This window comes from Salmo trutta, chromosome 3 (assembly GCF_901001165.1).
Source record: "Salmo trutta chromosome 3, fSalTru1.1, whole genome shotgun sequence".
Classification (NCBI taxonomy): Eukaryota; Metazoa; Chordata; class Actinopteri; order Salmoniformes; family Salmonidae; genus Salmo; species Salmo trutta.
This window is the reverse complement of record NC_042959.1, coordinates 25,613,262-25,685,350: the sequence shown is the minus strand read 5'-3', so window position 1 is coordinate 25,685,350 and position 72,089 is coordinate 25,613,262. Positions and strand designations below refer to the sequence as shown.

Genomic DNA, 72,089 nt, shown 5'->3' with positions numbered 1-72,089 from the left:
CATCACCGAAGTTGAGGATCGGTAGGATGGTCAGTTTTACGAGGGTATGTTTGGCAGCATGAGTGAAGGATGCTTTGTTGCGATATAGGATGCTGATTCTAGATTTAATTTTGGATTGGAGATGCTTAATGTGAGTCTGGAATGAGAGTTTACAGTCTAACCAGACACCTAGCTATTTGTAGTTGTCCACGTATTCTAAGTCAGAGCCGTCCAGATTAGTGATGCTGGATGGGCGGGCAGGTGCGGGCATTGATCGATTGAATAGCATGCATTTAGTTTTACTTGCATTTAAGAGCAGTTGAAGGCCATGGAAGGAGAGTTGTATGGCATTGAAGCTCGTCTGGAGGTTAGTTAACACAGTGTCCAAAGAGGGGCCAGAAGTATACAGAATGGTGTCGTCTGCGTCGAGGTGGATCAGAGAATCACCAGCAGCAAGAGCGACATCATTGATGTATACAGAGAAGAGAGTCGGCCTGAGAATTGAACCCTGTGGCACCCCCATAGAGACTGCCAGAGGTCCGGACAACAGGCCCTCCGATTTGACACACCAAACTCTATCAGAGAAGTAGTTGGTAAACCAGGCGAGGCAATCATTTGAGAAACCAAGGCTGTCGAGTCTGCCAATAAGAATGTGGTGACTGACAGAGTCGAAAGCATTGGCCAGGTCGATGAATACGGCTGCACAGTAATGTCTCTTATCGATGGCGGTTATGATATCGTTTAGGACCTTGAGCGTGGCTGAGGTGCACCCATGACCAGCTCTGAATCCAGATTGCATAGCGGAGAAGGTACGGTGGGATTCGAAATGGTCGGTAATCTGTTTGTTGACTTGGCTTTCGAAGACCTTAGAAAGACAGGGTAGGATAGATATAGGTCTGTAGCAGTTTGTGTCTAGAGTGTCATCCCCTTTGAAGAGGGGGATGACCGCGGCAGCTTTCCAATCTTTGGGAATCTCAGTCGATATGAAAGAGAGGTTGAACAGGCTAGTAATAGGGTTGCAACAATTTCGGCAGATCATTTTAGAAAGAGAGGGTCCAAATTGTCTAGCCCGGCTGATTTGTAGGGGTCCAGATTTTGCAGCTCTTTCAGAACATCAGCTATCTAGATTTGGGTGAACTAGAAATGGTGGGGGCTTGGGCGGGTTGCTGTGGAGGGTGCCGGGCAGTTGACCGGGATAGGGGTAGCCAGGTGGAAAGCATGGCCAGCCGTAGAGAAATGCTTATTGAAATGCTCAATTATAGTGGATTTATCGGTGGTAACAGTGTTTCCTAGCCTCAGAGCAGTGGGCAGCTGGGAGGAGGTGCTCTTATTCTCCATGGACTTTACAGTGTCCCAGAACTTTTTGAGTTTGTACTACAGGATGCAAATTTCTGTTTGAAAAGCTAGCCTTAACTTTCCTAACTGCCTGTGTATATTTGTTCCTAACTTCCCTGAAAAGTTGCATATCACGAGGGCTATTCGATGCTAATGCAGAACGCCACAGGATGTTTTTGTGCTGGTCAAGGGCAGACAGGTCTGGAGTGAACCAAGGACTATATCTATTCCTAGTTCTACATTTTTTGAATGGGGCATGCTTATTTAAGATGGTGAGGAAGTCACTTTTAAAGAATAACCAGGCATCCTCTACTGACGGGATGAGGTCAATGTCATTCCAGGATACCCCGGCCAGGTCGATTAGAAAGACCTGCTCGCAGAAGTGTTTTAGGGAGCGTTTACATTTACATTTACATTTAAGTCATTTAGCAGACGCTCTTATCCAGAGCGACCCATCGCAGACCCATTACGGATGCAGGCAATGAGGCAGTGATTGCTGAGATCTTGATTGAAAACAGCAGAGATGTATTTGGAGGGCGAGTTAGTTAGGATGATATCTATGAGGGTGCCCGTGTTTGCGGATTTGGGGTTGTACATGGTAGGTTCATTGATAATTTGTGTGAGATTGAGGGCATCAAGCTTAGATTGTAGGATGGCCGGGGTGGTAAGCATGTCTCAGTTTAGGTCACCTAGTAGGACGAGTTCAGAAGATGGATGGGGGCAATCAATTCACATATGGTGTCGAGGGCACAGCTGGGGGCAGAGGGTGGTCTATAGCAGGCCGCAACAGTGAGAGACTTGTTTCCGGAAAGGTGAATTTTTAGAAGTAGAAGCTCGAATTGTTTGGGTACAGACCTGGATAGTAAGACAGAACTCTGCAGGCTCTCTCTGCAGTAGATTGCAACACCGCCCCCTTTGGCAGTTCTATCTTGGCGGGAAATGTTATAGTTGGGGATGGAGATTTCAGGGTTTTTGCTGGTTTTCCTAAGCCAGGATTCAGACATGGCTAAGACATCCGGGATGGCAGAGTGTGCTAAAGCAGTGAATAAAACAAACTTAGGGAGTAGGCTTCTAATGTTAACATGCATGAAACCAAGGCTTTCACACTTACAAAAGTAAACAAATGAGAGCACCTGGGGAGTGGGAGTGGAGCTAGGCACTGCAGGACCTGGATTAACCTCTACATCACCAGAGGAACAGAGGAGAAGTAGAATAAGGGTACGGCTAAAGGCTATACTGACTGGCCGTCTAGCACGTTCGGAACAGAGAGTAAAAGGAGCAGGTTTCTGGGCACGATAGCATAGATTCAAGGCATAGTGTACAGACAAAGGTAAGGTAGGATGTGAGTACATTGGAGGTAAGCCTAGGCATTGAGTAATGATGAGAGAGATATAGTCTCTAGAGACGTCTATACCAGGTGATGTCATCGCATATGTAGGAGGTGGAACAACATGGTTGGTTAAGGCCTATTGAGCAGGGCTAGAGGCTCTTCAGTGAAATAAGACAGTAATCACTAACCAGGACAGTAATGGACAAGGCATATTGATATTAGAGAGAAGCATACGTAGCCAAGTCATCATGTGGGTCCAGTGAGAGGTTTGGCTGGCTGGGGACACGGCGATTCAGACGGTTAGCAGGCCGGGGCTAATAAGCTAGCAGTTAGTAGGTTGGGGCTAACAAGCTAGCAGTTAGCAGACCGGGGCTAGCAAGTTAGCAGACCGGGGCTAGCAAGTTAGCAGAAGGGCCTTTGGGGGATGTCGCGATGGAGGTAAGTCTGTTTTTGCCTCTTCGTGCGGTGACGTCGATAGACCAGTCGTGGATTAGTAGGGTTCCAAGTAGCTATAGGTAGCTAGCAGGCTGCGGTTAGCAGAATGGGCCTTCAGCAGACGTCACACCTGAGGGGCCTGTTGGAATCCTCGGGCAGATTGTCGGTATTCCAGTCGTAGAGGATCGGCGGGGTTCCGTGCCCCGTACCGGCAGTAGAAGGGATCCGGATATTGTAGCCCAGGAGTGGGCTTCGGTGGTAGCCCAGGAGCCCTAGCCGGGCTAGCTTTAGGCTAATTGGTGCTTGCTCCGGGATGGAAACGCTAGCCAGGAGTAGTCACCCGGGATTGCGGTTAGCTAGTTGCGAAGATCCAGATGAAAATGTTCAGAGTTTGCGATAGGAATCTGGGGATATGGATAGAAAAAAATAGGTCCGTTATGCTCTGGTTTGAGTCACGTTGTACGAACTGGCGAGAACTTTCCGAGCTAAAGGTTAGCTGATGACCGCTAGCAGTGGTTGGCTGACTGATAGCTGGTAGCTTGTTAGCTGACTAGCTTCAGTTAAAGGATTCCAGATCCAAAGTAAATAGAAATACTTTAGAAAAATACAGATCCACGCATATTGGGTAAGGCGGGTTGCATGAGAGTATTTAGAAGTTGAGGTTTAGAAAAATATTTTTAAAAGATATGCGAAGAAAAATATATAAAAAGATATATACAAGGGACACGACAGGACAAAGACAAAGATGTCTGACTGCTACGCCATCTTGGGTAACATCCTGACTTTATAAAAAATATCCTCGAAGCCATGTAATTTCTGGTTCAGTGGCTGTCTTACTGAGGCGGAAGACTCTCCACCCTCATGGTTGGCTTCACCGGTGCCGCATTTCACAGTATGCACACATTGTCTATCTATCTATCACATTCCTGGAAGCAATGCTTTTTTCCCCCAAATGTGTGAAGCCTTATTGAGTGGTGTGATTTCATTTGTGAAGTAGAGCAGTACATGTCACACTCTGGTAACTGATGACACCTATAGTCTCACCGGGGAATCCCATCTCCTAGAACTATTGGAGTGAAACAGGTTTACCATAAGTGCCTGAAATTTCACTGGACAACTGGGCTTGATTAAATGAGCAGATTAAACAATTGTTTGTTTTGTTCATACATCAGTGGCTCCACAGGAATCGACGTACACACCACAATTGAGAAGGATTCTGTTGTAGACTGAAGATGTCTTAAGTGCTGCAGGCTTTTCACCACTCTGCAAGCTTGGCCAGACTAATATTTGCTGGCTAACTTAGTTCAGCATGCTTGGGCCAGAGCAGAGGCTGAACAGATGTCATAACTGGTGACATCAAAGGTCTCAACTGAAAGAGACCTCAAAATAGCACGAATGGATTCTTATCAAAGATGATGTAAACACTTCCCCTCGGTCATGCTGTGGCGTTTTCTCATTTAAATATGACCTTTTACTTTCAGGGTGACCTTCCTTGGCAGGTAATATCACATAGTTATACCTACACTTTTCAGTGACAAGCTAGCTAGAACCAAACAACTCTGTAAAAATATATCATGTCTTGTCTTCGAAGGTAAAAATGGATAGGTATTTCCTGCTTTCACAGATTTAACTGTTATTAACACTATACAAGGCATAACAAATAAAGCTAATGGCTTATAATTAAACTGTAGGGTTGAGGGGAAATAATATCATACAACATTTCAATTTACTGTTATTATGACATAATGTCACAAGATTAAATGGATTTGTAAGAATATGAATCATTAACTGTGTTTTTGTTTGCTGAAGGTCAACTGTCCTCAGAATCTGTCTTTTTCTCTGTAAAAAAATGTGAGGAGAAAATAGCCTCTAAACAGTTTCCTTGGCAACCATAGAAAGAAGGGATTTTCTTTTAACAGCCAAGCTTCCCTTGACAGTACATGGGCTAATAATATGACCAATGAAGAAGAGCTTGTCTGTACAAAGAGCATCCCTGCCACTAAATCACCATGTCGACACCAAAAACCAAAACTCATATTCATCCACTGCCCTCGGAAAAGGTTTGACACCAATCAGCAGTGGTGTAAAGTACTTAAGTACAAATAATTTAAAGTACTACTTAAGTCGTTTTTTGGGGTATCTGTACTCTACTTTTTATATTTTTGCCAACTTTTACTTTTACTTCACTATGTTCAGGAGAAAATAATGTACTTTTTACTCCATACATTTTCCCTGACACCCAAAAGTACTCGTTACATTTTGACAGGAAAATTGTTCAATTCACAGTTATCAAGAGAACATCCCTGGTCATCCCCTGCCTCTGATCTGGCAGAATCACTAAACACAAATGCTTCGTTTGTAAATTATGTCTGAGTGTTGGAGTGTGCCCCTGGCTATCCGTCAACTCCAAAAAACATGTGCCGTCTGGTTTGCTTAACCTCTTACATCTACACGTTCCGCTAGCGGAACGTCTGCTCCAATATCCAATGATGGGCGGGGCGCGAAATTCAAACTCCTCTAAATCCGAAAACTTACACTTTTCAAACATATGACTATGTTACAGCTATTTAAAGACAAGACTCTCCTTTATCTAACCAAACTGTCCGATTTCAAAAAGGCTTTACAGCGAAAGCAAAACATTAGATTATGTCAGCAGAGTACCCAGCCAGGAATAATCACACAGCCATTTTTCAAGCTAGCATATCATGTCACATAAACCCAAACCATATCTAAATGCAGCACTAACCTTTGATGATCTTCATCAGATGACACACCTAGGACATTGTGTTATACAATACATGCATGTCTGTTCAATCAAGTTCATATTTATATCAAAAACCAGCTTTTTACATTAGCATGTGACGTTCAGAACTAGCATTCCCACCGAACACTTCCGGTGATTTTACTAAATTACTCACGATAAACGTTCACAAAAAGCATAACAATTATTTTAAGAATTATAGATACAGAACTCCTCTATGCACTCGATATGTCCGATTTTAAAATAGCTTTTCGGATGAAGCACATTTTGCAATAATGTAAGTACATAGCCCGGCGTTACAGGGCTAGCTATTTAGACACCCACCCAGTGTAGCCTTCACCAAAATCACATTTCCTATAAGAAAAATGTTCTTACCTTGCTTGTTCTTCATCAGAATACACTGCCAGGACTTCTACTTCAATAACAAATGTAGGTTTGGTCCCAAATAATCCATCGTTATATCCAAACAGCGACGTTTTGTTCGTGCGTTCTAGACACTATCCCAACGCTAAATCTCGGCCACGAGCATGACGCAAAATATGACAAAAAATTTCGAAATATTCCATTACCGTACTTCGAAGCATGTCAACCGCTGTTTAAAACCAATATTTATGCAATTTATCTCGTAGAGAAGCGATAATATTCCGACCGGGAATCTGCCTGTCTGTAAACTGAGGAAAAAACCGAAAGCCGGGGGCGGGGCGTGTCACGCGCCTAAGGCTTAGTCCATTGACTGACCACTCAGCATTTGCTCTCGTGTGCTTCAGCCAGGGCTTTGAATGACATCATTCCTGTTTTTCCCGGGCTGTGAGACTCCATTGTTGACGTGAGAAGTGTCACGTAAGAGCAGAGATCCTTTGTAAACGACAGAGATAATAAAGAAGGGCAAGAAATGTTCAGACAGGGTACTTCCTGAACAGAAGCATCTCAGGTTTTTGCCTGCCATAGGAGTTCTGTTATACTCACAGACACCATTCAAACAGTTTCAGAAACTTTGGAGTGTTTTCTCTCCAAAGCTAATAATTATATGCATATTCCAGTTTCTGGGCAGGACTAATAATCAGATTAAATCGGGTACGTTTTTTATCCAGCCGTGAAATTACTGCCCCCTAGATGTAACAGGTTAATATAAGGAATTTGAAATGGTTTATACTTTTGATACTTAAACCAAATACTTTGACTTTTACTCAAGTAATATTTTACTGGGTGACTTTCACTTTTACTTGAGTCATTTTCTATTAAGGTATCTTGACTTACTCAAGTATGACAAATGAGTACTTTTTCCACCACTGCCAATCAGGCCCCCGAGGACTTGCCCATTCCTGTACTGACTCATACTTGGATGTTGCACTGCAGATGCTAGATGATGCAGTATTACAAAACAAAGCATGCCAAGTGTCCTGTGTCACTGACCAGTGACTGAGGTCTGCTACACCAAAGCAGTTGGCTGTCATCATGCCATAACAAATCATAAAAGATAGATATAGTTGTCACTGTAAAGGTTAATAAACTTCCTGAGCTCTGTATGGAATGCTGTATACTCAATACGCCCCTCCATGTCTGAAATAGTTGTAAGACAAGATTTAAATGGGACAGTCACATTTCATGTGTAAAACGGTGTAATTATAATTCACATTTAGTCACTTATTGTTAAAAGTTAGATGTATTGCTGTTTTTTGATAACTGTGGTAAACATTTTATTTTAAACAACACAATAATGCAGTTTTACAGGTCTGAGCGACTGCTAATGGATGAAAACGATGGACCATTTTAAATTGAACTATCCCTTTAAAAAGGGAGAAGTAAATATGGCCCGATATTCATCAGATTTGAAAGACCAAGGTCATAAGAGCCTATGATTGCTGACATGCCTTTGGACTTGGCATCTTGCAGGGGTGGCATGATCTGTCCAGATGGGCCTATCTCTGGAGCCTAGACAGTCCAGATGGCCCATGCTCAGCTGTCTGAGAAGAGCCAAACAGGATCTTAGCAGAGTGGCCGTTTCCCTGACAATGCTAGGCATCCAAAATGCACCATATAAAATGAATATTCTAGCGAGTATGATCCTCTGGATTTATCTCAAGTTCTTTGATCTAAACCATAATCAGTAGGCCTACATAGATAGATGCATTTGTATTAGTCGATTGTTCATTGATTCAATGAAGTTCCTCAGACATAATATCCTTTATATCCAAAGATATCCTATTCTTTGGGGTTTTTAATAATCCTTAGAACAGGAAACCAAAGCTCATGTAAATTCTAGTCATGTCACTGACAATCCTGGCGGTTGTCATGCCAACAGTGCAGTCTGCAACTTCACTTTGGAAGAGCTCCAGTCACTCAGAGGAACCTACAGTCACTCTCTGGAAGGAAGGAATTAAGGAGGCTGAGGTCAAACCCACCAATCAGAGCTACATGGTCACCAATCATACACTCTTATAAAAAAAGGTGCCGTCTAGAACAAAAAGGGTACTTCGGCTGCCCCCATAGGAGAACCCTTTGAAGAACCCATTTTGGTTCCAGGTAGAACTGTTTTGGGTTCCATGTAGAGCCCTTTCCACAGGGGGTTCTACATGGAATACTACAGAGTTCTACCTGGAACCAAAAATGGTTAACCTGGAACCAAAAAAGGTTCCCCTATGGAGACAGCTGGAGAACCCGTTTGGAACCCTTTTTTCTAAGAGTGTAGCTACATGGTCACCAATCAGTGATACATGGTCACCCTTCATATTACCAGTGGATGATAAGTGAGAACGTGTAGGCGAAGATATAGAATACATCTTGAATTGAGATTAGAATTAGAATTAACCGTTCATTATTAAGAGCTGAAATTCCCTATGGGTCAGTCTTGTGTAAAATAACAAGAGCAATTTACAAAAGCCTCTTCAATGCATTTTTCAATGGTGCAATGGCAGCAGATGTTTAGAACCATGGGTCATGAAGCACCAGACAATCTACCTCAACTTGTCAGTTACATCACAGTTTGTGGCTCCTCTTATTGAGAGACAAACAGCAGACAATGTGAACACTCAGAGCCAGACCCAATCCACAGCTGTGTTGACATCTGTGAGAAGAATCTGTAAGCATTATTATTCTTTCAATGAATGTGACTATACAGAGACATCTTGTATGAACACAGTGTACAGATCACAGAGAGTTGGTCGTGAGGGTCATGGATACCACTGTACTTTCTGAATGGTTTTGGAGCAGCAAGCTAGAGAAAGAGAGAAGTAGAGAAGGACAAGGCACATTTTTCTAACCAGCGCACGGTCGAGATTGGTGCTTTCCTTATTTCACCTTGCTGTCAATACATTCCAGAAATTGGAGGAGAGAGATTACTTCATGGTCTGCTTGGCAGAAATCAAATAGAAGCTGTGTGCGTGAGGCCCTTTCAGTAAGCTGAAGAGGAAATTAACATCTAGATTTCCTTCTTCTAGCCTGAGTTTGAAGTTTCTACCAATCACGGGCTAAATCCCATGTGTGCACAGACTACCACAGTCGACCCGTAGATAAAACACGCTTTCATCTGATGAAATACATCACATTCCAGTTGTCTTATACACTCTTTATTTTTTATTTTTTTTAAAGAGTTCCAAAAGGGTTCTGCAGCTGTCCCCATAGAAGAACCCTGGAACTAAAAGGGTTCTACGTGAAACCAAAAAGGGTTCCTCAAAAGGGTCAGCCGAAGAACCCTTTAGGTTCTAGATAGCACCTTCATTTATGAGAGTATCATTCTTCTACTTTCCCCCCTTCTATAACATTCTATCTTCTGCAGTTTCTCTACAGTTTATAAGACAGCTTCTGGATCGGACATGGCTGACGGATAGCTGAAAATTAGAACAGAAGGGGGTGCTGTAATCTTGACAAAGATCTGTCTCTGGATAGTAGTATCCGTTATCCACTGTCAGACCTGACCATCAGTATTCATTACAGGTTTAATTAAAATGTAATTACAGAGCACAGAGACATGCCAATGGATAATTACTGTATAATTACTGTGGACAGCTTTCCATTTGCCTCCACACTACACATACATCAAATTATGTTAGATGTAAAAAGCTCCAATTTTGGAGCAAGCAAACTATGACATAATTGTGTAATAATTTCAGGCCCTTTCATTGCTTTCTCATCTTTTTAACAAGCCAATCAATTCAGCACATATTAAACATAACGCCTCGGTTCTCCCATTCAAAGGCAAAGACTTTATATCCAAGAAAATGTCATGTTTTCTATCCAAGATCATTATGGCTTTGATTATCCTTCCAAATGGGGCAACTATTTTGTGTACTAAAAATAGAATAATCATTGTAAAACTGAAGTATGCATTATAAATTCTTCATGCAATGCTGAAGATGAAGTGCAAATTAGAATATTATCTCCCTCCTTTCTTACTGTATTCTTACTGGCTATAATTAGAAAAACCTACAACTGAATATCAGCATCTGCTTGTGGTACAACTGATATGAGATGAGATGATGATTGAATCAGCACCTGGTGTGAAACTTGGTGCTACAGTGGGATCTAATGCTTAGGCTCCATTAAAGAAAATCGAATCCAATTTTATTGGTCACATACACATGGTTAGCAGATGTTAATGCGAGTGTAGCGAAATGCTTGTGCTTCTAGTTCCGACTATGCAGTAAAATCTAGCAAGTAATCGAGCAAATTCACAACAACTACCTTATACACACAAATACAGATAAATGTAAAGGGATGAATGTACATATAAATATATGAATGAGTGATGGCGTGCGGCATAGGCAAGATGCAGTAGATGGTGCAGTATATACACATATGAGATGAGTAATGTAGGATATGTAAACATTATTAATGTCACGTTCTGACCAGTAAAGGGGTTATTTGTTATTATAGTTTGGTCAGGACGTGGCAGGGGGGGTATTTGTTTTATGTGGTTCGGGGTGTGTGTTTATGTAGAGGGGTGTTTGGTTAGTGTTTTCCGGGGTTTTTGGGCTATGTTCTATGTTAGTATATTTCTATGTTCTAGTCTAGTCTTTTTAGTTCTGTGTTTAGTTTAGTGATTTGGCCTTCAATTGGAGGCAGCTGCTCCACGTTGCCTCTGATTGAAGGTCCTATATAGAGGGGTGTGTTTTGTTTGTATTTTGTGGGAAGTTGTGATTGCATAGCTGTGTTTAGCCTGTAATCATGGTCGTTTGTACGGTGTTTTGTTTTCTTAAGTGTTCAAAATAAATATATAATGAGCACTCAACCCGCTGCGCTTTGGTCCACTTACTACGAGGACCGTTACAATTAAAGTGGTTTTATTTAAGTGACTATTGATACCTCTATGTAAACATTATTAAAGTGGCGTTATTTAAACTGACTAGTGATACTTTTATTAAGTCTGTTTATTTAAGTGGCCATAGATTTGAGTCTGTATGTTGGCAGCAGCCTCTCTATGTTAGTGATGGCTGTTTAACAGTCTGATGGTCTTGAGATAGAAGCTGTTTTTCAGTCTCTCAGGGTGAAATGGGAGTGGCTCGGGTGGTTGTTGTCCTTTGATCTTTTTGGCCTTCCTGTGACATCGGGTGCTGTAGGTGTCCTGGAGGACAGGTAGTTTGCCCCCGGTGATGCGTTGTGCACTTTAAAATACTATGTATAAGTAATAGCAGTAAGTCTTGATATAAGTGATATGAGACCATTGATGGCTGGAAATTCTGTTTAACAAGGCAATCATCAAAGGCTCAAAGAGGGGTGGAATCAGAACTTAAAGATTTTGTGCACTGGCCAAACGTGTGAACTGAAATCTCTTCAGGGGATGAGGAAGAAAAAAAACACTTGTTGGCTGGTAAACTAATGGTATTTAGTCACAACAGCAGTTTCAGGACCCTGCAATAACTTCTCTGAAACATATTTCCGTCTCATTCTCTCTCTCTACTTCACCATCTCATCCCCCCTCTCTCTACTTCACGATTTCATCCCCCTCTCTCTCTTTGTCCCTTCCCCCTCTTTCTAGTCCCCTTCAAAGGGGAACTGTTCTGGTTGGAATCCTTTTATTTTTTACTTTTTTATATAATTTTTTTTGAAACAGCCCTTTGTGGCTTCTCTGCACCAGCTTTCACCTCAGATACACGCAGATAGAGAGAGTGCTAGGAAAACACAAGGGAACTCTGGGAATAACATGCTTTAATGATAAATAGCTTGGGTATTAAAATTTGTGTTTGACTTTAGCCCTACAGGATACCCTACAAAATTACAGGAGGCTGCTAAGGGGTGGACGGCTCATAATAATGGCTGGAACTGTGTAAATGGAATGGCATCAAACACATGGAAACCACGTGTTTGATGTAATTGATACCATTCCACCTATTCCGCTCCAGCCATTACCACAAGCCCGTCCTCCCCAATTAAAGTGCCACCAACCTCCTGTGATACCAGGGTTCCCCATCTGGTTTTATTTGCCCCCCGAGGCAAAAAAAAATGTTCCCAAGTATTCCCACACATAATAGAGAGACAAGTGATTGTATATAAGTGTAAGCAAGGTTTGAAATGATTATGTTTTAGTCAAGTATTATATCTGTTTGGGCTTCTTGCTGTCAATTTGGAGTTTACAAATTATTTTTACATTATCTTCTGGCCCCCTGACCGTCCACTCAAGAAAATAAATAAATAAAATGTTTTGCCCTTTTAATGAATCTAGTGGATGATCCCTGCACGATACTGTGTCACGATTCCCCCTGGTCTGCTCTGATCTCAATGTGTGTACCCACTCGAATTAGTGCCCAGCAGAAGAGAAAAGGGGCAAAGCACATGGACTATGGGGTAAGAAGCGTGAGATCAGTCCTTGGGCCTTAGGAGATTATAAACCAGTAGTTTTGCAGGATACGAGTGGAGGGTACCGAAAAAGCAGGCTTCACAACGTGCTAGTGCATTCAGCATTCAGCACAAAATAACAAAGCTGAACATTGTTCATTCAAGAGACTAAACTACAGTTTGAAGTTAAATTTAGTGCTTGCTTGTTTCATTTGTTACTATGATTCAATCAAAGTTCCACCCTTCATACATCTCCCATCTCTATTTTTAATTTGTTATCCGTTTTTGTTACTGAATTGCATATCAACTGAAAGGCTGTTGCTATGTTGAATGAAATGTATAAATGAAAAGGTATACATGTAGTCTTGAGCGATTGTATAACTGACCGACAAACACTTTGGCTATATAGCACAGTCTGTACAATATTGAGGCCTTGGCTAAGACGAACAGATTGTTCCAAAGTGAATATAAGAACGCAACTTCATTGTTGTGTTGATTTGTAGAGCACCCCCCACTCAAATACTTTTGAAGTGCAAGATATGCAACGTAAATCCGCGACACTCCATTTAGTATGATATATTACGAATCAGCAAAATGTATAATATGTTAAGAATTACAATTCTGATTATATTACGAATTTGCAAAACATACAATATCTTAAGAATTAGCAAAACTTACAATATGTTACAAATTTGCTAAATGTATGATATATGTTACGAATTCTAGCTAGGTGGCTAACGTTAGCTATGCTAGGGGTTAAGATTAGGGTTAGGGTTTGGGTTAGGGTTTAGGGTTAGGGTTAGGGTTAGGGTTAGGGTTTAGGGTTAGGGTTAGGGTTAGGGTTTAGGGTTAGGGTTAGGGTTTAGGGTTAGCTTAAAGGTTAATGTTTATCTTACATGCTAAGTAGTTGTAAAATAGCAAGTAGTTGAAAAGTTGCTAATTGGCTAAAATACTAAAGTTGCAGCCTGAACTCGCAACCTTTGTGTTGTTAGATCTTAGCAACAGACGACCACCCATCCACCCCAATCAACCACCATTTTTGCCTTAAGTAAGCATCTGTCTTATGTAACCATATCAAACTTAACATATACTCATTTGAACTTCCCTGATTTACATTTACTATATTACGTCTAGTCTCTGAGACCAGGCCTTGAAAACACAAAACTTATCAGAGCAGTAACATGGCAGATAGATGCTCTGGTATCTGGATGCACGGGGGCCTGAGTGAATCAATCATATCAAGTAATTGGAAATAGAAGAGCATAATATTAATATACAGTCAAATTGCCTCCAGGTAGGGTACAACCTTTACATTGACTGATTTGATTGATTACAAACTCAATATGAAAAACCCTTCCTGGATAATAATGGCCTCTTGGAACTAGAGTTTTAGAGCCAATTTCTCATTCATAACTTGTTCAAATATACAATTTTATTTGAGTTATTATTTATTTTTTTACCCTTTTTCTCCCAAATTTCTAGATAGCCAATTGGTAGTTACAGTTGCTCCAACTCCTGTACGGACTCAGGAGAGGCGAAGGTTGAGAGCCATGCGTCCTCTGAAACACGACCCTGCCAAGCCGCACTGCTTCTTGACACACTGCTCGCTTAACCCGGAAGCCAGCCGCACCAATGTTTCAGAGGAAACAACGTACAACTGGCGACCGTGTCAGCGTGCATGCTCCCGGCCCGCCACAGGAGTCGCTAGAGCATGATGGGACAAGGACATCCTGGCCAGCCAAACCCTCCCCTAACCCAGACGATGCTGGGCCAATTGTGCGCCACTTCATGGATCTCCCGGTCGTGGCCGGCTGCGACACAGTCCGGGATCAAACCCGGTTCTGTAGTAATGCAGTGCCCTAGACCGCTAATACAATGTTGTTAGTAAAGAATATTACTACACAGGTAATCTTAGTGGACATTGTAGCGTATTTGGATGTAAACATGGTGGCAAGACAACGTGCGTAATTTTATTTGTCCCATTTCAAGTGCCCTAGCTAACCTAGTACTAGCCTATATTAATGCAATCTATCACTCATCAGTCAGTACAATGTACAGTCCTGAGTCAGTATACAGACAGCTGTTCACTGCTTTTCATGGATGCACGACGTACACTGTCTGGATGAAATCTGAGTGACACACACACACTTATATTTCCACACATGATCAATCAATCAAATATATTTATAAAGCCCTTTTTACATCAGCGGTTGTCACAAAGTGCATTAACAAAAACCCAGCCTAAACCCCCAAAGAGCAAGAAATACAGATGTAGAAGCACTAGAATAACAGTGTAAAATTTAGAAAATGATGATAATGCCCTTTTGGTGTACGGGTTGTTTGAAAAGACTGCCTGAAATTTCAGCCTGTTTTGGTGGGAGTTTTGGCCCGCCTGGTGACATAAATCAAATCAAATGTTATTGGTCATATACACATGTTTAGCAGATGTTATTGCAGATGTAGCGAATTGCTTGTGTTTCTAGCTCCAACAGCGCAGTAATATCTAAAAAGTCATATCTAACAATTTCACAAGAATACACACAATACATACAAATCTAAAGGAATGGAATTAAGAATATATAAATATTTGGACGAGCAATGTCGGAGGTGCATAGACTAAAATACAGTAGAATAGAATGCAGTATATACATGTAAGATGAGAAATGCAAAATATGTAAACATTATTAAAGTGTTTAGTGTTCCATTATTAAAGTGGGCAGTGATTTCAAGTCTATGTATATAGGGCTGCAGCCTCTAAGGTGCTAGTGATGGCTGTTTAACAGTCTGATGGCCTTGAGATAGAAGCTGTTTTTCAGTCTCTCTGTCCCAGCTTTGATGCATCTGTACTGACCTCGCCTTCTGGATGATAACGGGGTGAACAGGCAGTGGCTTGGGTGGTTGTTGTCCTTGATTATCTTTTTGGCCTTCCTGTGACATTGGGTGCTGTAGGTGTCCTGGAGGGCAGGTAGTTTGCCTCCGGTGATGCGTTGGGCAGTTAATAGACCAATAATAGAGTTCCAAACCTCTCTGTCAATAACAGCTCATTTTCAGTTTCCCCCTCCTTTACTCCCAGACAGTCCTAGCTAAATTCTTGCTTGAGAAATTGCTCTTTGCTAAGAAACGATTAGTTTATTTTTTTACCATTTTAATTAAAAACAGTAAGGTCGAGATAAAAACTTCTGCATTGGACCTTTAACTAATCACTCAATATATCAATTTTAGGTGTAAAAAAAACACAAGAATAGTTTTAGAAATGTACAGTCATAGAATACTGTGGTACATCAAGAATGAGTTGAGACTGTTTACAATCAGGACTCAATGGTGAAAATCTATAGCTTTAAACTGTTATTAATTATTTGAATGAAATAAATCAATCCACATTTTCTCCCAGTCCTATTTGGTCGGTGGTGCTGCATTAAAGATCCTCAGAACCTGTTTGAATCCCAAATTCATGAAATCAGATAAAGTGCCTGAGTGTCTTGCCTGAGTCATTGGGTAGTTGATCAACAAATGAAAATGAGTACCCTCATAGCATAGAGAATTAAGTTGAATAATGTTGAATAATTCACTTGTGACAGGTAGTCTGCTTGCCGAATTAATCCGAATCTTAATGAGTGTGCTGGCACTGAAAAACCTGCATCCATCAGCAACCTATTGAGCTAATTGATTATTACAATTAACGAGTTGGAAACAAACTGATTATGAAAAAGCTTAGCGTTTTCATATTGGTAGAATACCTAGAAAAACAGTACAATTTCCCTTGATGTATCACACTTGGCAAGGAAGGAGAATTGTAATAGCGACATCAACGTGAGAAAGAGGCACACACACACACACACACACACATACACACACACAGAAGTCAGAGATGAAAGCAGTAGCAAGATATTTCATTTGATTTCTTATCTGAACATTATTCTGGGGACCTACTCAGTATGAGTGGGCTGCTGTCTTATGTTGCCATGGCAATGATTTTTCCACCCTCTACCCCTATTCTTGTCATCTGTGCAAGGGGACACCATGTGGAAAATAATGGAATAGCCTAGAAACAGCACCATTCATAGTATAGGCTGCTACACAATATATTACATTATTGGAACATCTGTCATCACCCTGCAACTCAATAATAGATATTTCCTCTCAAGGTTCACTGTAATGGTTACCATAAGAAAGAACAACAAATACCCCAAAACATATTTTCAGCCTCCTCACTTTTTATGGGTTGCATTTTGATTCCTAACGTTCTTCTAAGGCTTTGATTAGGTGTCAAACTCATCCCAAAGGAGAATTGGAACTGTCGGATGTGTGGGCCCAACACAAGAAAGGTACACTGTCAGTATTCACAAGATGTGTCAGTCGCCTATCTGGCTTTATGACCATGTTTGAAATATTCCTGCTGCAATTTAGGCAGAGAGCTTTATCCAGGTCAGTGGAGACAACGAGGTTAGGAACTGCCACAAGGTATTCTTGCTCTTCAACCAGGATGAAGCTATCTTCCTGGAATGGTGGCACCTCTTATTCTGGCCCAAGCCCAGTTGGTTAGTGAGTGGAACAGTATTTGTAGTTCATTTTTAGATGGCTCATCTGTTATAGTCAACGGATTCCTAAATTATTAGTTTGTATGATATTCCTGTAATATCCCACTCTACTCACTCAACCTGAATCCATTCTTTGTAATTTCCCCCTAATATAAGCAAAAATCGTGTTTTTCTCAATTTTGAAAATCGACCTGTGGAATCAACAGAGGTGGCTTTATAGAGCGCAAGACGCCAAACTACATTTCCCAGGATGCATTGTTAGTAACCTTACAACCCAACATGGCTGCGCCCTACCAAGCATGTTTTTTTATTTGATTAACTCTAGTTCTCCTTTAGACACAGGGATATTTATCTGCTTTGGGTTTTTCATCACACCTCTAAGAATTCATACATTGCGATTGAAATGTAAAGAAATGTAGCGTATGTTGACACGATTTAACAGGGTCTGCGGCGTTAAATTGGCTAGCTATCAGGGCTAATGTGAATGCCCTGTACAGAAGCTTTAGCTAGCTAACGAAATGATTAACTAACGAACGTTAACATGCAGCTGTCTTTAATAAAACATCAAGGGTGTGCAACACCTTTTTTAAGGCATCTTTTGGACTTCAGAGTTTATCAAACAAGACAAAGGAGCCAGTGCTGTAACACAGCTTGCACTGTCATTAGACACCGATGGATGAAGAGGGCACCTGTTTTCTGCACACACAATACAATCAACAAGATGATCAGTACACAGGCTGACAAAGTAATGAACTCTACATTGCAAACAGACAGCGTGCCGTGCAGTATTCATTATCTTACAAGTCATGGCCTTTATTGTAGATAACTGCACTAACTTTGTTGCATAGTTACTTTACCCCTAACGTTACCTACATGTACAAATTACCTCGACTAACCTGTACCACCTGTATATAGCCTCGTTATTGTTATTTTATTGTGTGACTTACATTTGACTTTAGTTTATTTAGTAAATATTTTCTTGAAACTGCATTGTTGGTTAAGAGCTTGTAAGTAAGCATTTCACGGTAAGGTCTACACATGTTGTATTCGGCGCATGTGACGAGATTTGATTTTGTTATTTGTTGATGGAGAGCATAGATATGTCAAAGTTCCCAGTGGAGAGGATCAGAAACTTCAGCATCATTGCTCACATTGACCATGGGAAAAGCACCTTGGCTGACAGGCTTCTGGAACTAACAGGTAGCTATCACCTACATGACCATATTCTTCTTCATTGGTATCATGGTGTTCGTAAATTTTTGTGCAAGCTGGCACCAACTGCAGGAGTGTGTGATCGATCACATTACATTTTGGGATATAAAAGGGAAGGGAAGAAATGGCACTACCAACTAACCCTACACCTGCAGTTGAAGTTGGAAGTTTACATACACTTAGGTTGGAGTCATTAAAACTAGTTTTTCAACCACTCCACACATTTCTTGATAACAAACTATAGTTTTGGCAAGTCGGTTAGGACATCTACTTTATGCATGACACAAGTCATTTTTCCAACAATTGTTTACAGACAGATTATTTCACTGTATCACAATTCCAGTGGGTCAGAAGTTTACATACACTCAGTTGACTGTGCCTTTAAACAGCTTGGAAAATTCCAGAAAATGATGTCATGGCTTTAGAAGCTTCTGATAGGCTAATTGACATAATTAGAGTCCATTGGAGGGGTACCTGTGGATGTATTTCAAGGCTTACCTTCAAACTCAGTGCCTCTTTGATATCATGGGAAAATCCAAAGAAATCAGCCAAGACCTCAGAAAAAAGTTGTAGACCTCCACAAGTCTGGTACATCCTTGTGAGCAATTTCCAAATGCCTGAAGGTACCACGTTGATCTGTACAAACAATAGTATGCAAGTATAAACACGGTGGGACTACACAGCCGTCATACCGTTCAGGAAGGAGACGCGTTCTGTCTCCTAGAGGTGAATGTATTTTGGTGCGAAAAGTGCAAATCAACAGCAAAAGACCTTGTGAAGATGCTGGAGGAAACGGGTACAAAAGTATCTATATCCACAGTAAAACGAGTCCTATTTTGACGTAACCCGAAAGGCCACTCAGCAAGGAAGAAGCCACTGCCCCAAAACCGCCATAAAAAAACCAGACTACGGTTTCCAACTGCACATGGGGACAAAGATTGTACTTTTTGGAGAAATGTTCTCTGGTCTGATGAAACAAAAATAGAACTGTTTGGCCATAATGAGCATTGTTATGTTTGGAGGAAAAAGGAGGATGCTTGCAAGCCGAAGAACACCATCCCAACCTTGAAGCACGGGGGTGGCGGCATCATGTTGTGGGGGTGCTTTGCTGCAGGAGGGACTGGTGCACTTCACAAAATAGATGGCATCATGAGGTAGGAATGAGGAAGGAAAATTATGTGGATATATTGAAGCAACATAAAGACATCAGTCAGGAAGTTAAAGCTTGGTTGCAAATGGGTCTTCCAAATGAACAATGACCCCAAGCATACTTCCAAAGTTGTGGCAAAATGGCTTAAGGACAACAAAGTCAAGGTATTGGAGTGGCCATCAAAGCCCTGACCTCAATCCAATAGAAAATTTGTGGGCAGAACTGAAAAAGCGTGTGTCGAGCAAACCTGACTCAGTTACACCAGCTCTGTCAGGAGGAATGGGCCAAAAGTCACCCAACTTATTGTGGGAAGCTTGATGAAGGCTACCTGAAACGTTTGACCCAAGTTAAACAATTTTAAGGCAATGCTACGAAATACTAATTGAGTGTATGTAAACTTCTGACCCATTGGGAATGTGATGAAAGAAATGAAAGCTGAAATAAATCACTCTCTACTATTATTCTGACATTTCACATTCTTAAAATAAAGTGGTGATCCTAACTGACCTAAGACAGGGACTTTTACTAGGATTAAATGTCAGGAATTGTGAAAAACTGAGTTTAAATGTATTTGGTTAAGGTGTATGTAAACGTCCAACTTCAACTGTATATACCACTATTTCATCAAAAGAAAAGGTCAAATATATATATATATATAGTTTCCACAACAGCATCCGCTTTCGGTGATTTAATATCAATTTTTGTGGTACAGTTGATAACCATGGCAATGAATTCTAAGAAGCCAACCTTACTAAAACACATATTTGTATTGGCCTAGTCTACTACTCACCCTTGACCCATGGTCCTATACTCCCCTCAAGCTTTGGACCTCGAAGCCAGTTCCACTACTTATTTTCATTGTTCCCCTCTAATCAGGGCTGATTTAGTCCTGGCACTCCAGGTGGGTGCAATTATCAGGTAGAACAGAAAACCAGCAGGCTCCGGATCTCGTAGTTTGAATACGCCTGTTCTACTCTCTTCACTGCCTCAGCATGACACTTTTTTTTCTACTCTGACCCTGGCAACCTCAACCTGTCTCTCTCGCACCGGGCACTTCTGATTCCCAACAACATGGGCACCTCCACAATTGACACAGTTTTTTCCACCGATACTATGCATTACTTTGTCCCATGCCCTCCTGCACACTTCTCACATCTCAGAATCTCCCTCCTACACACTGCTGCAACATGACCATAAGCTTGGCATCTAAAACACCTTAGTGGGTTTGGCACAAAAGCTCTCACGGGATAGCTGACATATCCTAACATTACTTTGTCAAGTAAAGACTCTTCAAAACTCAAAAGGACAGCCCGTGTCTTCTCAGTTTCACCATGCTCGCCACTGTATCGCGCCAAACGGCAGGCATCACAGAAAAGAGTAAAGGTCCACTTTGAAATCCATTTAACAGTACCCAAATTATTATCTACCTAGCCTGAGACTACATATGGGTCAGCCAAAAGGCAGGGATCCACTTTCTCCAAAAATGTCTCTCCCACTGGGCCAGAATTATCCTTTTCATGACCATCTGGGTGAGGCTCAGACTCAATTCTTCACCACACCTGCCACCACAGGTAATTCATCACTCTCGTCAGGTTCAATTTCTGAGCCATCAGAGACAGCAGACTACGGTTTGTACTTGGTGCCATTCTTCCTCAACACACACCTTCCCTCTGCACATGGCTCTTCTCCTTCTTCCTGGCTGTCCATAATCACGTCTATCCGTTCACCACACTCATGCCACGCTTTCATCCACCGTATTGTTTGCAGAACACGCACTAATGGCCTTTCTCCAATACCCAACTTCGGTTCCATAGCCCAACTTACTATTCCGGCTATCTCTGGCCTCTCCATTCTCACAAAATGTGGGCTACTCTGCATCTTTGTCTAGGGTTCCATGCTGGTTCATTACCATATTCATACACATGGATCACACATGTACTCATGCATTTCATTTCTTGTATGATATGGCTCAGCTCATTGCTTGGTTTTGACAGGTGCCATAACCACGACAGATAAGAACAAACAGGTGTTGGACAAGCTGCAGGTGGAGCGAGAGCGAGGGATAACTGTGAAGGCCCAGACAGCCTCCTTGTTCTACAAGTACCAGGGACAGACCTACCTGCTTAACCTCATTGATACACCAGTAAGTACACTGAACCATTTTTTTAACATTGCAACAATTTCAAAGATTTTACTGAGTTACAGTTCATATAAGGAAATCAGTCCATTCAAATAAATTCATTCGGCCCCAATCTATTGATTTCACATGACTGGTAATACAGATATGCATCCGTTGGTCACAGATACCTTTAAAAAAAGGGGGGGGGGCGTGTATCAAAAAACCAGTCAGTATCTGGTGTGACCACCATTTGCCTCATGCAGCACAACAAATCTCCTCCGCATAGAGTTGATCATGCTGTTGATTGTGGCCTGTGGAATGTTGTCCCACTCCTCTTCAATGGCCGTGAGAAGTTGCTGGATATTGGCGGGAACTGGAATTCACTGCCGTACATGTCGATCCAGAGCATCCCATACGTGCTCAATGGGTGACATGTCTGGTGAATATGCAGGCCATGGAAGAACTGGGACATTTTCAGCTTCCAGGAATTGTGTACAGATCCTTGCGACATGGGGCCGTGTATTATCATGCTGAAACATGAGGTGATGGCGGCGGATGAATGGCACGACAATGGGCCTCAGGATCTCGTCACGGTATCTCTGTGCATTCAAATTGACATTGATGAAATTGAATTGTGTTCGTTGTCCGTAGCTTATGCCTGCACATACCATAACCCCACCGCCACCATGGGGCACTCTGTTTACAACGTTGACATCAGCAAACCGCTCGCCCACACGATGCCATACACACTATCTGCCATCTGGCCGGTACAGTTGAAGCCGGGATTCATCCGTGCAGAGCACAATTCTTCAGCGTGCCAGTGGCCATCGAAGGTGAGAATTTGCCCAGAAGTCTTTTACGACGCCGAACTGCAGTCAGGTCAAGACCCTGGTGAGGATGATGAGCTTTCTTGAGAATGTTTCTGACAGTTTGTGCAGAAATTCTTCGATTGTGCAAACCCACAGTCTCATCAGCTGTCCAGGTGGCTGGTCTGACGATCCGACGGGCGAAGAAGCTAGATGTGGAGGTCCTGGGCTGACGTGGTTACACGTGGTCTGTGGTTGTGAGGCCGGTTGGACATACTGCCAAATTCTCTAAAACGGCTTTGGAAGCGGCTTATAGTTGAGTAATTAACATTACATTCTCTAGCAACAGCTCTGGTGGACATTCCTGCAGTCAGCATGTCAATGGCACACTCCCTCAAAACTTGCGACATTAGTGGCATTGTGTTGTGTGACAAAACTGCACATTTTAGAGTAGCCTTTTATAGTCTCCAGCACAAGGTGCACCTGTGTAATGATCATGTTGTTTAGTCAGCTTTTTGATATGCCACACCTGTCAGATGGATGGACTATCTTGGCAAAGGAGAAATGCTCACTAACAGGGATGTAAACAAATTTGTGCACACAATTCGAGCGAAATAAGCTTTCTGTGCGAATTGAAACATTTCTGGAGTCTTTTATTTCGGCTCATGAAACATGGGACCAACACTTTACATGTTGCGTTTTATATTTTTGTTCAGTGTAGATGGGACTAGATACCGTCAGTGACACAAGGGGTTTGTTTGTATTAGTCTTAATTACAGCACTCCTGGTCTTCTCTGTTTTCAGGGTCATGTTGACTTCAGTTATGAAGTGTCTAGATCCATCTCAGCGTGCCAAGGTGTACTGTTGATCGTTGATGCCAATCAGGTAGGTTTTTCAGCAAGGTAAAACTTTATTTTCGGCATAATGTGCAATTTGACAGACACATTACCTGGAAAATGTATCCAAGGTAGAGTGTCATTGATGTGTTCTTGTGTGGATCAGGGAATTCAAGCACAGACTGTGGCTAACTTCTACTTGGCATTCGAAGCTCAGCTGACCATCATTCCTGTCATAAACAAGGTACATTTCCCGATTAATCTATGTTAGATAAGTGATTGACAAATACCTTCATGTTCTAATGTGTTTCTTTTTCAGATTGATTTGAAAAATGCTGATCCAGAGAGGGTAGAAAAACAGATTGAGAAGGTGTTTGATATTCCAACTGAAGAATGTATTCGGGTGAGTTTATTGACTGAGATGTTGATAATTGCCAATATCTTAGTTTGGACAACTGTCTAAATATGATGATTCCACCTCTCTTTAGATTTCTGCCAAACTGGGCACCAATGTAGAACAAGTCCTTCAAGAGGTGGTGAAACGGTTACCACCGTAAGTTTTATTTGACTCCTTACTTCCTGTTGGAAAAACAGAAGAAAATGTCTTCCAATGTAATGCACTTCCTCATTGAATCAATGGTTGCCTCCCAAATGGCACCCTATTCCCTATAGTGCTCTACTTTTGACCAGGGCCTGTAGAGATCTGGTCAAAAGTAGTGCACTATGTAGGGAATAGAGCGCCGTTTCGGATGCACTCAACATAGTGATTTTTTTGTTCTCAGACCAACCTTTAAAAAAGAGGACCCATTCAAAGCCCTGGTGTTTGACTCCAACTTCGATCACTACAGAGGGGTGGTGGCGAACATCGCTCTGTTCGGAGGCTGTTTGTCTAAAGGAGACAGGATCATATCTGCGTATCTGGGGAAAAGCTACGAAGTCAACGAGCTAGGCCTCCTCAGGCCAGATGAGCATCCCACAGACAGATTGTGAGTGTCTTGTCCTGCATAATATTCATCTTGTCTGATTCCACATCATTGGTGGTGACTGTTGTATTAAATGCACACTCCCTTCCTTGTGGTTGTAAGATACAAGATGCTAATAATTGTATCTGTTCTTCTTGTTTGGTACACTACTATATTGCTATATAGGCATATCATATTGGTCACATGGCTGTAAATGAACAATCACTCTTCTTTTCATTCCTGACACTGTGGCTGTGGTGTGATGTGCAGGTACGCTGGCCAGGTGGGCTATGTGATAGCAGGTATGAAGGAAGTGAAGGAGGCCCAGATCGGTGACACCCTCTACCATCAGAAACATCCGGTAGAAGCTCTGCCGGGGTTCAAGCCAGCCAAGGCCATGGTGTTTGCCGGTACGCTGAGAAGCATTCCAAACTGGTCATGTGCTAGACAGACATATAAGTGAAAACACAATACAACTGGTCCCATAATTTTGCGTTTACACAGTGTCAATAGGAAATAGTTTATAACCAAACATTAGTAGTAGCAAATGTCACTGATTTCCATCCTGAGTGTGCTTGTTGGCATCTCTCTCCAGGGATGTACCCTATGGACCAGTCAGACTACAGCGCCCTCCGCAGTGCCGTGGAGAAACTGACGCTCAACGACTCCAGTGTGACAGTCCAGAGAGACAGCAGTTTGGCACTGGGAGCAGGCTGGAGGTCAGATCATAACATGACCAACTAAACTACAATCATCTACTACTTAAAGCTGTACAAATGGTGACGGGGATGACCTTGACAGGATACATAGCTTTGGGTCAATGCATTATAACCACCCTGGTCTGTGACTGCACTGCTATGCTTTATATTCTTCATTTCCTTTGAGGGATACCATTTTCAGCCGTGATCATGACCCCTGTGTGACCCTGACGCCTAAATTGTTCTGTCCCTCTCACTGACTGTTATTTTTTTCCTTTGTCTTTCTTTCCTTCGTTTTGTAGACTAGGCTTCCTGGGCCTGCTCCACATGGAGGTGTTTAACCAGCGCTTGGAGCAGGAGTACAACGCCTCTGTCATAGTGACAGCCCCCACCGTGCCCTACAAGGCTATCCTGTCCTCCGCCAAGCTCATTAAGGTAATAGACAGCACCACCTCTAGGGGCTTCAACTCACATGTACAGTTGAAGTGGGAAGTTTACATACACTTAGGTTGGAGTCATTAAAACTAGTTTTTCAACCACTCCACAAATTTCTTTTTAACAAACTATAGTTTTGGCAAGTCGGTTGGGACATCTACTTTGTGTATGACACAAGTAATTTTTCCAACAATTGTTTACAGACAGATTATTTCACTTATAATTCACTATCACAATTCCAGTGGGTCCGAAGTTTACATACACTAAGTTGACATGTGACTTTGAACAGCTTGGAAAATTCCAGAAAATGTCATGGCTTTAGAAGCTTCTGATAGGCTAATTGACATAATTTGAGTAAATTGGAGGTGTACCTGTGGATGTATTTCAAGGCCTACCTTCAAACTCCGTGCCTCTTTGCTTGACATCCTGTGGAAAATCAAAAGAAATCAGCCAAGACCTCTGGTTCATCCTTGGGAGGAAAGGAGGAAGGAGACGCGTTCTGTCTCCTAGAGATGAACGTACTTTGGTGCGAAAAGTGCAAATCAATCCCAGAACAACAATAAAGGACCTTGTGAAAACGCTGGAGGAAACAGGTACAAAAGTATCTATATCCATAGTAAAACGAGTCCTATGTCAACATAACCTGAAAGGCCGCTCAGCAAGGAAGAAGCCACTGCTCCAAAACTGCCATAAAAAAGCCAGACTACGGTTTGCAACTGCATATGGGGACAAAGATGGTACTTTTTGGAGAAATGTCCTCTGGTCTGATGAAACAAAAATAGAACTGCTTGGCCGTAATGACTATTGTTATGTTTGGAGGAAAAAGAGGGAGACTTGCAAGCTGAAGAACACTATCCCAACCATGAAGCACTGGGGTGGCAGCATGTTGTGGGGGTGCGTTGCTGCTGGAGGGACTGGTGCACTTCACAAAATAGATGGCATCATGTGGAAGGAACACTACGTGGATATATTGAAGCAACATCTCAAGACATCAGGAAGTTAAAGCTTGGTCGCGAATCAGTCTTCTAAATGGACAATGACCCTAAGCATACTTCCGAAGTTGTGGAAAAATGGCTGAAGGACAAGAAAGTCAAGGTATTGGAGTGTCCATCACAAAGCCCTGACCTCAATCCCATGGAAAATTTGTGGGCAGAACTGAAAAAGCGTTTGCGAGCAAGGAGGCCTACAAACCTGACTCAGTTAGACCAGCTCTGTCAGGAGGAATGGGCCAAAATTCACCCAACTTATTGTGGGAAGCTTGATGAAGGCTACCTGAAACGTTTGACCCAAGTTAAATAATTTAAAGGCATTGCTACCAAATACTAATTGAGTGCATGTAAACTTCTGACCCACTGGGAATGTGATGAAAGAAATGAAAGCTGAAATAAATATTTCTCTCTACTATTATTCTGACATTTCATATTCTTAAAATAAAGTGGTGATCCTAACTGACCTAAAACAGGGAATCTTTACTAGGATTAGATCTCAGGAATTGTGAAAAACGGAGTTTAAATGTATTTTGCTAAGGTGTATGTAAACTTCTGACTTCAACTGTACATATTTTGCTGTCCAAAGTTGACATGATATCATAGCAAAATAAATGCACACGAGTACATATATTTGCAAATATATGTAAAGTCAATAGAGCAATTACAGCTGGAAGTCTCTTTGGGTATGTCTCTATAAGCTTGGCACATATAGGCACTGGGATTTTTGCCCATTCCTCAAGGAAAAACTGCTCCAGCTCCTTCAACTTGGATGGGTTCCGCTGTTGTACAGCAATCTTTAAGTCATACCACAGATTCTCAATTGGATTGAGGTCTGGGCTTTGACTAGGCCATTCCAAGACATTTAAATGTTTCCCCTTAATCCACTTGAGTGTTGCTTTAGCTGTATGCTTAGGGTCATTGTCCTGCTGGAAGGTGAACCGCCGTCCCAGTCTCAAATCTCTGGAAGACTGAAACAACAGGTTTCCCTCAAGAATTTCCCTGTATTTAGCGCCATCCATCATTCCTTCAATTCTGACCAGTTTCCCAGTACCTGCCTCTGAAAAACATCCCCACAGCATGATGCTGCCACCACCATGCTTCACTGTGGGGATGGTGTTGTTGGGGTGATGAGAGATGTTGGGTTTGCGCCACACATGCGTTTTCCTTGATGGCCAAAAAGCTAAATTTTTGTCTCATCTGACCAGAGTACCTTCTTCCATATGTTTGGGGAGTCTCCCACATGCCTTTTGGCGAGCACCAAACGTGTTTGCTTATTTTTTTTCTTTAAGCAATGGCTTTTTTCTGGCCACTCTTCCCTAAAGCCCAGCTCTGTGGAGTGTACGGCTTAAAGTGGTCCTATGGACAGATACTACAATCTCCGCAGTAGAGCTTTGCAGCTCCTTTAGGGGTCTCTTTGTTGCCTCTCTGATTAATGCCCTCCTTGCCTGGTCCATGAGTTTTGGTGGGCGCCCCTCTCTTGGCAGGTTTGTAGTGGTGCCATATTCTTAAAACATTTTAATAATGGATTTAATGGTGCTCCGTGGGATGTTCAAAGTTTCGAATATTATATTAGAACCGAACCCTGATCTGTACTTCTCCACAACTTTGTCCCTGACCTGTTTGGAGAGCTCCTTGGTTTTCATGGTGCCGCTTGCTTGGTGGTGCCCTTTGCTTAGTGGTGTTGCAGACTCTGGGGCTTTTCAGAACGTGTGTGTGTGTGTGTGTGTGTGTGTGTGTGTGTGTGTGTGTGTGTGTGTGTGTGTGTGTGTGTGTATATATAGATATATTAATTATACTGAGATCATTTGACACTTAGATTGAACACAGGTGGACTTTAGTTAACTAATTATGTGACTTCTGAAGGTAATTGGTTGCACCAGATCTTATTTAGGAGCTTCAAAGCAAAGGGGGTGAATACAAATGCACGCACCACTTTTCCATATTATTTTTTTCCATGAAACAAGTAATTTTTTTCACTTCACCAATTTGGACTATTTTGTGTACGTCAATTACATGAAATCCCAAAAAATCTATTTCAATTACAGGTTGTAATGCAACAAAATAGGAAAAATGCCAAAGGGGGTGAATACTTTTGCAAGTCTTCTGTAAACTGGTCATCTCTGTATACCCGTTGCAAGACCCACTGGTTGATGCTTACTTATAAAACCCTCTTAGGCCTCACTCCCCCCTATCAGAGATCTCTACTGCAGCCCTCATCCTCCACATACAACACCCGTTCTGCCAGTCACATTGTGTTAAAGGTCCCCAAAGCACACACATTCCTGGGTCGCTCGTCTTTTCAGTTCGCTGCAGCTAGCGACTGGAACGAGCTGCAACAAACACTCAAACTGGACAGTTTTATCTCAATCATGGACACTTTTACTGACAGTTGTGGCTGCTTTGGTGATGTATCGTTTTCTCTACTTTCTTGCCCTTTGTGATGTTTGTACCCTGTTTTGTGCTGCTGCCTTGTTGTGCTGCTACCATGCTGTGTTGTCATGTGTTGCTGCCATGCTATGTTGTCTTAGGTCTCTTATGTAGTGTTGTCTCTCTTGTCGTGATGTGTTTTGCCCTATATTTTTAATCCCAGCCCCCGTCCCCGCAGGAGGCCTTTTTGGTAGGCCGTCATTGTAAATAAGAATTTGTTCTTAACTGACTTCCCTAGTTATATAAAGGTTAAATAAATAAAAACAGTTGATGTTGAGATGTCTGTTACTTGAACTCTGCGAGGTGCAGTTAATTGCTGATTTCTGAGGCTGGTAACTCTAATCAACTTATCCTCTGCAGTGGAGGTAACTGGGTCTTCCATTCCTGTGGCGGTCCTCATGAGAGCCAGTTTAATCATAGCGCTTGATGGTTTTTGCGACTGCACATGAAGAAACTTTCAAAGTTCTTGAAATGTTCCGGATTGACTGACCTTCATTTCTCTTTGCTTATTTGAACTGTTCTTGCCATAATATGGACTTGGTCTTTTACCAAATAGAGTTATCTTCTGTATACCCCCTACCTTGTCACAACACAACTGATTGGCTCAAACGCATTAAGAAGGAATTAACTTTAAACAAGGCACACCTGTTAATTGAAATGCATTCCAGGTAACTACCTCATGAAGCTGGTTGAGAGTGCCAAGAGTGTGCAAAGCTGTCATCAAGGCAAAGGGTGGCTACTTTGAAGAATCTCAAATATAAAATGCATTTTGATTTATTTAACACTTTTTTGGGGGGGTTACTACATGATTCCATATGTGTTATTTCATAGTTTTGATGTCTTCACTATTATTCTATAGTAAAACCAAAGAAAACCTGTTGAATGAGTAGGTGTGTCCAAACTTTTGACAGGTACTGTACGTCAACTATTATTGTCAAACAGTGAATAAAAAATGTATAACCTATTTCATACACTGTCATGTGAAAAAAATATATATATGGTAGCCGTTGTTTGGTAAAGGTTCTAACTGTTGTGTTGTAGGAGCATGGGAAGGAGGAGATCACCATAGTGAACCCAGCCCAGTTCCCAGACAGGTCTGTAGTGAAAGAGTACCTGGAGCCCATGGTTATGGGGACCATCATCACCCCTGATGACTACATTGGGAAAATCATGAGTATCTGCTTGGTAAGCCAGCCTGGCTTTCAGGTGTTGCTAATTATTGGTTTTTAGGATCTCTGTGTAACAGAGACATTTAAGAAAATGTGTTTTGATTACTTTCACTTTGCAAAGCAAAAATCATATTTTTTTTACATTTCCTAATTGGACCGTTCATGTAGAATCGCCGAGCCGTCCAGAAGAACATGGTGTACATTGACGACCACCGAGTGATGATGAAATATCTCTTCCCTCTGAATGAAATTGTCGTGGACTTCTATGACCTCCTCAAATCCATGTCTTCAGGATATGCCAGGTAATTCTATGTTGCATAGGGAACCTCAGTGGGGCCGGGACGATACCAGTATCGCAATATTTTTTCCATGGCAAAAATGAAAACACAAAGCAGGCCAAACTCTTTGGTCCTTTAAAAACCTGCTGGATATAAAATATTGTGTGCTGTAGTTCTTGGAAAATAAATACATGTGACTCTGGATGACAACATAATGTTTGTTTCCAACATTATGCCTGTTTTCCTGAAGAAATGAAATCCGCTTCGTGTTTTGTTTCCTTGCCAGGATACGAACGAGTATCGCGATACTGGTTTTGTTCCGGCCCAACTTTTCAGATTGATTTGGAAACCTGAATGATTAGAACAACATGAGACATTGTATGTTGTAATATGTTCATCAGTTTTGACTATGAGGATGCAGGGTACCAGGCTGCCCATGTGATCAAGATGGATATTCTGCTGAACGGGAAACCTGTGGAGGAACTCACCACTATTGTTCACAAGTAAGTCTTTGATACTTAGTGCTTAGAGCTATATCAGCTAATCTTTGGGCTCAGACCCCTACGGTTGAAAAACAAATGTTGACTGAATCCTAACTCAAACTTTTGTGAATCTCTCCCGTTGATATTACTGTGTGATTCAACTCTTGAGTAAAAAAGCAGTATCTTCTTCACAAATTATTATTTGGCTCAATGTATCTATCTTTCAAGGGCTACTAATACTATGATGTATTTGAGTACCGTAATGATGTGACCCTTGGATGTCTTCTGTTCTGTTCTCCTATGTACAGAGATCGGGCATACAGTGCAGGCAAAGCCATGTGCGAGCGCCTGCAAGATGCCATACCCAGACAGATGTTTGAGATCGCAGTACAAGCAGCCATCGGCAGCAAAGTCATCGCCAGGGAGACGTAAGTGTAGTGGCCAAACATGGAAGAATACACACAAGACCAAGTCATTTGGAAAGTTGGTAGCTTTTCAGATTGCATGACACCCACTCTCTCTCTCTCTTGCAGAATAAAGGCTTACAAGAAAAATGTGCTCGCAAAATGTGTAAGTAAATGTGTTCTTTTTAATTAAAATGTTGGTTTGTACCAATGATTTAGATATACACTAGGTGACTGATAGGGGGCGCTGTGTTGAAGACACGGTGCCTCAATCTTGGCACTCCCCCACCATTGTAAAAACTAGAAATGCATTTATTAATGTTTACATTAATTTTTTGCCACATTTATTATATTACAGACACCTTAATGCATACTTTTTAATTATATTATGTGAGCTAAACATCAAATAAAAAATTACAAAATATATTTAAAAAACATTTGCCTTTAAAGTATAATATAAGATTAATAATATTACTGTCCCCACTACAACTACAAAAATACTTAAATGCATGTAATTTTGTCCTTGAAAGATTTAATTGAAATAATGTAGAATTCCTATGAAGGACTGCTCCCACTGGGGAGTGCCAATATGGCCGACCGGTGTCTTCAAGGCCTCTCAATGGACAATACATACCGTCAGCAATCCAGTACCAGTCAAACGTTTGGACACACCTGCTCATTCCGTGATTTTTCTTTATTTGTACTATTTTCCACATTGTAGAATAATAGTGAAGACATCAGAACTATGATATAACACATATGGAATCATGTAGTAACCAAATAAGTGTTAAACAAATCAAAATATATTTTATGTTGGAGATTCTTCAAAGTAGCCACCCTTTGCCTTGATGACAGCTTTGCAAACTCTTGGCATTCTCTCAGCCAGGTTCACGAGGTAGTCACCTGGAATTCATTACAATTAACAGGTGTGCCTTGCTAAAAGTGAATTTGTGGCTTTTCTTTCCTTAATGCGTTTGAGCCAATCAGTTGTGTTGTGACAAGGTAGGGTTGATATACAGAAGATAGCCCTATTTGGTAAAAGACCGAGTCCATATTATGGCAAGAACAGCTCAAATAAGAAGAGAGAAATGACAGTCCATCATTACTTTAAGACATGAAGGTCAGTCAATCTGGAACATTTCAACAACTTTAAAAGTTTCTTCAAGTGCTGTCGCAAAAACCATCAAGCTCTATGATGAAACTGGATCTCATGAGGACCTTCACAGGAAAGGAAGACCCAGAGTTACCTCTGCTGCAGAGGATAAGTTCATTAGAGTTACCAGCCTCAGAAATCGGAAATTAACTATACCTCAGATTGCACCTCACAGAGTTCAAGTAACAGACACATCTCAACATCAGCTGTTCAGAGGAGACTGTGTGAATCAGGCCTTCATGGTCGAATTGCTGCATAGAAGCCACTACTAAAGGACACCAATGAGAAGAAGAGACTTGCTTGGGCCAAGAAACATGAGCAATGGACATTAGACCGGTGGAAATCTGTCCTTTTGGTCTGAGTCCAAATTTGAGATTTTTGGTTCCAGGCGCCGTGTCTCTGCATGTGTGTTTCCCAACGTGAAGCTAGGAGGTGGTGTGGGGGTGCTTTGCTGGTGACACTGTCAGTGATTTATTTTGAATTCAAGGCACACTTAACCAGCATGGCTACCACAGATTTCTGCAATAATATGCCATCCCATCAGGTTTGTGCTTAGTGGGACTATCATTTGTTTTTCAACAGGACAATGGCACAAAACACACCTCCAGGCTGTGTAAGGGCTATTTGACCAAGAAGGAGAGTGATGGGAGTGCTGCATCAGATGACCTGGCCTCCACAATCACCCAACCTCAACCCAATTGAGATGGTTTGGGATGAGTTAGACCGCAAAGTGAAGGAAAAGCAGCCAACAAGTGCTCAGCATATGTGGGAACTCCTTCAAGACTGTTGGAAAAGCATTCCAGGTGGCTACCTCCATGAAGCTGGTTGAGAGAATGCCAAGCTGTCATAAAGGGTGGCTACTTTGAAGAATCTATAATTTAACAATTGTTTTGCTTACTATGTGTTATTTCATGGTTTTGATGCCTTCACTATTGTTCCACATTGTATTGTTTTAGTATGTTAGCTGATCCTTGAGTCTCTATAGCCCCGTTTTATAACTGGTGCTAACATGGGTCCTTTGTCCTGATTTTGTTTACATTCTGATTGTGCCCATATTTACAGATGTCTACACATGGTATTAAAATATGTCTGTTATCCGTCCACTGTGTTTACATTGTGACTAGATTTCCTGGTCGCTCAATTTATGCAAATTATTTGACAGACAATCTTTCAAAATACTATTTATTTTTTACAAGACACATATTTATGCCATGTGTCAATGGTTTTAGGTGGATAATAGTAAGTTAAATGGTTTCACTGTCCAGATCCGGCTACACTTCTAAGATATCCAGACACAATATGTGTCTGACTACCTCTGGAGGTGGGCAGGAAGTCCTGATCACAATGTGTCTTTTTGTTTAGCTACACCTGTCTGGAAATGTGGGCACAATCTGAATGTGGACAGGATCAGGACAACCAGGTGTAAACAGGGCTTTTCTCTCTTTTAGTACGGAGGTGATATAACAAGAAAGATGAAGCTCCTGAAGAAACAAGCGGAAGGTAAAAAGAAGATGCGGTATGTTGGAACCGTGCAAGTCCCCAAGGATGCCTTCATCAATGTTCTGAAGAGGAAAGACAAATAGAATATCAGTATCCTTAGTCATTGAAGGTATTTTTTGTTCAACAAATTAACAAATAATATTGTTAAAAACAAAATAACTTCAATGTCCCATACATAAAGATGTCACATTTTAACATTGTTTATTCTTATAATGTAGATCCCGTTGCCTATGAAAACATGTAACGATTACTCAGTGAAATACTGTAAGTGCAAGGTGCAAATACATCAATGATTTAAATAATAAAACAAGATCAAATGTTATGTCATTTCTCTTGTTTCTTTTTCTTTGCTATGGATCCAGTGTGCTGGGGTTGTAACATTTTGGCTTAATCTTAATTGTACTTGTATTTCCTTGATTCCTCACATCCTCTCTACTTGCCTCCTAAAAAACACATTGAGGGAGAAGATCTGGGGGGGGTCTAATTAGTTATACCGTTAAGTTGGAAAAGAAAGACAGTGGTTGGATTCGAACCAGGGATGTCGTTGGTCACAGCCCACATACCTCCCTGATGGTGTTTGTTGTATTTTACTCTCACCTGTCACTGCAATCTCTGCCCATTTAGGTTTCAATCAACCATTCACATTTTGTCCCGCCCTCAAAACACAGCTGGGTCCTGTTCGACTGATTAGACCATTTGGACAGAGCTTTCAAAGGCTGCCCAATTATTATTTTATTTTTGCCATTAATTGGTCTTTTGACCAATCACATCAGATCTTTTCAAATCGGCTCTTTTTCAGAGCTGATCTGATTGGTCAAATCCCAGACTATTAATGACTGGACAGACGAGAAGCATCTGGTACTGGCACACTTGCGTTCACCTGTCCAGTCATGTCTAGTCTGAGGGCTCTATTCAATCCGTATTGCGTAAATGCAAATGTAAAGAGTTCCCGCGTTGGCGGAGACAGCATTCACAGTACACACTGCATATGTCGGCTCAATCTGAAATTACCTTTACATTTCAATCGTGCTGTAACGCAGAACTTCCGCAATACGGATTGAATCGAGCCCATTATTTGTTCAAGGAAGGGAGGAATGAAGGATGCACTTTGAAAGAATTCCAATAAGGCCTAGGTATCTGAAGAATGAATAAGGACAACTCCAGCTACTGGCTCATCACGAGTCAATATACAAAAATTACATGGTAAAAGCACCAGAGGTCGTTGTCTTACAAAGATTTTTCCTAGAGATGTTCTTTTGCAGTGAGTCTCCATGTTCTCACCCAAAGAAAATCTAATTTCGCAAACATTCAAAACAAAAGTCAAAATCCTCAACATTGTGGAATTTGTAGGATGAAATGAGCATGATGCTGTTTTCAAATAATTTTATTTAAATGTTTTAGAAAATATTATGTACAAAGTGCTGCTGGTTTGATTTATGGCACAAAAAAATCCATATTTTCCCGAGCAAAGTTACAAATTACACCTTTTGTCAAAAAAGTTAATTTATAACACTTTTTACAGCCATTCAAATATCTGAAGCCAAATCCTGTGTATGTTTTCTTACACAGACCTCAATAAACAACATTTTTACCTCTGTAAATATGACATTTTTCAGTAGCTAAGGAATTTACTTGAGTAAATACAAAAAGTAATCAACAATGGAGACATTTCTCAAAATGGAGGTGAAGGAAATGGCGGCAGACATCCTCAGGAACAGGACTTAGTTTTGCTAGTGTTTTCTCTTAAGAAAAGACAAAGAGCCGTTTCCTTCTTGGACTCTTTGCTTGGGTTGCCAAACTCAGCCATTCATACCATGAACAACGCTAACAAAGAATAGCACCGTGTTGTTGCTCCCACTGATAAACACTTCTGACCAGAGAGAGAGAGAGTTAATCAGAGTGATACAGAGGAGAATGTGCCACATGAGGAAAAAAGTTTACTTGTGTAACATTTATCTCAAGCTAAATGTACACTGTGCTATGTAGGGAGTACTGTATAGTACGTTGGCCGTGTTCCAGCACTGAACAAAGGCCTTAGGTTAACTCCTCTCCCTTTTCTGGCCTTGGCCTGTTCCAGACAGGGAAGCAGTCTGACTGGGGCTTATAGTGTAATTGACGTCTCCTATTGGGGATATGTTAGGAGAAGAGGTTGCTGTTGTAAGTTTGAGCAGTTCAGTCATTTCTGCAACCACAGCAAAAAGGAAAACACAGTCACCAGTTTGGGGGGATTGTAAGAACATACTGGAAATTCTAAATAGCCCAAACACACAGGAACCAATCAAATGAAGTTGAGGCAACTTTTCTCAGACCGGGAGTTGGGCCTAAAATAGCCTCCACGAATCCAAGAGTGGACGACTCTCTCGTCTCTAACATGTAGGCTCCCTTTTTGTGAACAGTCACGTCACAAGTCAGACTGTTGAATAAACTTCATTTTAATGTAATTTACCTGTTGTCTGCTGATTTTGTCCTGATGTAGGAGGTAATCTGAGACAAAATATCCACAGAGTAGTGTTATTAACCCAACTTTCAGTACGTTGGTCTGTGTGTTGGTTTTTATTTCAATGCTGACGAAATCCGCACGCGACATGCACAATATGTAAAAAATGCCACAGACCAAATGTTGTCCCACGTAATCAGCTGGCAAATTTCACAAGCACTTCAAGCTGCTTTTGAAGTAATGCGCATTGGTCAACAACATTCAGTTACATTCGGCTAATGTTTACATATTGTGCATCACATGAAATGCATCAGGAGATGGAAAATACAAGTGACAGAAACTACCGGCGAGGCAAAAAGTTGTGTAAACAACACTTTCCTGTGGATACCTATCTACACTTCCTACCGCCAAAGGACCAACAGCACAGACCACCGGCAAAGTACGTTTGAATATCATTGTATTCAACATTCTGGCTTGTAGAGACTATTTGTCTTTTTTACAGCAACTTCTTTCAGACTGATTTCCATGACAAAACCATGTTAAGACAAGGCCTACGGGAATTGGGCCGAGCACTGAGCCAGAGGGGACGTCTTTTCGGGGTTACCAGAGTTCCGTGGCGCATTGGCAGCTCCATCCAGCCCCAGCGAGCGCCGGTAGGCGGCAGACAATCTGTAGAGCACATCTGGCGAGGGGCGGGACTGGGAGTCGCCCTTCTGGGTGAGGAGCATGTTAAACAAGGTGTTGACCTCAGAGAGCAAGGCCCCATCCAGCGGGCCATCCTTCTCCGGCTTCTTGCCGAAGGTGGAGAAGGAGGAGGAGTCAAGGGTGTCTGGGGAGCAATGGGTGTCGGAGGACGGTGGCCCGTTGGGGACAAACATGTTCTTGTGGTAGTCTGCAGTGAGGGGGAGGGAGAGGCGGGCCATCCATGCAGGGTCCTCTATGTCAGCAAAGACGTCATCTGATAAGAGACAAGGAAAGAGATGAGAACATAAAGTATAAAACTGGCAAAACAGTTTAACAACATGTATATAAGACAAAGCAACAGCTCTACAACAATACACCGCTGGATGTGACACAAAGCACCACATGGGTGTCCTTTGTTATAGTATTTGTTGTTGTTGGCCAGTGTTGTTGTTTGCCCCTGAGAAAATGCATTTCCTCCTGTGAAAACAACATTAAATGAAATCTGAAGATGGGAGAATGATTATCTGGTATGTTAAAGACAACAAAGAGAAAAATAAGTTAATAAAAATAAGCTTATGGAGGTAAAAGTCCAATCTTGCTGAAAAACAATTTCCTTGGGGGGGCAGGATGGAGGAAATCACAGGAGGAGTATATTTATCTGGCATTTCCTGTCATCTCCTGGCTATATCCTGAGTTATACTCAAGTAAAGTGGCCAAGTGGTTTTACACACAATGAGCATGTACACACTCAGAACGGGGGAAAATCCACTTAAAGCTAAGCCATTCTCCAGAGTTAAGCATTCCAGGCATTTTTGTATAATTGTTATTATGGGGATGTCCATGCCTGATTATCTTGACCAACATATCTATTTTCTAATTCAAATTTTTTTTGGGGGGGGGGTTAGTTGTAGTATAACTGACATTAACTGTATGGTATGACAAAAATGTAGCAGATCATTTACATGTAAATGGTATGTTGAAAAAAAACACATTTCAACAAAATGGATAGAGACTATCGAGAGACATTTTTAAATGGCAAAACACAAGCAACATGCTAAAGGCTACAACCACAGGAATAAAAAAAAATAAAAAACACCAGTTTGACTGAAAATACACAGCAGAATTCAAAGGTTCATATTGAGAAGTGAAACACTGCAATCATAGGCCAGCTGTGCACAATGCCATGAACCAGAGGGCTAGAGAGCTGCTGAATGACTCCTCTTGTTTTGGCCTCCCCAACTCTTTAACTTGATTCTCCTCACTTCAATCTGATTACGCTCGTGGCCTACAAAAAGTGCCTGCTGTGGATCACTCACCCTGTGGTCCTCATTAAATCACAACCAGACCTGGTGCACACACACTCAGCAACACACACACACTTGCAGAGAAGTCACTGAACGACCCCAGCAGCTAGCATCTCTCCCCACACACATACATACAGTACACACACCCTAAATCCCTCTCTCAAACACACACACACACACTCTCCCCCCACTGTGACACTGACAGCCCTTGACTTAAATCTCAATCCATAAACTAAACAATCCTTATCCCTCTGTGTTTACCCTACACATCACTAAAGAGTAACCTACACAAATCCCACATGACGTTCAGACGCTTCATGTTTCGCCCCAAATCCCTGTAAGATAGTTATCCTCTGTGGTATTTGTTTGGAATGTTCAAAGACTGAGCTCCATGTATGTGGGGGTTTTTGAATGAAAGAGAGTAAGCGTTTTTTTTTAAACTCTTGAGTTGTTGAACCAAACACACGGATAATCAAACGAAGTGGCGCTGAATCAGTCAACCACCATTACTTCTAAGGCCATCTTTCATGTCTGTTGTCTCCCGGAGACCTCAGAAGAGAGCGTTGCTAACAGGGCTAGCATGCATATAAACTGTCAGTAACTAATGGGGCAGGCTGGCCCTTGTACTAATTCAGGGGTGGGGTACTAGGACCGCGGATCAATTTCCCCCCAAAAAATGGAACTAATTTGGGTCTGAGAGTTAGAATAGTAGAATACACAGGGTAATTTGGGTCTGAGAGTTAGAATAGTAGAATACACAGGGTCATTTGGGTCTGAGAGTTAGAATAGTAGAATACACAGGGTCATTTGGGTCTGAGAGTTAGAATAGTAGAATACACAGGGTCATTTGGAAATGTGGTTGTGCATCAGCAGTTTTTCTCTTGCTATGTCAGTCACTGGCAGTCACTCAATTAGCCATGTCAGCTATCTAAACTTGTAGTAGTCATGGTTTAATTACTGACGTGGGGCCCCGATTGATTTTGTTAGTCACTCAAATATCATATTAAAAACGACAAACATTTCTCTCCACCCTATGACAAAATGTGTATAATTGTAGCAAACTTGCTTTAAAACTGCAACATTTTCTCTACGCCCCATGGCAAAATGTGTATAAAGCAATATAATGTATTCAGAAAATTAACATTTTTTTTCTCCAGAATTAATTTCCTGCAATTCTACACATTTTGCCATGGGGCGTAGAGAAAATGTTGCAGTTCTAAAGCAAGTTTGCTGCAATTATACACATTTTGCCATGGGAAGGAGAGAAGATTTTGCTAAAATGTTTCTTAGGTCCCCAAAAGGCTAATGCATACTCTGACTGCTCGTGTGAGTATGAATGTGGGTACGCAGACCCGCGAGCCACTAAAGCCCCTTAGGATTTTTTCCGGCCCCCATCGAAGTTGACCATCCCTGGTCTAACCCCTTTTGTTTTTATGTCTGCAAACTCATCTCCCTCTCCTTATCTCTCTCTCCCCTCTCTCTACACCCCCCACTCTCTCTATATCCCATCTCTCTACACCCCCACTCTCTCTATATCCCCTCTCTTTAAACCTCATCCCCCTCTCTTTAAACCTCATCCCCCTCTCTCTACATCTCCTCCCCCTCTCTCTACACTCCCCACTCTATACCTCATCCCCCTCTCTACACCCCCCACTCTATACCTCATCCCCCTATATCTACACCCTCCACTCTATACCTCATCCCTCTCTCTACACCCCCCACTCTATATCTCATCCACCTCTCTCTACACTCCCCACTCTATACCTCATCCCCCTCTCTACACCCCCCACTCTATATCTCATCCACCTCTCTCTACACTCCCCACTCTATACCTCATCCCCCTCTCTACACCCCCCACTCTATACCTCATCCCTCTCTCTCTACACTCCCCACTCTATAACTCATCCCCTTCTCTCTACACCACCCACTCTATACCTCATCCACCTCTCTACACCCCCCACTCTATACCTCATCCACCTCTCTCTACACTCCCCACTCTATACCTCATCCCCCTCTCTCTACACCCCCCACTCTATACCTCATCCCCCTATATCTACACCCCCCACTCTCTATCTTATCTCCCTCTCGCTACACCCCCCACTCTATACCTCATCCCTCTCTCTCTACACCCCCCACTCTATACTTCATCCCTCTCTCTCTACACCCCCCACTCTATACCTCATCCCTCTCTCTCTACACCCCCCACTCTATAACTCACCCCCCTCTCTCTACACTCCCCACTCTATACTTCATCCCCTCTCTCTACACCCCCCACTCTATACCTCATCCCCCTATATCTACACCCCCCACTCTCTATCTTATCTCCCTCTCGCTACACCCCCCACTCTATATCTCATCCCTCTCTCTATACCCCCCACTCCATATCTCATCCCCCTCTCTCTACACCCGCCACTCTATAACTCATCCCCCTCTCACTACACCCCCCACTCCATATCTCATCCCCCTCTCTCTACACCCCCCACTCTATATCTCATCCCTCTCTCTCTACACCCCCCACTCCATATCTCATCCCCCTCTCTCTACACCCCCCACTCTATACCTCATCCCTCTCTCTATACCCCCCACTCCATATCTCATCCCCCTCTCTCTACACCCCCCACTCTATATCTCATTTCCCTCTCCCACTCCCTTCTTGTCTTTATCTTCCGCGATCCATTGCTCGCCCCCTTGCAAACTTAATTAGACTGGACCCACCAGCAGGGAACCCCTAAATCCTCAGAAAACAATTACCCTCTTATTGGAACCAGAGGAAACCCCACACACCACATCACACAAACAGGTTTGATGTGGAGAACATCCCTTCTGTGGTAGATCGACTACAACCACAACCAAACACCCGTAAATATGGAAGCAGTTTAAAGCATACCGCCAAGCGTTAGATCTACAAACATATTTAAAGTCAGAGCTCAGCTTTAATAATGGTCATAATCATCGGTTTACTCAATTGGTGATATGTGATTCATCTTCTATCGCCTCTAAGACTTTGATTCAACTTAGATTTTCAAGGGAACTGTCCCTTAAATGGGTGATATGGCTACCAAACAAAAGAATGCAGATTTGAAAGAAAATAGCAGAGCTCAAGGAGAGATAGAGATTGTGAGGCCACATTCTGAACAAGGGGTGCTGAAAACACACCAGTGGTGCGCGGTTCAGTTGTTTGTTCACCCGCACGCTAATAACCATCCACAACCTGTCATAACCCATCCACAACCTGTCATAACCCATCCACAACCTGTCATAACCCATCCACAACCGGTCATAACCCATCCACAATCGGTCATAACCCATCCACAACCTGTCATAACCCATCCACAACCTGTCATAACCCATCCACAACCTGTCATAACCCATCCACAACCGGTCATAGCCTATCCACAAGCGGTCATAACCCATCCACAACCGGTCATAACCCATCCACAACCTGTCATAACCCATCCACAACCTGTCATAACCCATCCACAACCGGTCATAACCCATCCACAACCGGTCATAACCCATCCACAACCGGTCATAACCCATCCACAATCGGTCATAACCCATCCACAACCGGTCATAACCCATCCACAACCTGTCATAACCCATCCACAACCGGTCATAACCCATCCACAATCGGTCATAACCCATCCACAACCGGTCATAAGCCATCCACAATCGGTCATAACCCATCCACAACCTGTCATAACCCATCCACAACCTGTCATAACCCATCCACAACCTGTCATAACCCATCCACAACCTGTCATAACCCATCCACAATCGGTCATAACCCATCCACAACCGGTCATAACCCATCCACAACCTGTCATAACCCATCCACAACCGGTCATAACCCATCCACAACCTGTCATAACCCATCCACAACCGCCTGACTAGACTATATGTGATAAAGGATAAAGTGAAAATCTGAGGCCTGCACCCAACCCTAACCCCCTAATTTAGAAAATGCAGTCAGAAACTGTGGAAAGTTTTTTCTTTGTTGCCTTATTTAGATATGTTTCTGCTTATAATTTCCGACATTTTGGTAGGCTATTTGTTAGTCCAGGGTTTGATGATGAGTTGTTTATTTGAATCAGCTGTGTAGTGCTAGGGCAAAAACCAAAACACGCACCCAAGGGGGGACCCAGGACTGAGTTTGGGAAACCCTGTGTTAGTCAACTTGTCTATAGTTAGAAACATGCAGCTTCTCTTTTGTCATTATATGTTGCCCTAGAAGACTAACTAAACCCTTGCTCACCAGCATAATGTCATGTAGCTGAAATACGATCAGCTTTTATGATGCTGATAAAGATAGCACCTCTACAGACGGTATCTAACTGCGCATTCACATTCAAGATGCTGAAAGAAAGAAATGATGTTTCTCCACTCCTGTTCCCGAGTCAAAATGTTGCCTACATTTGGTGCCTCATAATTTACTACAAGAAATGCTTAGTTCTGCAGGAGTCAATGTTAAATGTCATCCAGGACCTCTATACCAGGTGGTGTCAGAGGAAGACCATAAAAATTGCCAAAGACTCCAGCCATACAATTCACAGACTGTTCTCTGTTACCGCACGGCAAGCGGTACCGATGAACCAAGTTTGGAACTAACAGGACCCTGAACAGCTTCTACCCGCATGCCATAAGACTGCTAAATAGTTAGTTAAATAGTTAACCAAATAGCTACCCAGACTATCTGTATTGACCATTTTGTTTTGCACTACATTTTTTTGACTTATCACATACGCTTCTGCTACTGTTTATTATCTGTCACTCTATTCATATGTATATCAAATGAAATTGTATTTGTCACATGCACCGAATACAACAGGTGTAGACCTTACCGTGAAATGCTTACTTACAAGTCCTTAACCAGCAATGCAGTTCAAGAAATAGAGTTAAGAAAATATTGACTAAATAAACTAAAGTAAAAAAATGTAATCAATAAAATCTAAAAGTAACAGAAAATTACATAACAAGGCTATATACAGGGGGTACCAGTACCAAGTCAATGTGCTGGGGTACAGGTTAGTCAAGGTAATTTGTACATGTAGGTAGCAGTCGACCTAAATTCCCTCATACCCCTGCACATTGACTCGGTACTGGTAACCCATGTATATAGCCAAGTTATCGTTACTTATTGTGTATCTATTTTTACTTATATTATTATGTGTTTTACTTTTCTTTATTTCTCCATTTTCTTTCTCTCTGCATCGTTGGAAGGGCCCCGTAAGTAAGCATTTCACTGCACCTGTTGTTTATGAAGCATGTGGCAAATAAATTGGATTTGAAACATGATGTCAGGGTTGAGACTATCTGTTCTCTGCCTCAGGGCAGAGTGGGTGGTGGTGACGGGGTGTGTGTGTGTGTGTGTGTGTGTCTGTCTGGTTGTTCTATACAACTTAAAAAATGGGACTACCATAGCAATATACAAGAAAGAAAGACTCTCCAGGTGAGAACACAAAACATCTGAGAAACAGGTGGCTTAAACATAGTCAGGAATCCTCAAAGAGCCTGAGCTTCTCACCATTCGCGTGTCTCACAAATATAGTGTGACAACGTTAATGGAGGACCCGTTTGCCTTTGTGCACGAGTGACTCAAGGATTACACACAGACACACACGCAGGTCTTTGTAACACCCCTGTGTGAGATCACTGTACCAGCATAGACTTTAAAATGCTCTCACTGAAGATCAACAGAAAGATAGAAATCCCCGTATTTGCCCAGAGGTCTTAAGTGAGAAAAACTATGGGGTGTGTCTTTAATTTGAAAAGAACAAAGACAGGGCCCCTAGTCAGAACGAGACAATGACCTGAACAATACCTGGAAGGAACTCCACACATATATTTACCGTGTATGTTGAACATATTAGTCTGTTCGACCATACGGAGCGCTGTGCTTACTACTGTATCACATATAGTATATCACAATGTGACTCTTTACGGCTGAGTGAAAACACCCATTGTTAGTCATTTTAAGTCAGCTATGAATTGTCAGAACAGAATGAAGCCCCACAGAGAGCTAGGAATGCAACTAAAAGTATTTTCTCTTTGTTAGTGTTGACCATTATTTGTTTTAGGTTTTCTTCAAAGTTCTTGTTGTTTGTTGACTATAAAAGAGTATAAGTTCTCTTTAGTGGTGAAAGGGTATTCTGATGTCTATGGGACAACCTAGTAAAATAAAGGTTTAATAAAAAAATAAGAAAGGTTCTTACCAGGGTTGTTGAGCAGGGTGTTATGGTCCTCCTCCAGTAGCAGGTCGACAGGGGAGTCTCGGCCCGTGTCCCAGTCCATGTCTCCGGCTTCACTCTCGCCATGGCCACTGTCCTTGGTGCTCTGACAATCAGTGTCCTGAACGCCAGTCCTTCAGGGAAGCAGAGGAAACAGACAGGGGAGTGTCAGGGACAGTGAGGGAAGACATTTTAGAACCAACGACAGCCATCTTGTGGAACCATCATTATGACTGTCCTGTTCAATTTTCCCAAAATGTGATGGAAGAAAGTTGATTCCATTCTGGAAATATGCTGACCTGAGCTCAATATAATAGTTTAAAGGACCAGTGCAGTCAAAACCTTGATTTTCCTGTGTTTTATATATATTGCCACAACAAGAGGTTGGAACAATACTCTGAAAATTATGATAATGCCCTTTTAGCGTAAGCCCTGTTAATAAAGACTGCCCAAAATTTCAGCCTGTTTTGGTGGGATGGAGTTTTGGCCTGCCTTGTGACATCACCAGGGGGTAAATTAGTTAATAGACCAATAAGAAAGGTAGTTCCTAACCTCTCTCCTCCCAGACAGTCCTAGCAAAACTATTGCTTGAGAAATTGCTCTTTGCTAAGAAGCATTTTTTTTTTACAATTGAATAAGGCTGCAGCACTCCACCATTCAGGCCTTTATGGTAGAGTGGCCAGATGGAAGCCACTCCTCAGTAAAAGGCACATGGAGTTTGCCAAAAGGCTCCTAAAGACTCTCAGACCATGAGAAACAAGATTCTCTGGTCTGATGAAACCAAGATTGAACTCTAGCCTGAATGCCAAGCGTCACATCTGGAAGAAACCTGGCAACATCCCTACAGTGAAGCATCGTGATGGCAGCATCATGCTGTGGGGATGTTTTTCAGCGGCAAGGACTGGGAGACTAGTCAGGATCAAGGGAAAGATGAACGGAGCAAAGTACAGACAGATCCTTGATGAAAACCTGCTCCAGAGTGCTCAGGACTAGGGCGACTCGGGCGACTCTAAGCACACAGCCAAGACAACGCAGGAGTGGCTTTGGGACAAGTCTCTGAATGTCCTTGAGTGGCCCAGCCAGAGCCCAGACTTGAACCCGATCGAACATCTCTGGAGAGACCTGAAAATATCTGCAGTGACGCTACCCATCCAACCTGACAGAGCTTGAGAGGATCTGCAGAGAAGAATGGGAGAAACTCCCCAAATGCAGGTGTGCCCAGCTTGTAGCGTCATACCCAAGAAGACTCAAGGCTGTAATCACTGCCAAAGGTGCTTCAACAAAGTACTGCGTAAAAGGTCTGAATTCTTTTGTAAATGTGATATTTCAGTTTTTTATCTTTAATAAATCTGCAGACATTTAAAAAAAAAATGTTTTGGTTTGTCATTATGGGGTATTGTGTGTAGATTGATGAGGGGAAAAAACGATTTAATCCATTTTAGAATAAGGCTGTAACGTAACAAAATGTGGAAAACGTCAAGGGGTCTGAACACCCTCCCGAATGCACTGTACTTCTAGGTGTTTTAGTGTTTAATGATAAAATACCAGAGACTTGAGGTATAGACTGATAACAGAACATGCTCAGAGACGTTATCTGAGCTAGTCAGAGCCAGACAGACCTGGACCCAAGGGAGATAGCTTGGCCAATTAGGCCAGAGACAGGAAGTCTCATCCAATCAGGTAGACAAATGTCACCTCTCAGTGGGGGGGTCACAACATCCCACATAGTTGGTCATGATGACACATAAAAACAGATACCCGAGTAGAGGAGAAAAGTCTGCATTGTGCCTGTGTCTGGTTTTAAGATATCAATTAAAGAAAACACTATGACAGACTTCATTCCTCGTGTTAGCAAAGAAGCCGAACCAGATATAAACTCTTCACGCCATACTATAGATGATAATAACTTTGCGGTCATTGGATGGGCTGGTTCCTTCCCTAGAGGCATGAGTCAGGGCAGTGAGTCATGCTCTAACATGCCCCCTGACACATTGACTGACTGGCAGACCACCTAGGTTATGAGACACTCTTCCTGTTACTGGCAGACTGAAGGCAGAGGAGGTCTTCCAGTTTATCAGACACAAACCTGAGCTCTATTGCCTATTCATTGGAGCATTTGAAACTATAATTATTTATAGGGTGCCTTCGAGCAGAAAAAAAAATCTCAATATGATCACTTGTACATATAAAGGATACATATAAATAAAAAACATAACGTTGTAAATATACGTTTTTGAGATAAAAGAACATTTTGTGAAGAAATACATAATGAAAATCTCAAATAAATTATGCATGTAGTGGTAGTAGTGATCAACAGCCAAATGGCTCTGAAACAAAGGAGGGATACTTAAAAGAAAAAGGGAAGAAAATAAAAAAAGAAAGAGGAAATGTACTCACCTGCCAGCGCGATGGGAGTACTTGTTGCCTCGGAAGTTGGGTCTCGGCTGCAGCTGGCCCTGGTGGAGCAGGGAGAGGAGCTGGGAGATCTGCTGTAAATTGGCAGGAGGAGAGAGGGGTTAGGAGACAGTAACCATGATTTAAATTTGCAGGAGGAGAGAGGGGTTAGGAGACAGTAACCATGTTTCCAGTCAACCTTTTTATGTTAAGTCATGCCTTATAAAAATAAATAAAAAACGACAGATGTGATGGAAAGACTAAGTGTCGGTACAATTTCATAAATGTCGATAGATTTTTTGTTTCGTTGGACATGGTGCGATGTTTTTGTGTCTGTAAAACTAATTATGCAACAATTGTAATGGAAAAGTTTTTAAGCGCAAATATTAATAGAATAACCATCATGTCGAAGTAAACTTGCAGTCACAAAGTACTATGTTTTGTGGTCCTCCCACGACGACTTCGAAAACCATGCAGTTTATTAGGCTACAGATGAAATAAATACTGCTGGTGAAATGATAATCGGTGCTTGGCTGCTAATTTACTAATAAAAATGATCTCGCTCTTATCCATAACCGCATCATGTACCGTCTGCACTGTAGCCAATCTGCAAGCTGTTGGTGCCAAGACCAGAGTGGGCACATTTGCTCTTTATCAAATACCTTTTGTGCCAAAATCATCGACAAAGATAACAATTGAATGGAAACACATAGAACTTTTTATTCGGTACATGGAAACTTAAGCCCAAAAGTGTTTTTTATGTCCACTTCATCATCACACACAGCATTTTATTTGCAAAAAGTCCATTTGATGGAAGCGCTCCTCTAGTGGGGAAATTCTCAGATTTGAGGATATTCGCATGAATATATGTCACTAATTGGATGGAAACCAGCTACTGATATTATAAGACAGAAGTCAGAATTATAAACTAGGGCTTGGGGAATGTGGTGTATGCTGTTTGGACAGTTTTATACCAACTGTATGGGATATCGTTTTACTCCCTGACAAAGGCAAGGCCGACAAACAGAGTTTTTAATCTACTAAATTGAACAGCATGTAAATACCATGAAGTGCTGTGGTTCTCATTGTTTATCTTTGTTCATGGTATATGTTGGTTTAACTGTTGCAACATGTGAAAGAAAGGTGACTTTCTGTGGGAAAGGGAATGGGTGTCATTCAATTAGACAATTGGAACGATTTGTGCTGGCATCTTTTTTATAGGACCGGATGTGCTGCTAACTGTGGCCCCAAGCTCAGAGAGGAAACAGCCTCTGTGATGTGAAGAGAGGGAGGTGTGTGTGTGTGTGTGTGTGTGTGTGTGTGTGTGTGTGTGTGTGTGTGTGTGTGTGTGTGTGTGTGTGTGTGTGTGTGTGTGTGTGTGTGTGTGTGTGTGTGTGTGTGTGTGTGTGTGTGTGTGTGTGTGTGTGTGTGCGTAGGCACATGTATGTGTTGCACTCAGAGGGCCGAGGGTGGACAGGAAAGTGCTTTAACATAAAGGACCATTCTTCTCTGACCAGTTTCCTTCCAGGATGAACCTCCGAAATATGAACGTGTGGAGGAGGAGGACGGGGGGACTCTAAAGCCAAAGTGCCAAGTGGGGCGAGCGAGCGGGGGTGCAGGAAAGGTGGGTCAAGAATCAGGCCTCTTCCTGCTGTTAAAATGGAATTCACGTGAGGCCTTTAGACCTTGCCAGACTCTATGTTCTAAGCCCATTGGGTGTTGGCATTGTCGACTGCGTGAATTCTCCCTCAATGAGGATGCATCGTTTGACTAGCACAGCACTTCTGGAGTATTTGGAAACCAGACCTTTACCGTTGCTGTTTTTCTTGCTTAAAGTGAGCTTAGCAATAGCAATTTGGGCCATTTGTAACTGACGACTCGAGGTCCTTACATGTCAAAGCAGTATTACCTTACACTACAGACATATCAGAGCTTACTTTGGCTGGGTTTCCCCCTTAGAGAATAAGAGTGGTCTACTGATTCTTCCTGGCATTTTTCCTCCCCTGTATGAATCTGTTATGTGATATTGAGTAAAAGGAGAGATTGCTCGGGGGGCACAGAAGTAGACAGGATTACAGTGGCTGACACATAAGCACCTGAATGAACTCAATGCTTTGGCTCCAGCATCATCTGTCAGCTGTCCCCTCAGGCTTCCTACATGTAAGCTATACACCAGGCCAAAATAGCAGAGAGGAACAGAGGGGGGAAAAATATTTTCTCTCAGGACATTCAATTTATATTCCTGTAGGTAAGGTAACACTTAATTACTAACAGTAATTCTTTAAGTGAAAAAAATAAGGCCTATTTATAAAGCAAAAGTCTGTTATTAGTTAGATGTATATACGGTATCATCTAACATGAGAATGATGGAAATCAAGGTAATGCATTGCATGATATATACCAAATGTGCATTCATGTTTGTAGTATTTATAACAAAAATGTTTATTACCTGTACTTCTGGAGAGGCAGCAGACAGCTCGATGGAGTTGTCTCCGAAGGCAGCCATGGAGAGACGGACTAAGTTCCTCAGCATCCGTCTGTGGTCTTCAGCATCATGTCCACCTCTGGTGTCTGTGTTCTTGGACCTTCTAAGTGTTGCTACCTGGGACACTGGGGAGGATGGTTCTGGCTCTTCAATGTCAGGCCTAGCCTGGATCTCAGAGTTCCCGTGTCGCCTCAGGGTGCCGGTCTGAGAGAGTGAGGAGGACAACGAAGGGTTTCTTGCCTTGCGCAGGGTTCGGTAAGGAGTGGTGGGGGTTCGAGGGAAAGTGCCGTCCAGCTCGATGCTCCCAGGTTTCCTGAGTGTTCTGGTATGGGAGACTGGCAGCGTTGCGCCCCCATCAGGGTAGGCCTGGGAGTGGACTGTTGGATGCATGGAGGTGGCTATGCTGTATTGCCTTTCGGTGTGCTGCTCTTCAACCACCAGGGGCATAGGTGAGAAGGGCTGGGCTTCATCCTCGTCTTCCGGAGGGTCCTCCCTTCGTCCCCTCAGGACTGGCACCAGCTGGATGTCCGTCTTCCTGATGTTCTTCTGTGGACGGCGAGGGTGACGCGTGTAGGTGGACTCAGCCGTCCTGCAGTTGTAGGCATGGTTGTCTCGTTTCGTGGGGCGACAGAAGGTGGTCACTAGGGCAACAGCCAGGAGAAGCAGGAGGCAGCTGGCCCCAAGGCAGATGGCCATCATCATGGTGAAACTCAGATGGCCACGGTTACCAGGGGCTGAGTTCTTCAGATGGTCCCGCAAGTTGACAAAAGTCACCTTCAAAGTGACCTTTGTCACTAGCCTTGGAGAGCCCATGTCCGATACAGCGATATCTACTTTGAAAGTCTTCCCAATGAGCTCTGTAGCATTGGTCGTGTTAACATACAGTTGTCCGGTAGTGTCGTCGAGTCTGAACAGTCCTGTGGGGTTTCCATCTGTGATCATGTAGCTTAGCCTTCCATTGAGGCCCGAGTCTAGATCGTTGGCCTTGATGGTAGTGGCCAGGAATCCTGAAAGTCCATTTTGTGCAGACCGATTGATCGGAGGATAGGTGGAGCCTTCTTCAGCACCATCCCCTAGCTCTGTCACCATCTCCCCCTTCTCTGCGTTGACCGGGACGCTCACAAAGGCTATGTCTTTCTTTGGCATTGGCTCCTTGATGACGGGGTAGTTGTCATTGACATCCTGGATCTCGATGAGTACCGTGGCAGTGCTGGTGAGGGGTGGATGCCCATGGTCTATGGCCTCCACGATGAAGGAGTAGGTGGGAGACCCCTCATAGTCCAATGACTCCTGGGCGCTGACTACACCACTGATGGGGTGGATGGCAAAAGACGCTGTGGGAGTTCCCAGTTCATTGGACTCTCGGATGGAGTAGGACACCCTGCCGCTGAGCTCAATGTCCACATCATTAGCTTCTACCTTGAGGACCTGTAGGCCTACGGCATTGTTCTCCTTGAAGGAAGCCCTGTAGTAGGACTTGGAGAACACAGGGGCATTGTCATTCTCATCCAACACATGGACAATTAGGTATCTAACACATGACAGTGGAGGGTCACCGTAATCCTGGGCAAGTAACGTGAGATTATACTCCATGACCTTTTCGCGATCCAGTGTGCCATTGGTTACGATCATGTAGTTGTCGCCATGGATTTTCTTGAGGCGGAAGTGGCCTGATCCGTGTTGGATGTAGGCATGCACATTCCCATTGTCCCCGGAATCTGCATCAGAGACCATCACCAGTGCGAGGAATGTGTCCTCCGGTGCACCCTCTAAAACAGTTGCCACTGGGGAATCAGGAGGTGTCCAAGTCACGTGGATCCTTGGTGCATTATCATTGACGTCCCTCAGCTTGACGTGTAGTTTACAGTGAGAGGGGATGGCGTTGGGCCCAAGATCGCGAGCCTGGATGTCCACCTCATAAGAGTGTTTGTCCTCATAGTCCAGTTGGCCTTTTAAGGTCACTGCCCCACTCTGGGGGTGGACACTGAAAAGCTTCTGCACCTCAGGTGGAGCATGTTTGCTTAGAGAGTACTCAACCTCCCCATTGGCCCCTTGATCAGGGTCCATGGCCTTGAGGTTGATGACGATAGTCCCACGGGCTGTGTCCTCGGTTAGTTCCACGGTGGGTGTGCTATCCTCAAACATGGGGCTGTTATCGTTAGAGTCCAAGACTTTGACTCTGACCAGAGTACTGCCCGACCTGGGAGGGTTCCCCTTGTCCCAGGCCACCAGAGTCAGCTCGAAGGAGGACTGCACCTCCCTGTCCAGCTCCTTGATCACCACCAGCTCTGCTTGCTTTGGCCCATCCGCAGTGCTCCTTACATCCAGGGCAAAGTGCTGGTTAACAGACAGTGAGTAGGTCTGCAGTCCATTGGGGCCGGCATCCGGGTCCACGGCTCGGTCCAGGGGGATCCGCATCCTCAACATGGCCGTCTCAGAGATCTCCAATTCCTGCTTACCGCTGGGGAAGGTGGGGCTGTGGTCATTCAGGTCCATCACCTCCACCCGCACCCTCAGAAAGTGGATAGCACCACCTTTCCTGTAGAGGACACTGAAGGCCAGCTCACACAGGTCCGAGCCTCGACACAGCTCCTCCCGGTCCAGCTGTCCCAGAGTGGAGATAGTTCCGTCTCTCGCTCCGATGGAGAAAGGCAGGGCTTGACCGTGCTCCACGACCTGGAAATCCTCCAATACCTCTGTCTCGCCTCTCTGACGCAGGTCATCGACCAGATGGCCGACCCTGGTGCCCACAGGCTGCTCCTCCCAGACTCTGTACATAACAGTTAATGGGGCCGGGTCTAAAGACTGGGCCCCAGAAGCAAGACACAGAACCAGCAGTAGAGCCAGCAGCATGACTGTGTGAGATATTACTGTCCTGTTCAGCATTTAAAAGGGCATGTCTAACACCCACTATAAACTACTGCGATAAGGTAGTGTATTTGTTTTCCCCAACTCTAAAATGATCTTCTTCAATTTAAATACTGATGACTGATGAAAAAAGTTAAACCTTTTGATAGAAAATATGTATTTGAAAATAGCCTACTACAGTAAAATATTGATAGTTCAATATCTGAGTTATAAATCAACAAAACATAGAATTATGTTTTTATCAGTATAAACCATGAATCAAACAGCTCATCCACCCATATTCTTACACTTTTACAGAGCTCTGAATATCAGCACAAAATATACCAACAATTACAGCTAAATCTATCAATGAAACAATCAAATGTATTTCCTAACAAAACAGAATTAAAATGAAATTAAAGATAACCCTACATCCTTTTTATACCAACAACCTTACAACCCTTAAGTTGAGTCAGAGAACCAAATTACAGAACCCTATAACTATAACTCTTGCCTCCCTCTCTTACACATACATCCACTCATAGCTTACTGCATTATTCACTCACACAGCTGCTGGCTCCCAGCCTCTCGGTTCATCAGCCTGTAGCTACAAAGTAAAGTTAGGAGAACACTGAGGAAGTTTGGATCTGTGATGATACAAGCAGGGGAGGACCCAGCCAATCAGAACAGGAGGCATGGAGCATATGCAAATCTGGACTCCGCAACCTAAAACAGAAAAAAATGGTCGCTCAGGAAATGAAGCAGGAGTTGAAACAACATTTGAGTGCTTTAAAGAAATGTGATCCTCCCTCACTGCCCCCAGACCACATTTTGCCTTGTTAATTTTTTCCTGCAATTTTCAAAAAAACATCAGAACCTTGCATTGTGGATCTTTAACTCAGTAGTGGGCTTGAAGCGCCGCCCCTATGGGACTTTTAGCTGTAACCAGGCCTGCTGTCCACTCAGAGCTGCATGATCTACGGTCTGGGCTCACGACAGAAATCCTAAACACTAGATAGCACTTGCTGATAAATGTGTGGGCAACTTCAAACTTGTCAGTAGAAAACGTCTTTTAGATTGTCAAATGCCCATTTCTGGATTACTTTGTCTTCTTTCATGTTTTGTTGTAATATGATATGGTTTTTGTTGGGTTTCTCAGCAGTAAGCTGCAATTGTTGGGCAGTTTTTTTTATTTTTATCACACATAGCACAGTCAAGAACATAACATTTTTGCTGTTGTAAAAAGTAGAAGCTATCCATACTGAAGGGCTAGCAACAATGTAGTGTATAATGCAAAACTGCAGTTTCAGATAATATAGATGCTAACAAACAGGGCAAACAATCCTGATAAACAACAGACATCTTGCCAATTATATGGATCTCCACAATAGGAAAATGAGAAAGGAGCGTGAAATGGCCTAATCTTAGCTCTGCATGTATATATAAAAGTTGAATGTGCGACAGGAAATGATCTAATAGCCTACATAGACAAAGTTTGTTATACTCTTTACGGTTAACACAACATGTAAAACCTGACCAATCAACCTGATCAATCAATGTTTACTTTAACATAAATATCCTGTTTGTATTATCACAACGCAATTATTTGATGAGCTGGACCGAAGGAACCGTAGGCCTATAACCTATACCAGAAACAATAGCATGGGAAGTTTCCCTTTCAGCTCGGACATCAACAAACCTATCACTGTGCAGGCCAATAAAAGCTTTTCACAGAGTGATAACACCGGACAGGGTGATAACTCTGGGAAAGATGATGCTAAAGATACCAGTCCCTCTCCACTGTATGTTTTCAGAGACATAGTTAAGGGTCCCCAGACCTCGTAAAAAGCCAAAAGGGGAGGCTGACTCCCCTCAGAGCGACCGTCTCTGTGCGGCCAGAGAGAGCAGAGGTCGGCCAATGCGATTAGGTTCTATCTCCTAAACAAACAGGGGATCCGTTTCACACATAAAGCTGTTCTCCTCCCATCCCCATTTGGAGAGCTGGTGGGAGTCCTTAACAGTTCTGTCTCTCTATCAGAGTATAAACACACATGCACATTCACACACACGGGCAAACACATCACTACTCCCTCTCCTAATTAACATAACGTGTATGAAGGTGTGTTGTAACTTTCAACAGTGTCAACCTCCACATCTGTGGGAGATCGTGTGGTTAGTGTGTGGTAATGATTAGCCCTATTTTTTTTTTCTTCTACAAAGCAAACTTTTTGAAATGGTTTATACAACAACAAAAAACGCTGTTACCTGAAAGATTTCAGAATAAGAATAAGCCACCACTGGGCACAGACGTCATTTTAACGTCTAGTTTTGGTTTACACTTGGTTGAGTTATCAACTAATGTGAATTCAACGCGAAATCATAAAGTGTCACCTTGTCATTGGATTTCTGTTAACAGTTGGGTAAAAAAAAAAGAACAAATTCCCTTAAGTTGATTACTTTTTTCAAATCCAATCAGTTTTCCTCGTTATTCAACGTCATCACATGTAGTTTTTTTGGTTGAAATTACGTGGAAACAACATTGATTCAACCAGTTTTTGCCCGGTGGGAAGGCTCTGATTGGAATTGCTGTCATACTGTCAGACATAAGCGTCTTGATATTTTGCAGGCTCTGTGAGAAGTCGAGCAGTCAAGAAAACGTAGAAGAGGACATAAAGCTGGACTCTTAGGACCAATTGAGAATTCATAGAGTGGAGGACATCAAGGAGAGAAAAATGTAGCAAGGTAGTGGTGTGTGTCTACCATCCCTGTTTAGTTTGTTTGCATTCCAATAACATGCACCACTGAAGCATTTCGTTCCCTACAAACAATCCTGAGCCACTTGTCATCCTCACCACTGGAGTAGAACAGGAAAAGCAAAGGAAAGCCTCCTACATACAGATACACGTACAAACACACACACACACACACATGGCATCACACACCTTGCCGAGTGACTACCGGTGACCATTTGGGAAACACTGCTCTTAGGTTATAGTCTGATCCTAAACTTTAGTATGCATTACAAGCACACTAGTGGAGGCTGCTGAGGGGAGGACGGCTCATAATAATGTCTGGAATGGAGAGAATGGAATGGTAACAACCACATGGAAACCATGTTTGACACCATTCCATTCACTCCATCCCGGCCATTATTATGAGCCGTCCTCCCCTCAGCAGCCTCCACTGCAGCACACATACACATTCCAGAGCAGCTACTGCTACACTGCTTTAGAATAATGCTCAATCCCCTTTTTGGCACTCAGATAATTCATCTGTCGCTCGTCAATACAGACAAATACACAGCAGCTAAGGAGAAGGAGGAAAACATTCAGCCAAAAGCACAGACAGCCTCAGGGAGTGTAACACAGTAGGACCAGAGGGAGATGGTAACATTTGGCTCTGGCTTGAGTTGTGCTCTTCTGTTCCAAAATGCAGATAAGCAGAGCATGTGGAAACAACAGATCAGAGAGCATCTGACGAACTATTATCTCCCCCCTCCTTTTCCTTCCTCAACCCCCTTAAAATTGGTCTGCCAATGTAGACTGGCATCTGACAAGACTTTTCATGTGGGGGAGACTTCCTGCTGGTAGTAGTCTGGTTGCCACATTTGTGGTGAGTGTGTGTACATCCCGTCAAGATGCAAGTTTTCTTGTGTGTGTGTAGAGCATTTCCCCCTCACTTAAACATATACATCCATCCCTCTCGCTCCCACGTCTCACGTTGGAGACCCCCAACAGAGAGCCTCCTACACACCTTCCTTTTCATTCTCATTTTAGTTCGGACCGGGGTTGCGTATCTAATCTAAACATCATTGTGAAGTGAAAACAATAGCTGGTGATACTTGGAAAAACAGGAAAGTGAGTCGACAAAGCCACATAGGGACACTGGAAGAAACCAGCTATTTGAGTTGTTTTCCAGACAGATAAAGGATATGGACGCTGGTAAACAAGACAGCAAGGCCAAGTGCAATTTCCCTGCCTCTGTCTAGTAGCTGCTGGAGTCTCTACGGGAGAGGCTCTGTCTGACCATAGTGATTACACACACCAACACACACATAAATGCATAAGCACTCACAGACACACACATGCTTTTCTAAAGACAGAATTACTGACTTACTGAACCGACACCTAAAGAAAACATTTGGATTCAGCCAGAGATTTTTTCACCTTACAATGTATGGCAAACAAAAAACCTTGATTTCAAAGTTTAACAAACCATAGAACTCTATGCACAATGACTACTTTGAATAATTTCCACTGAACATTTTACAAAGACACATTTACAGAAAGAACTGTGCACATACTGTGTAAATTGTTCAAGGTAGTCATTGTGCATAGAGTTGTATGGTTTGTTAAACCAGTGATTAGTTTGGCATACATTTTAAAGTGAAACATCTGAGTCTCAGCATAATTCCGTTACCATGGAATTGCCCTAAAGTAGAAAGTGCAAAATAGAGAGCTTCAAAAGCTAGCAGACTGAGGCAATGAACTGGGGCAATGAAGGAAGAGAAAAGATAGCTGTAACATGTGAGCTGAGTGTCGGGAAGCAGGTTCAGGGAGTGAATATATTTATTTATTTAATGAATAAACAAAACACAAACAACGCACATACATGAACTGAAACAATGATGCTTGGGGAAGGAACCAAAGGGAGTGACATATATAGGGCAGGTAATCAAGGAGCTAATGGAGTCCAGGTGAGAGTCATTATGCACAGATGCGCGTAACGATGGTGACAGGTGTGCGCCATAACGAGCAGCCTGATGACCTAGAGGCCAGAGAGGGAGCACAAGTGACAAAAGCAGTTTGGGGAAATGAAGAAAGAGAAAAGATAGCAGATTAGGGAAATGAAGAAAGCCAGCAGAGGGAAATTCAGTGCCTTCAGAAAGTATTCACACCCCTTGACTTTTTCATCATTCTGTTGTGTTACAGCCTGAATTTGTTTTGCCACTTGCCTGCACACAATACCCCATAACGTCAAAGTGGAATTATTTGTACAAATTAATTTAAAATGAAAAGCTGAAATGTCTTTGTTCAAAAATTATTCAAATACTTTGTTATGGCAAGCCTAAATAAGTTCAGGAGTAAAAATGTGCTTAATGAGTCAGATAATAATGGTAGATAGGTAAACATACAAATAAAAATCCAGACATTGAATATCCCTTTGAGCATGGTGAAGTTTTTAATTACTCTTTGGATGGTGTATCAATACACCCAGTCACTACAAAGATAAAGGCGTCCTTCCTAACTCAGTTGTCTGAGAGGAATGAAACCGTTCAGGGATTTCACCATGAGGCCAATGGTGACTTTAAAAGAGTTACAGAGTTTAATGGCTGTGATTGGAGAAATCTGAGGATGGATTAAAAAAAACATTACTCCACAATATTAACCTAATTGACAGAATGAAAAGAAGGAAGCCTGTACAGAATAAACATATTCCAAAACATGCATCCTGTTTGCAACAAGGCACTAAAGTAATACTGCAAAAAACGTGGCAAAGCAATTCAGTTTTTTCCCTGAATACAAAGGGTTATTAGGTATTTTATTAGGATCCCCATTAGCTGTTACAAAAGCAGCAGCTACTCTTCCTGGGGTCCACACAAAACATGAAACATGACATAATACAGAACATTAATAGACAAGAACAGCTCAAGGACAGAACTATATCAATTTTAAAAAGGCACACATAGCCTACATATCAGTACATACACACAACATATCTAGATCAAATAGGGGAGAGGCGTTGTGGTGTGAAGTGTTGCTTTATCTGTTTTTTGAAACCAGATTTGCTGTTCATTTGAGCAATATGAGATGGGCGTTCCATGCAATAATGGCTCTATATAATACTGTAAGCTTTCTTGAATTTGTTCTGGATTTAGGGACTGTGAATAGACCTCTGGTGGGGTAAGTGTGTGTGTGTCAGAGCTGTGTGTAAGTTGACTATGCAAACAATTTCGAAATTTCAACACATGAATGTTTCTTATAAAAATAAGAAGTGATGCAGTCAGTCTCTCCTCAACTCTCAGCCAAGAGAGACTGTTATTCATAGTATGTATATCAGCCCTCTGATTACAATGAAGAGCAAGACGTGCCGCTCTGTTTTGGGCCAGCTGCAGCTTAACTAGGTCAGCACTCAACCACACAACTGGACAATAATCAAGATAAGACAAAACTGGAGCCTGCAGGACTTGCTTTTTGGAGTGTGGTGTCAAAAAAACAGAGCATCTCTTTATTACAGACAGACCTCTCCCCATCTTTACAACCACTGAATCTACACTGCTCAAAAAAATAAAGGGAACACTTAAACAACACAATGTAACTCCAAGTCAATCACACTTCTGTGAAATCAAACTGTCCACTTAGGAAGCAACACTGATTGACAATAAATTTCACATGCTGTTGTGCAAATGGAATAGACAACAGGTGGAAATTATAGGCAATTAGCAAGACACCCCCAATAAAGGAGTGGCTCTGCAGGTGGTGACCACAGACCGCTTCTCAGTTCCTATGCTTCCTGGCTGATGTTTTGGTCACTTTTGAATGCTGGCGGTGCTTTCACTCTAGTGGTAGCATGAGACGGAGTCTACAACCCACACAAGTGGCTCAGGTAGTGCAGCTCATCCAGGATGGCACATCAATGCGAGCTGTGGCAAGAAGGTTTGCTGTGTCTGTCAGCGTAGTGTCCAGAGCATGGAGGCGCTACCAGGAGACAGGCCAGTACATCAGGAGATGTGGAGGAGGCCGTAGGAGGGCAACAACCCAGCAGCAGGACCGCTACCTCCGCCTTTGAGCAAGGAAGAGCAGGAGGAGCACTGCCAGAGCCCTGCAAAATGACCTCCAGCAGGCCACAAATGGGCATGTGTCTGCTCAAACGGTCAGAAACAGACTCCATGAGGGTGGTATGAGTGCCCGACGTCCACAGGTGGGGGTTGTGCTTACAGCCCAACACCGTGCAGGACGTTTGGCATTTGCCAGAGAACACCAAGATTGGCAAATTCGCCACTGGCGCCCTGTGCTCTTCACAGATGAAAGCAGGTTCACACTGAGCACATGTGACAGACGTGACAGAGTCTGGAGACGCCGTGGAGAACGTTCTGCTGCCTGCAACATCTTCCAGCATGACCGGTTTGGCGGTGGGTCAGTCATGGTGTGGGGTGGCATTTCTTTGGGGGGCCGCACAGCCCTCCATGTGCTCGCCAGAGGTAGCCTGACTGCCATTAGGTACTGAGATGAGATCCTCAGACCCCTTGTGAGATCATATGCTGGTGCGGTTGTCCCTGGGTTCCTCCTAATGCAAGACAATGCTAGACCTCATGTGGCTGGAGTGTGTCAGCAGTTCCTGCAAGAGGAAGGCATTGATGCTATGGACTGGCCCGCCCGTTCCCCAGACCTGAATCCAATTGAGCACATTTGGGACATCATGTCTCGCTCCATCCACCAACGCCACGTTGCACCACGGACTGTCCAGGAGTTGGCGGATGCTTTAGTCCAGGTCTGGGAGGAGATCCCTCAGGAGACCATCCGCCACCTCATCAGGAGCATGCCCAGGCGTTGTAGGGAGGTCATACAGGCACGTGGAGGCCACACACACTACTGAGCCTCATTTTGACTTGTTTTAAGGACATTACATCAAAGTTGGATCAGCCTGTAGTGTGGCTTTCCACTTTCCACTTTTTTTTAGTGTGACTCCAAATCCAGACCTCCATGGGTTGATAAATTGGATTTCCATTGATTATTTTTGTGTGATTTTGTTTTCAGCACATTCAACTATGTAAAGAAAAAAGTATTTAATAAGATTATTTCATTCATTCAGATCTAGGATGTGTTATTTTAGTGTTCCCTTTATTTTTTTGAGCAGTGTATATGTTTTGACCATGACAGTTAACAATCTAAGGTAACACCAAGTAATTTAGTCTCCTCAACTTGTTCAACAGCCACCATTCATTTCCAGATTCAGCTGAGAGCTAGAACTTACGGAATGATTTGTACCAAATACAATGCTCTTAGTTTTAGAGATGTTCAGGACCAGTTTATTACTGGCCACCCATTCAAAACAGACTGCAACTATTTGTTAAGGGTTTCAGTGACTTCATTACCTGTGGTTGCTGATGCGTAAATGGTGGAATCATCAGCATACATGGACACACATGATTTGTATAATGCCAGTGGCAGGTCATTGGTGAAAATAGAGAGATAGCTCTGAATCCACGATACGGCAGAGTTTGAAATGACATAACACATATGTTTTCTGGTTATGGTCAATAATATCAAACGCTGCACTGAAATCTAACAGTACAACTCCCACAATCTTCTTATTATGAATGTATTTCAACCAATCATCAGTCATTTGTGTGTTGAGTGACCCTCTATAAGCATGCTGAAAGTCTGTTGTTAATTCGTTTAGAGAAGTAGTATTGTATTTGGTCAAACACTGTTTTTTCAACAGTTTGCTAAGAGCTGGCAGAAAGCTGATAGGTCTGCTGTTAGAACCAGTGAAGGACGCTTTACCACTCTTGGGTAGCGGAATGACTTTGGCTTCCCTCCAGGACTGAGGACAAAGACTTTCCTCCAGGCTCAGATTAAAGATATGACAGATAAGAGTGGATATAGAGTCAGCCACCAGCCTCAGTAGTTTCCATCTAAGTTGTAGGGATGATCTCTTGATAAGTGAATTGGACCATTTTCCTTTCCTGCTAAGGATTCAAAATGTAACGAGTACTTTTGGGTGTCAGGGAAAATGTATTAAAAAGTACATTATTTTCTTTAGGAATGTAGTGAAGTAAAGGTAAAAGTTGTCAAAAATATGAATAGTAAAGTACAGATACCCCTCAAAACTACTTAAGTAGTACTTTAAAGTATTTTTACTTAAGTATGTTACACCACTGCATCTGATTCAATGAAAGATGGAGTTGAATGTGTCTTTCTGCCCATAATTGCATTTCAAGTATAACAAAGTCTTTTTTACATAATTCCTTACAGTGGGTATAGAAAGTCACCACCCCCTTTCAAAATGTTTACGTTTTGTTGCCTTACAGCCTGAAATAAAAACACAAAATCAAACTTTTTCTGGCTTTATTTACCTACAGTAACCCACAATATCCAAGTGAAGAAAAAAAGCCATGCTTGAATTACAGCCATGAGTGTCTTTGAATATGTCTCTACTAACTTTGCACACCTAGACTGTCCAATGTTTGCCCATTCTTCCTTGCAGAATTGTTCAAACTCAGTCAAATTGCATAGTGACCACTCATGGACTGCGCTCTTCAAGTCATTCCGCAGATTCTCAATGGGATTAAGATCAAGGCTCTGACTAGGCCACTCAAGGACATTCTCCTGCTTGTCCTTCAGCCACTGTACAGTTGCTTTGGCGGTGTGCTTTGGGTCATTGTAATGTTGAAACATGACCCATCTTTCCATTTTCAACTTACTGGCGGAGGGCTGCAGGTTCTCCTCAAGAATATGTCGGTATTTTGCGCTGTCCATTTTCTCTTCTATCCTGACAAGAGCTCCAGTCCCTGCTGAAGAGAAACACCCCCACAACAGGATGCTGCCACCCCTGTACTTTACTGTAGGCATGGTGTTCTCTGGGTGGAAAGATGTATTGGGTTTTTGCCAGACATCATTTTGCATCCAGGCCAAAAAGTTCAATTTTGGTCTCATCTGACCACAGCACCTTTTGCCACTTGGCCACGGAATCTATAATGTGCCTATTGGCAAAGCTCAAATGAGACTTGATGTGGCTTTTCTTGAGGAGTGTTTTTTTTCTTGCCACCCTCCCATAGAGGCCAGATTTATGGAGCTCTTGTGATATTGTGATATACACTGGAGTTGCTTACCAAGAAGACAGATGTTCCTGAGTGGCTGAGTAACAGTTTTTAGTTAAATCTACTTGAAGATCTATGGCAAAACCTGAAAATTGTTGTCTAGCAATGATCAACAACCAATTTCACAGAGATTGAATAATTTTTATGGGCAAAAAAGTAATGGGCAAATGTTGTACTTTCCAGGTGTGGAAAGCTCTTAGAGACTTACCGTAAATTCCAGACTATAAGCCGCAACTTTTTTCCCAGGCTTTGAACCTCGCGGCTTAAACAATGAATGCGGCTAATATATGGATTTTTCCCACTTTTTTTCTAAAAAAAAGAAACACATTCTGTGACGTGTTCAGTTTTTTGGCAGCATGAAGCTTTCATTAGACCAATGAAATTGTCGAACGGGTTAAGGTCAAACAACTTTTTTGTTTACTGTTTAGATTAAATCGAGCGCTCTCAAACTTCCCATCATTCTGATTACGGCAAAGACACGGAGAAATGCATATGATGCAGCTTTCAAGTTGAAGGCGATTGATCTGGCTGTTGGAAAAGGAAATAGAGCTGCTGCACGGGAGCTTGGTCTTAATGAGTCGATGATAAGACGTTGGAAACAGTAGCGTGTGTGTGTGTGTTTGTGTGTGTGTGTGTGTGTGTGTGTGTGTGTGTGTGTGTGTGTGTGTGTGTGTGTGTGTGTGTGTGTGTGTGTGTGTGTGGGAAGGGGTGGGGGGTGGGGGGGTTGGAGAGGAGTTTGAGGAGTTTCAAAACATTTTCTCCCTCTCCGTTCCTACTGAATACCACTGCTGGTTTGGAGTGTGGCTAGATTCTACCAATACGACTGGAAGTCAGAGAGATTCGGTTTTCCTTTTCTTTTTCTAAGTGCCACTTTCACACCCCTCGTGACCACCCACTAGTTTTCCCAGCTTTTTGTGGGATGTGGTGATTTTGTGACCTCGTTTCTGTATCAGAGTTGCTCCTCATTTTTCAGTGATGATACAGTGTGTACCAATACAGAAATAACACTTGTGATAAATGTTGTTTTGTATGAAACATGTTGAATTGGGAAGAGGAATTTAGTCTACCTCAAGACAGGGTGTTGGTATGCAAGTGTGTGCGTGTGAATGTGTGCGTGCATGTGTATTTTTGTAGTCCAGCTGTGTGTGTGGTCGTCACCCTGTGTGACTCACCCAGTGAAGGCAGGAACAACTCAGGACAGAGAGGCCTAGAGAGGTCTAATGCACTTAGAAAAAGAAAAGGAAAACCGAATCTCTCTGACTTCCAGTCATATTGGTAGAATCTAGCCACACTCCAAACCAGCAGTGGTATTCAGTAGGAACGGAGAGGGAGAAAATGTTTTGAAACTCTTCAACCCCCCCCCCCACCACCACCACCAGCAGCCTCCCCCCCCCCCCAAACCACCCCCCCACACACACACAATAGCCTTGAATCACACATTTGAATGGATACACAATATAAATCTTTAACTAGAGATGAGAGAAATTGCTCGACTTTGTCAATCATGCTGACATTATGTCCAGTATGTTGCATGAATTCACAAATAAAACATGATTCCCCAAAGAAGTTAGTATTAACAGTCACCCCTCACAGCCCTCAATATATAAACATGTTGTGTCCAGTTAAGGGGTCACCTCCAGGCTACATTTAGAGAAGCTCTTCCTTTGACCCTCCACTCCCATTCAGAGTGCAGAGTGAGTGCAGTCAGCACCAAATACTTTCCTATTGTCCTGCTAAGGCCCCATGATTACAAGACCAGGGACTCTTCTAAACATCCACACACACAATTAAGTAGTCCTACCTGGCTCAGTCTCTCTCAGTGCCTACTCAGACAAGTGAGGTTGTGTGTGTGTGTGTGTGTGTGTGTGTGTGTGTGTGTGTGTGTGTGTGTGTGTGTGTGTGTGTGTGTGTGTGTGTGTGTGTGTGCGTGTGTGTGTGTGTGTGTGTGTGTGTGTGTGTGTGTGTGTGTGTGTGTGTGTGTGTGTGTGTGTGTGTGTGTGTGTGTGTGGGTGTGTGTGTGTGTGGGTGTGTGTGTGTGGGTGTGCGTGCGTGCCTGTGTGCGTGTGTGCGCATGTGTGTGTGAGTGATTTGGGTATATGTAAAGACAGGATATATTGTAGGTGGACTACTGACCTACATATTGTAAGTGAGACAGTGATCATTGTGACAGGATATAAGTTATATGACAATGATCATTGTGATAGGATAGAGGTTATATGACAGTGATCATCGGGACAGGATGGAGGTTGTATGATAGGGATCACTGGGACAGGATAGAGGTTGTATGACAGTGATCACTGGGACAGGATAGAGGTTGTATTACAGTGATCATTGGGACAGGATAGAGGTTGTATGACAGTGATCACTGGGACAGGATAGAGGTTGTATTACAGTGATCACTGGGACAGGATAGAAGTTGTATTACAGTGATCACTGGGACAGGATAAAGGTTGTATTACAGTGATCACTGGGACAGGATGGAGGTTGTATGACAGTGATCACTGGGACAGGATAGAGGTTGTATTACAGTGATCATTGGGACAGGATAGAGGTTATATGACAATGATCATTGTGATAGGATAGAGGTTATATGACAGTGATCATCGGGACAGGATGGAGGTTGTATGATAGGGATCATTGGGACAGGATGGAGGTTGTATGACAGTGATCACTGGGACAGGATAGAGGTTGTATTACAGTGATAATTATAACAGGATAGAGGTTGTATGACAGTGATCACTGGGACAGGATAGAGGTTGTATTACAGTGATCACTGGGACAGGATAGAAGTTGTATTACAGTGATCACTGGGACAGGATAAAGGTTGTATTACAGTGATCACTGGGACAGGATAGAAGTTGTATTACAGTGATAATTATAACAGGATAGAGGTTGTATGACAGTGATCACTGGGACAGGATGGAGGTTGTATGACAGTGATCATTGGGACTGGATAGAGGTTATATGACAGTGATCATTGGGACAGGATAGAGGTTATATGACAGTGATCATTGGGACAGGATAGAGGTTGTATGACAGTGATCACTGGGACAGGATAGAGGTTATATGACAGTGATCATTGAGACAGGATAGAGGTTGTATGACAGTGATCACTGGGACAGGATGGAGATTGTATGACAGTGATCATTGGGACTGGATAGAGGTTATATGACAGTGATCATTGGGACAGGATAGAGGTTATATGACAGTGATCATTGGGACAGGATAGAGGTTGTATGACAGTGATCACTGGGACAGGATAGAGGTTATATGACAGTGATCATTGAGACAGGATAGAGGTTGTATGACAGTGATCATTGGGACAGGATGGAGGTTGTATGACAGTGATCACTGGGATAGGATAAAGGTCGTATTACAGTGATCATTGGGACAGGATAGAGGTTGTATTACAGTGATCATTGGGACAGGATAGAGGTTGTATTACAGTGATAATTATAACAGGATAGAGGTTGTATGACAGCGATCATTGGGACAGGATGGAGGTTGTATGACAGTGATCACTGGGACAGGATAAAGGTTGTATGACAGTGATCATTGGGACAGGATAGAGGTTGTATTACAGTGATCATTGGGACAGGATAGAGGTTGTATTACAGTGATCATTGGGACAGGATAGAGGTTGTATGACAGTGATCACTGGGACAGGATAAAGGTTGTATTACAGTGATCATTGGGACAGGATAGAGGTTGTATTACAGTGATCATTGGGACAGGATAGAGGTTGTATTACAGTGATCATTGGGACAGGATAGAGGGTGTATTACAGTGATCATTGGGACAGGATGGAGGTTGTATGACAGTGATCACTGGAACAGGATAAAGTTTGTATTACAGTGATCATTGGGACAGGATAGACGTTGTATTACAGTGATCATTGGGACAGGATAGAGGTTGTATTACAGTGATAATTATAACAGGATAGAGGTTGTATGACAGTGATCATTGGGACAGGATGGAGGTTGTATTACAGTGATCATTGGGACAGGATAGAGGATGTATGACACCACTCCCCAGGGAGGATGCAGGTGTGGAAAACGTCATGCCACTCATCTGCTATATTAACATTTTTCTTAACCTAAATCTGAGTCTGTACGCTTACCAACACATGCACACAACTATACAACACACTCAAGCTATCTATTCCGTTTGTTCTGAAATTCATGCAAGGTAGTGGCAGTACACTTTTTCCACAACAGCCTGTTTAACCACTATCCCTAACACATTCTGCCCAACCCAACCACACATGACCAATCCCCAAGCTAAGCTCTGAGGATGCTAGCTCTGCAACTTTAGCTTCCTTAGTGATTCTTCTACCCTAAGCCTTAAGCCTATTGGATAGCTAGCCTATAGACAACAACAACAGGCAATGACACGGCCCGTTTACACCCAAACACTCAGCGATCTGAACCCACTAACCCTTCGACCATTGTCCCACTGCCTTTGTTAGAACCTGGAGCTGTTTGTTGACATAGCTCCAACCCTCGTTGAGTCCCACTCTATCCCTGTCCTCCCCCCAAACACCCTGTCCTCTCCCGTTCAACCTTTCTGCCCCCTCTCTCCTCACCATCACCTAGCATCCTTGAACCAGCTTCCTGCCACAGGAAGAAGCTAAATCCCATCTGGTGGTCAGTGCCAGAAACAGACTTCCTGGAGCCGGGATGGTGGTGTTGAAACACCAATGTCAATTACAGGAGAGAGAGAGAGAGGTGAGGAAAGGGGAGAGAATGTTGTGGCCGTGCACTAATAAGATGGCAGGGACATCCACAGGTTTTCTTTACTTGTCCTATTATCCCAACTGTTACACGGAGAAGATTGTTGCTGTTTTCATTCTCATGCTTGCTAGCAGTAACCACAGCAGTCATTATGGAATGGCACCTCACGTTGAACAACAAAGGGGCTGATTGGCTGGCACTGCCATTCCAGCTGTAAGCAAGTGTAGGGTCTGAATCTATTCTGGCTAGAGAAGCACTCTGCTTTGTCTCAGATGTCAACCCATCAACATTCTTCAAATTCATATCAGCTGTTAGTGCAATGGTCACAGACAAGGTTCAGTGGTCACCGGCAGGGTGCAGTGGAGGGTGCAGTGGTCACCGACAGGGTGCAGTGGTCACCGGCAGGTTGAAGTGGTCACCGGCAGGGTGCAGTGGTCACCGGCAGGGTGCAGTGGTCACCGGCAGGGTGAAGTGGTCACCGGCAGGGTGAAGTGGTCACCGGCAGGGTGCAGTGGAGGGTGCAGTGGAGGGTGCAGTGCCCACCGGCAGGTTGAAGTGGTCAACGGCAGGGTGCAGTGGAGGGTGCAGTGGTCACCGGCAGGGTGCAGTGGTCAACGGCAGGGTGAAGTGGTCAACGGCAGGGTGCAGTGGAGGGTGCAGTGGAGGGTGCAGTGCTCACCGGCAGGGTGCAGTGGAGGGTGCAGTGCTCACCGGCAGGGTGCAGTGGAGGGTGCAGTGCTCACCAGCAGGGTGCAGTGGTCACCGGCAGGGTGAAGTGGTCACCGGCAGGTTGAAGTGGTCAACGGCAGGGTGCAGTGGAGGGTGCAGTGGAGGGTGCAGTGCTCACCGGCAGGGTGCAGTGGTCAACGGCAGGTTGAAGTGGTCAACGGCAGGTTGAAGTGGTCAACGGCAGGGTGCAGTGGTCAACGGCAGGGTGAAGTGGTCAACGGCAGGGTGCAGTGGTCAACGGCAGGGTGCAGTGGTCAACGGCAGGTTGAAGTGGTCAACGGCAGGTTGAAGTGGTCAACGGCAGGGTGAAGTGGTCAACGGCAGGTTGAAGTGGTCAACGGCAGGGTGAAGTGGTCAACGGCAGGTTGAAGTGGTCAACGGCAGGGTGAAGTGGTCAACGGCAGGTTGAAGTGGTCAACGGCAGGGTGAAGTGGTCAACGGCAGGGTTAAGTGGTCAACGGCAGGTTGAAGTGGTCAACGGCAGGGTGAAGTGGTCAACGGCAGGTTGAAGTGGTCAACGGCAGGGTGAAGTGGTCAACGGCAGGTTGAAGTGGTCAACGGCAGGGTGAAGTGGTCAACGGCAGGGTGAAGTGGTCAACGGCAGGGTGAAGTGGTCAACGGCAGGTTGAAGTGGTCAACGGCAGGGTGAAGTGGTCAACGGCAGGGTGAAGTGGACAACGGCAGGGTGAAGTGGTCAACGGCAGGTTGAAGTGGTCAACGGCAGGGTGAAGTGGTCAACGGCAGGGTGAAGTGGACAACGGCAGGGTGAAGTGGTCAACGGCAGGGTGAAGTGGACAACGACAGGGTGAAGTGGTCAACGGCAGGGTGAAGTGGACAACGGCAGGGTGAAGTGGTCAACGGCAAGGTGAAGTGGTCACTTTCCTTTCCCAATGATCTAACAGCCTTGTGTTTTCCCCGGCCTCCTCCAAACCCATGGGGTTGACGACACTATATCACTCAGTGAGAACAAAGGCTACTAAATGTCTTCTTTCTTTATGGTGGTTATGCAGCATGGCCACTCTTTGGCGTTTACACCAAATCTTGTCTATTAATTAACATGCCCTAGGCCTAGCATGCTAAATGCTAACAAAATGCTATAAACAACCCCAGCTGTTAGCCCCTTAGCATTAGCACTAGGCATTACACAACCCAGACACAACACAGTGATAAACCTGCACTTTGACTTCCTGTGAGTGGCCGTGCCAAACATAACTTTATACCACACTGCCTGTGATATTGTAACACCAGCCCGAACAATCACCTACCACAGTCCTTGGGAACATCAGCAAAACCTGTGTTGCTTCATTCACCTTTATGGTTTATTGTTTTCCTTACTGACTATGACACTTTAACAGAAGTGTTTTTATTTATGTGATAATAGAGAATGCAGGGGTTGGGCTTCTAGGAAGAGGAAGGAATAGGTGGGATACAAATGAGCTTGACTTTCATTTAACTTCGTTTCCAACGGTAACTTGATTGTGAACACATTCCCACTCATAACAATGAATTGAATCATAAAAAATCACAAAAATCCCTCCACAATAAGGTCTTGTTAGCCTAATCCAGTGGTTCCCAACCAGGGGTACTAGGAATTCAGTTGTTGGTACAGCAACGGAAAAATGGCAAGACATCAACTAGTACAGAAACATGATAAAGACTTATGACAACAAGCAAAAACTACAACACACACTGCCACAAGGGTCCCATTTTAGTCTTCAAACTGTCTGTGTTTCCTTTCTGATGATAAGGAGGAGCTGATTAGGATTGGGTGGAATCTTAACACAGACTATCCACCCCCATCCTCTGCTACTGCGGAACCCTGTCATAGGGCCAAATTCTACACTGAAACACACTTGCGTTAAGTCATACATTGATGTCAACGGAGGACTCGCACCACAGTCTGAGTTGCGCGAGCAGTCTCAATTTAAAACTTGGCCATTGACAGTAAACACTTTTTCCATTGTCTTTTTACCTCGGGGTCAACACTTCCTTTCTGGCTTCCACTGTGGTGATTTAGACAGAAAGCATGCCTTAAAGACAGTAAACACTAGACACTGATCCAGTTGGCTTCTAGCCCCGACACAACGATAGGGAAGGGAAGTTTCCCCTTACAGAGACTGACTGACTTCCGCTGACCTGGATACACCATCCGCCTATCATGCAGTATGGAGATGGAACATTCCAAAACAGACTCATTTTGGTCTGACTAACATATAAGTGCAAATGTTCTGGAAACGAGAAACCAGAGACCTTCAGACTTTCTCTGACAATGTGTTTGGAAAATAATTAAGGGGAGGGTACAAGGAATCAAGGGAAGACAATATTGACAATGAGCCCATCACAACGTTGTGTGGATGTGTCATACATAGACCTACTGTAACTGTGCAGCAATGTCATTTCTACAACAACAACAAGTATCACTGCTGTAATTCCTTTATGGGATGTGATTGCATGTGTACAATGACATAGTGGCCTATTGACAGAAGGAAAAGTTGTTATAGTGGTTTTACCTTGGCGTGAGTGTCTGGTGAGGGGAGAAGGTCAGTTGGCCTGAGAATGACAGGAAGCTACAATTAACCCCAGGAGCAATGCTACTTCCACACACGACAGACACCTATAGCCTAAACTTCCTTGGGTTTTTCAAGTTACAAGCTGCAAAAAAATCACTGTTAACGAATGATGCACTCACACTTCATTGAAGTGTTTGGCACTGGCACATGGCATGTCCCAATATCTCAAAATGGCTTCCTCTCTCGCATGCCCTCTCCCTTAGTACGTAAGTCCTGTTCACAGTGATTACTTGAGTTCAATTCTAGGTTGAGCATTCCACTGGCAGCCTATTACTCCAGCATCGGGTTGATTCGATGACAATAGCGAAATCTAAGACCGTTCAAACAGATGCATTCTTCACATGCCTACACATTTTCCCTCAATGGAGGACTTACATTCTACTAAGGATGAGAGAATGGGTTCATGATGTTATCTCCCAACTGAAAGCAAATGTTTATAACCGATAAAATGAGCAAGAAGCTGCAGTGTAATTGGTGTCAGTGTTTCATGACACACACACAAAAAAAACATGTATAAACAGTGACTACGAATTAAGATACATGTCCAAGTCTCTAGAAGCAATTCTTTCTTTGTTGTCAGTCAACCTTGAGTTTTATCTGCATTTTATTAGCAATTCCTTCACGGAGCTGTTGAGAGCATATCAGGACCCGAGGCTCATCCCAAGTTTACTGTGAATGGCTCACAGGACTTCAGAGGAGAAGGAAGCTCCACAGATTTTCTCCATGCTGGCACACAATACAAACGTTTTTATCTCTTTTTCCTCTCTCCAACTTCGTCTTTCTTCATGTGTATCCCAGTTGTTTAAGGGGGGGAAAAAAATATGGGTTTACTGGTCTCTTGTGGAGGCAATGGTTCAGACGACAGTTAGCATATTAAGTGTTTTTCGCAAGCTAAACTATTGACCTGCGAAGCTGCCCATTGGAATTTTGCTAAGCTATGAACAGGGAATCAATAGGGCCAGTGTGATGCGCAAACAGTATCAATGAGAAATGAATTCAGCTTCTAAACATGAGTAGAATACTTGTAACTTAGATCATGAGCTTTAGTGTATGTGTGTTTATGTAGGCCAGTGTGAGCTAGCCAGCTGTGGAACACTTGGTGTGGAAAAGCTTCAATTCAGACAGGAAGTCCATTGGCACAGACATCTTTTTACCCACAGTTCTAAGGGATAATAAGAGCTAATGTGGCATCAGTTATGGGGCAACCACCACAGCATCTGTGCACCACACTATGTTCCTGGACAAACCAGTACACAACGGTAGACTAAGGGTGCTTTAAAACCGATCAAAATGATGCATCGTAAACTCAGGAAAACCAATGGTGTTCAATGACAGCCATGCGTTGTGGCAATGCAAAGGTGCACAGAATGGGATGCACTACATTTCCGTGGAAGGATTTCTATTTTTGACGCAGCATATCCTGGCTACGGAGCTGACAACCAATTCAAAATGAATGGCATGAGGTTTCTCCCGCCTCATTTTCCATCACTCCACCACACCCCCGAAAGCACTCAGCAGACAACTATGCATCAGAAGTGGTTTGAAGCCGCCCCAACGCACACACACTTGGCTCTCGCACAGGCTGGAATAGTCAGTCAAATACCTGTCAATCTAAAACACCAAGTCCAGTAAAACAGAAAACGAGAGTTAGCCACAGTTTATTAATCCATCAGTAACCACTTCACCCAGTCAAACTAACCCCCACACACTACTGTCATCTTAATCGTCTGTTGGACTTTCTTTAAGTAGACCCACTCTGGAAGCCACCCACTGGCGCCCCTGGAAGATGAAACCGTGGCCCCCCCCAGGGTGAGGGGGGTTTGCTCCTCCCCTGGTGAATAATTTAGTACATTTGTCTGGGAATGTGTTTTCTAACATTAATGCAGGCATGATGCATTCCACAACATTTATTCCGTGCAGAAGAGAACGGGAAACCATACTGTTTCCATAGTCCCTAAACATCTAGCACTGGGATACCCAACCCTCCGCTCGAGGGCTTTTGATCCAACCCTGTTCTAAACACACCTGACCATACTAAGCACCTGTTCATCAGGACTTGATTAGATTACATAGAAGCCTGCACATCT

At 43.1% G+C, this 72,089-nt stretch overlaps 2 protein-coding genes across 4 annotated transcripts; one reads left to right on the top strand and one right to left on the bottom strand.

Annotated features, from left to right (window-relative positions):
* The first annotated feature begins 17,414 nt into the window (after positions 1–17,414).
* Positions 17,415–34,091, top strand: guf1 (GTP binding elongation factor GUF1). Of its 3 annotated transcripts, none has more exons than XM_029727622.1 (17): positions 17,415–17,894; positions 18,241–18,349; positions 21,506–21,654; positions 23,241–23,321; positions 23,439–23,516; positions 23,592–23,675; positions 23,761–23,825; positions 24,055–24,258; positions 24,505–24,644; positions 24,830–24,953; positions 25,235–25,367; positions 29,825–29,968; positions 30,121–30,254; positions 30,632–30,733; positions 31,021–31,140; positions 31,246–31,282; positions 33,718–34,091. In XM_029727622.1, the coding sequence occupies exons 1-17, from the start codon at positions 17,691–17,693 to the stop codon at positions 33,850–33,852; spliced, it is 2,043 nt and encodes a 680-aa protein (XP_029583482.1). In that variant the 5' UTR covers positions 17,415–17,690; the 3' UTR covers positions 33,853–34,091. The 3 variants fall into 3 exon arrangements, with proteins under 3 accessions (XP_029583482.1, XP_029583491.1, XP_029583473.1); XM_029727631.1 differs by having other exon boundaries at positions 18,235–18,349; positions 24,121–24,258; XM_029727613.1 differs by having other exon boundaries at positions 18,235–18,349.
* Positions 34,092–35,137: 1,046 nt separating this feature from the next.
* LOC115171095 (protocadherin-12) lies at positions 35,138–52,778 on the bottom strand. Its single transcript, XM_029727601.1, has 4 exons — positions 49,265–52,778; positions 46,819–46,910; positions 44,407–44,555; positions 35,138–37,164 (listed from the first exon to the last, which is right to left on the bottom strand). The coding sequence occupies exons 1-4, from the start codon at positions 52,184–52,186 to the stop codon at positions 36,758–36,760; spliced, it is 3,570 nt and encodes a 1,189-aa protein (XP_029583461.1). The 5' UTR covers positions 52,187–52,778; the 3' UTR covers positions 35,138–36,757.
* Positions 52,779–72,089: the final 19,311 nt, after the last annotated feature.

What these genes read in the sequence shown, in the direction of transcription:
- guf1 (XM_029727613.1), top strand. Translation starts at nt 17,691, where the DNA reads ATGCAGCTGTCTTTAATAAAACATCAAGGGTGTGCAACACCTTTTTTA. An exon ending in CAGGCTTCTGGAACTAACAG is followed by an intron (nt 18,350 to 21,505) that starts GTAGCTATCACC and finishes TGGTTTTGACAG; the next exon opens with GTGCCATAACCACGACAGAT. An exon ending in AAAATGTGCTCGCAAAATGT is followed by an intron (nt 31,283 to 33,717) that starts GTAAGTAAATGT and finishes TCTCTCTTTTAG; the next exon opens with TACGGAGGTGATATAACAAG.
- LOC115171095 (XM_029727601.1), bottom strand. Translation starts at nt 52,186, where the DNA reads ATGCTGAACAGGACAGTAATATCTCACACAGTCATGCTGCTGGCTCTA. An exon ending in CTGCCTCTCCAGAAGTACAG is followed by an intron (nt 46,911 to 49,264) that starts GTAATAAACATT and finishes GCCAATTTACAG; the next exon opens with CAGATCTCCCAGCTCCTCTC. An exon ending in TACTCCCATCGCGCTGGCAG is followed by an intron (nt 44,556 to 46,818) that starts GTGAGTACATTT and finishes GCTTCCCTGAAG; the next exon opens with GACTGGCGTTCAGGACACTG.